General features: G+C 43.7%; 1 protein-coding gene and 1 long non-coding RNA gene across 2 annotated transcripts; one reads left to right on the top strand and one right to left on the bottom strand.

The window, feature by feature from the left end:
• Nucleotides 1-18,651: 18,651 nt before the first annotated feature.
• On the bottom strand, nt 18,652-62,066 carry LOC142658652 (uncharacterized). The gene is made up of 4 exons (XM_075834241.1): nt 61,845-62,066; nt 40,106-41,250; nt 25,649-25,846; nt 18,652-18,952 (listed from the first exon to the last, which is right to left on the bottom strand). The coding sequence occupies exons 2-4, from the start codon at nt 41,235-41,237 to the stop codon at nt 18,783-18,785; spliced, it is 1,500 nt and encodes a 499-aa protein (XP_075690356.1). The 5' UTR covers nt 41,238-41,250; nt 61,845-62,066; the 3' UTR covers nt 18,652-18,782.
• Nucleotides 61,599-62,156, top strand: LOC142658654 (uncharacterized). Its single transcript, XR_012850141.1, has 2 exons — nt 61,599-61,775; nt 61,991-62,156. It is a non-coding gene; the product is annotated as an uncharacterized LOC142658654 (long non-coding RNA).
• The last annotated feature ends 9,933 nt before the right edge of the window (nt 62,157-72,089 follow it).

The following is a 72,089-nucleotide window of genomic DNA, read 5'->3' as shown; positions in this document are numbered from 1 at the left end:
TTATGTTCTAAGCCTTGTAACGTCCAAGAAAAATAAAAAAATGTTCAAAAAACGATGCCAATCTAAAGTAGACATATGGGAAATGTGAACTAGTAACTATTTTGGGTGGTATAACCGTCTGTTTTACAAGCAGATGCATTTAAATTCAGAAAAATGCAATTTTTTCAAAATTTTCTCTACATTTTGCAATTTTTCACCAATAAACACTGAATATATCGACCAAATTTTACCACGAACATGAAGCCCAATGTGTCACGAGAAAACAATCTCAGAATCGCTTGGGTAGGTTTAAGCATTCCGACGTTATTACCACATAAAGTGAAATATGTCAGATTTGAAAAATGGGCTCTGAGCCTTAAGGCCAAAACTAGGCTGCGTCCTTAAGGGGTTAAAGGGGTTTTCCAATACTTTATTTTTTTTTTTAAATCAATGCAATGTTCCTCTATTAATATATTAGTGCACTCTGTCTAGCTTTTTCTTGATAATAAATGGTTTTAGTAACATTACTCCCTATTGTTTACCTGGAGAGGTTTGTTTTGCTCAGTAAGTTCATTCCTCTTCTCTTCCTGTGTTTCTCCTCCCTGCATGCACTGCTCTAGTCCCAGCATGCAATGTGCATGTAGCAGTGCACTTGCTCCGCCTACTACACCCAGCTCTACTAACTTCTGCAATCTCAGTCTTCATTTTGGTGCTCTCATTCTATTACTGCTAGCACAAGCTGAAATCACTGGATATCTGCGTTTTTAAACAACACTGACCCTATATGATGATACGTAAAGTTTGGTCTTTATAATTATAAGTTTTCTAAATGTATATTAACTGTTTATACAGTCTTAGTTTTAAATACTGTATTATATATATATATATATATATATATATATATATATATATATATAAAATAAAAAAAATTGAATTCTAACATGTGAATTGGGATAAAAGGAGCAATACCTGTGGATCGCCGCTGCATCCTGTGTCGGAGATTCACAGTGAGCAAGAAAAAACTAAAGAGAAGCAGCGCTCCTAACTAGCCATCGATGAAAAATAATTCCCCTTCATGTAACTCTGCTACCTGTCAACTGAAAAGTCATCCACCACAGGGAAAAATGTTAGTCCATCATGTCTGATTCCCAGGTGTTTCTTTGCGGTACTCCTCTGTGTGGAAACATTTTTCACTCTGGCAGCTGATTTTTCCATTGACAGGTAGCAGAGTTACACAACAGGAAAACAAATTCCCCATCATGTAACTCTGCTACCTGTGAACTGAAAAGTCATCGGCTGTTTGAAGGGGGTGCACCGCTCGTATAAGCGCTGCTTCCCCTTACTTCATCACACTGTGAATCGCTAACTAGTTCGTATAGAAGCAAAGTATTGCCTAATTATTTTTTTTGGGCTTCCAGTTCAGTTCTGAAGTGGCTTTGAGGGGCCTATATATTAGACACCCCTATGAAACACGACATTTTAGAAACTAGACCCCTCAAAGTATTCACAACAGCATTTAGAAAGTTTATGCACAAAATGTTTTACCAGAGAAACGCAACTCAATACTTATTGTCCAGATTCTGCAGTAGAAATATCCCACATGTGGCCCTCGGGCGGTAATGGACTGAAGCACCGGCCTCCGAAGCAAAGGAGCACCTAGTGGATTTTGAGGCCGCCTTTTTATTAGGCACCATGTCCGGTTTGAAGAGGTCTTGTGGTACCAAAATAGTGGAAACCCCCAAAAGGTGATCCCATTTTGGAAACTAGACCACTTGAGGAATACATTGTAGTTTTCTTGGGGTGCATGCAGCTTTTTGATCAGTTTTTATTCTATTTTTAAGTGGCGTGGTGACTAAAAAACAGCAATTCTATTGTTTTTTAATTCTATTTTTGTTACAGCGTTCACCGTGCGCTATAAATGACATATTCACTTTATTCTATGGGGCGATACGATTAGGGCTCATTTACACGAGCGTATTATACGTTTTTGCAACGCGCGTCGCAGGGACCTATGTTACTCTATGGGGCCGTGCAGACAGGTACGTGATTTTCACGCAGCGTATGTCCGCTGCGTGAAACGCACGACGTCCTATATTTGTGCGCTGTTCGCGCATCACGCACCCATTGAAGTCAATGGGTGTGTGAAAACCACGCATGTCGCACGGAAGCAATTCCGTGGGACGCGCGTGATTCACGCAACAGCACTGTAAAGGATGAATGAAAACAGAAAAGCACCACGTTCTTTTCTGTTTACAAACATCCAAACGGAGTGTCATAATGATGGCGGCTGCGCGAAAAGCACGCAGCCGCGCATCATAAAGGGCTGACACACGGAGCTGTTAAGTGCTTTTTGCGCACGCAAAACGCCGCGCTTTTTGCTTGCACAAAACGCACACGCTCGTGTAAACTCGGCCTTACGGTGACACCAGATGTTTATAGTTTTTTTATGTCTTATGGCGTTTGCACAATAAAATACGTTTTGTAAAAAATCATTCACTTTTTGTGTTACCTTATTCTAAGAGCCAGAACTTTATAATTTTTCCATCAATAAAGCCGTGCGAGGACTTATTTTTTGCGTAACGAACTGTAGTTTCGATCAGGACCATTTTTCGGTAAATGCAACTTTTTGATCTATTTTTAATACATTTTTTGGGAGGTGAAGTGACCAAACAATTGTGATTTTGGTACGGTATATTATTATTTTCTTTTACGGCGTTCACCGCGCGGGATAAATAACGAAATAATTTTGTAGTTCAGGCCGTTACGGACGCGGCGATACCAATTATGTATCGTTTATTTATATATTTTTATTAATAAAAAAGGACTGATAAGGGAAAAAAAGGGGGATTTTTTTAACTTTTAATTTCTTATTTTTACACATCTTTTTTAACTTTTTTTTTTACTTTATTACTTTGTCCCACTAGTGGACTTGAGGGCAGGAGGCCCTGATCGCTATTCTAATACACTGCACTACATCCGTAGTGCAGTGTATTAGAACTGTCAGCTATTCACTGACAGCAAGCATAGTGGGTCCTGACTTTGTCAGGACCCACTAGGCTTCCGTCGATGGCATAGCCGGACGCCTTTGTTTGGTGTCCGGTTGCCATAGTAACCATCGCCGGCCGCTATCGTGTAGCAGGCCGGCGATGGTAACTTAACCCCTAAAAACCCGCGATCTCTATAGAACGCGGCTTTTAAGGGGTTAGACAGCGGGGACACAGCGATCGGTCCCCGCTGTAGGAGCTGCGGCAGCTGCTGTACGAGACAGCAGCTGTCACAGCTCCTGCACCTGTCGGGAAGACGGCCGAAACGGCCGTTATTCCTGCAACTTCGTATACACACCGCTACACACCTTCAACCTTGCGCATGCGCAGTGTAATATACACGGCCGCTGAAGACGCAGCCACATAATTTCACAGAGCATGCGCGGTGGAGTGTGTTCACCACGCATGCTCTAATTCAATAAAGAAGCACGTGGTACGGTTACGTCATTTTTGACGTAACCGTACAGTGTGAAAGCCGGAAACCGGAAGCAAGGCAGAAGACCAAATGGACGGGTCTGCACAGGAAGTGCAGATTTTGCATTGCTAAGGGGACGGCGACGGAGGAGGATATACGACGCTACAGCCATCTGATGAAACGTAAGTACATTGGAAAGTTATATCTTTTTCATTGTTTTATTTAAATAAATGTAATTTTTTAGTTCCGGAATACCCCTTTAATGCAGGCACCAAGTTGATTTGGAGCGTGTAACTGGTCTGGAGGAGGCTGAACTCTTAATGGTTGGTAGGGGATCAAATACTTATTTCTCTGTGCACAATGCAAATAAATATATATAATTTTGACAATGTGATTTTCTGTTTTGTTTTTTTATATAATCTATCTCTCACTGGTAAAATTAACCTAGCCTAAAAATTCTAGACTGTTCATGACTTTGACAGTGGGCAAACTTACAAAATCAGCAAGGGATCAAATACTTATTTCCTTCACTGTATATACAAACACACATTAGATCACTTCACATTTTATTTAGTTTGGATTCATATATGTCTTGATCTGATATATTTATAACTTTGTGAATCCTTTTGTTGCATTTCATGCACTTTATTCTATATGATATTGAAGCATCTCATGTAAATTATTGGATTTATACATTTAAATCCAATTTTTTTTTATAGATTGAATATTTACTCATGCTTATATATGTATGGTCTTATTGATATCCGTTTAGTACCTTTGGTCATGTATGTACATATATATATATATATATACACGCACGTTTGGTTTTACCTTTCCATCCCTCCTCTTTCCTCCCTCCCCCTTTCTTTGTGTTCTGATCTCATTATTACTATGTGATGTAGGTTGTATTGGTACCCTGAATATGTCAGTCATTGGTATTTCTTTGAATATAAATGCTCTCTAACTAGCTAGCTATCACTTGCCTCTTTATATCGTGTATTTTTTTTATGTCTCCCTACTGTTATATGCACCTCCGGTGACTCACGCACAGTGTGGAATGTCCTCTCCACCTCTGGGTTGATGTTTGAGCCGCACCATGGCAACGGCGCACGTGACCACGTGCTCGTGTGCACATGTTCTGGTGCTCTCACAACTTCCGGTTGGCGGACATTGCTCTGGGTTCGTGCGTCCGATAATTATACCGGTAAGTATGCTGTTACTAATATTGAAGACACACACCTGGCTCCTTACAATCCAATTGGCTAATTTTACCTTTAAAAGGAAGTATGTAATAGTATGACGCCACCCCCAGACGAAGGCAAGTGAGCCGAAGCGCGCATCAGGGTGGACGTCCATCAAACTACTCCAGCACTTTATGGGTCAGTATGGTTACTCTCTCCTATACAGACTATTGCTGAACATATATTTATACACTATTTTTGCACTGTTCTCTGTCTGTATTTGGTCTGTTTATGTACGCCATACCTTGTTCTCTGACTCATGTACACATTGTTAATTACTCTTTAGCAGGAGTTTATTTGATGGTCGTCCTTCCGTTAGTGTGTCTGTGGACCTTTTTATATGCTCTATTTTAGTAGCCTCAATAAAATTTATTTTTTATTTGATACAACACCATTGCGTTTTGCATCTCTCTTTTGTTTTTTGGTCTGGACGCATATAAATTCGCTCACCACCTTTCCTGGCTAGATCTGAGCACAAAGCTCCACTTTACCAGTCAGATGTTGTATAGAATCAGCTCCTTCCCCTCACAGTTTGTGCCTGCCAGAGAAGTAGGAAATCTAAAAATGCAGTTAGAATTTCACGAGAAATAAAGTAGAACTTGGTTCCCATGGGAAATCCTGTTTTGCCATTAATATACTGTATATTTGAAAAAAGTCTAATTTAATGTCACTTACTGAGTTTTTCTGAGAATTGATAGTTCCTAATTAAAAGAGATTTGTGCTTCTATTCAGTAGCGTAACTTACCTGTGGTAAGAGCGGGCCATCACCAAACTGCTCTTACAGCTGTTTTTACACTGACACCACTAGGGGGAGCTCACTGCATAGAGATTTTTACCAATCCCATTGAGTTCAATAGTAACGGTGTAAATGTATGTGCACTGAGCTCCCCCTAGTGGTGGCTGCAGGCAGCCAGTTTTATCAAGTAGGGAAAGCAAAGGATTTGGAGCTCTGTGTGGAAAACCGAACTCCAACATCTATACAAAAAAGTTATGAATTTATGGTGTACTGCTATGGGACCTATAAATCCTGTGTATGCCCCTGCTTCTGTTGTATTTAGCTCACAGTGGTTATAATTCTCTTTAAGTCAGACAATAGAGATATTAGGAGGAGTTGAAACCTAAAAGTAAAATGCAAGGTTGCATAATTCATGATTAAACTTTATTTACATGCACCTCTTTGAAATGGATATTCTAGAAAGATCTTGATAAGCTGGCATGCTGTGTAAGTAAATGGCAAATGATGATAAATGGAAATGAATCCAGAAACAATAAAGGAAATAGGAAGGAAGATGTGCAGGGATTTACGTATATACAAAATGTAACATTTTATTAAAGACCATTAAAAAAGTATATAGAAAAGTTAAAACTACCAGATTTTTGTCGCAGCTTTTGCATCTCCATTGAATTCAATGTGTAAAACCCGCAACGGGAAATCAACCAAAAGCAGCATAAATTGACATGCTACGGAATTAAAATTCGCACCGCAGGACAATTTATTAAGGTTTTTTTCTGCAGTGTGGGCATCAGATTTTCTAAATCTCATGCACAATTCTGTTGCAGAAATTCCACAGCGTTTGAACCAGGCCTAAGGAAGGAATTATGTTCCCCTGTAAGACATAATTTGCTACAATCACCCAGGGAGATTTGTCTTGGCGTCCTATGGATCAAACATCTAGATCTGTGAAAGGAGGAATGGAATTTTCCAGTAAGATTCCCTGGTCGTAGTTCATAGGAAAGTCCACAATAAATGGTCGGGCTGCAGGTGGCGGGTGTGAATCACTTCATGATCAAATTAATATGGTTCAGTAACAGCCAGGAAACGTCAGGTCCAGTAATTAGTATAATTTTCTCTTGCTTTCAGAGTATAGAGAGCTTTGTCTGATCCCTCAGCTTCTTTGCATTGGCTTCTAGAATTCCGCTTCAAGAGGAGCCCCTGTCGTTACTGTCCATATATGTATAGTGATGTCAGGGGCTTCTCCTGGAGCGGAATCCCCAGAGGGATTCCGCTCCTACAGCAAGCTACAGTGGCGCCATCTACAGGAGGGGGTGCCATCTACGGTGGGTGTGCCATCCACTGGTCGGGGGGTGCTATCTACAAGGGGGCTGTGTGACACTACCTACAGAAAAAAAATCTCCTCCTCCTCACATGCACTTCTTTCTGTGAGGAGAGAGTGAGCGACAGCAAACATGCCGTCACTCAGATCACATCCAAATGACGGCTGTGTTTTACATGGCCCCATAAACTTCTATGGGAGCCGTGCGGCTGTGGGAACCGCCCAAAATAGGGCATGTTCCATTTTTGACAAAAATCGGCTGTATGAATAGCCCCATTTGGGGTCTATTGTTTTTACTGCGGCCGTGTGACGTCCGTTAGATAAGCAGTCGTCACACAGCCGACTATCCCTGCTGTGTGAATAGGGCCTAAGTCAGGCCATAAGTCGGTACATGGATAAATTAGGTCAAGTAGAGTGAAGATGAAAACCAGGTCAAATACAGGAAAATCACAGGGTACAACAGGAACAAACGCCAGGAAACGCACCACCAGAATAATAACCAAGCACTGCATCACTGGAGCAGTTCCCCTTTAAGATCCAGTAGGAGCAACATCGCGCACCAGGTCAGGTCCTGATCATACAGATGGCCATGCAGCACAAGCAGAGAAGAGCCGTGGTGTCCTGTTGTCATGGTGATGCTTCGGCTCTGGACAGGAACATCCTGCCACCTGCTGAGCAGGGAGAATGCGGCGTTGGCTGGTGTCCATTTGTGGCTGACATCTAAATTTCCAAACCAGCCAAAGGCGACCTGAAAAGCAGCCCTATGTTTACATTACAAACACACACAATAAACTGTCACTGCTTCCCAACATATGTCAACCAGTGTCCCCATATTATAGTCGCAGCCACAGTCTCCCCAGATATTATGACAACCAGTCTAACCAAATAGTGACAACAACAGTGTCCACAGATATTTTAAGTCACAGTACCCCATTCACCTCCCATGGGGAAGCCTATCTGAGTAGGAGGAAGCATCACAAGCAGACTAGACTCTATGCTGGTGATACTGCCACCTGCTGGATGTACTTATTATATGTCTTCCGTAAAACAAATACAGAACTATCAACTGGGCTTGGGCGGGTTGATGAGATAAAAACCTGCCAAAGTGGGAAAAAAAAAAAAAAAAGTGCCTAATTTGGTGGAAAACCTTGTCTAATAAAACCCATAGTGGAGGAATAGAGAGGAAGGCTTGTACTGAACCTTAAGGGGGTTTTACACTGGACGAGTATTGGGCGGACGAGCGTTCAGATAACGCTTGTTGCCGATAATTGCCCTGTGTAAAAAGGGCAGCAATCAGCAGATGAATGAGCAAACGCTCGATCATCTGCTGGTCGTATCGTTTAAAAAAGTAAAAGATTATCGTTGTCGGCAGCACATCTCCCTGTGTAAACATAGAGACGCACTGCCGACATGATAATAATGGATGGGGACGAGCGATCGGAGTAACGACCGCACCCCCCATCCATAGCTCCGTGTGACCGAAGCAAACGAGCGCCGATCAACGATGTCTTGTTGATCGGCGCTCGCTGCACCAGCCTTGTGTCAGCCATTGTAAAAGGGCCTTTAAAGTTGGGTATTCAGTTCCTGTAGCTTAAGCTTTACTCACAATTTCAGGTATGAATGGCCCTTATAATTGTGTGAGAGGCCTAAACCTTGTAAGGCCCTGTTCACACAGAGTTTTTTTGCAGGCGGAAAAATCTGCCTCAAAATTCCTGCAGGATTTTTGAGGCAGATGTTGACCTGCCAACAGAACATTTGCTGCATTTTTCAGCCGCGGTCATTGATCGCCACAGGCAAAAGATGCTGCAAAAACAGCTTTCTTTGCCTCCCATTGATGTCAATGGGAGGTCAGAGACGGAAATGCCCGAAGAAAGGGCATGTCGCTTCCCTGAAATCAATGGGAGGCGTTTTTGGCACTGTTTCCGATGTGGTTTCCACATCAAAAATGCACCAAAATACTCTGTGTGAACAGGGCCTTAGTTGTAACATTTAGGGTATGTTAACACGCAGTGACCAAAAACGTCTGAAAATACGGAGCTGTTCTCAGGCGAAAACAGCTCCTGATTTTCAGACGTTTTTGTAGCAACTCGCGTTTTTCGCCGCGTATTTTACGGCCGTTATTGGAGCTGTTTTTCAATGGAGTCAATGAAAAACGGCTCCAAAAACGTCCCACGAAGTGACATGCACTTCTTTTTCGCGGGCGTCTTTTTACGCGCCGTATTTTGACAGCGACGCGTAAAATTAAGGCTCGTGGGAACAGAACATCGTAAAACCCATTAAAAGCAATGGGCAGATGTTTGTAGGCGTATTAGGGGCGTTTTTTCAGGCGTAAAACACCCGAATTTAGACTAGCCTAAATAGTGCAAAAAAAAACTAGCATAATATAACTGTTTAACTAGCTAATTAAAGAAACCTTGCTTAACAAACACTACAAATAAATGATAAAAGTTTGCTCACACCGGTTTTCAGTCTGCAGGATTTACTGGATTTTATAGAAACATTTCTTGTACAAATCTTGCGAAGAACACATTGGTCATTTTTTTTTATGGTCATTTTCTTTTTTGTCTGACACACGACTCGGGCGCAGGCTTTTGCATTGTGGGTGGCCCCTATAGCAGAGAAGTAAGGGGAAGGTTTCTTAGCAGCCAGTTGTGTTTTAGCCAAACATGGGTTTGTGAGGAGGAGCGGATGACTGATCTCCTAGGACACATACCATATAGAAGAATTTTAGATATACAGTATTTCTCAAAGTTTTGAAAAAGATATTTAAATAGGTATTGCTAAAATTTTATTTTTAATTTGTTTGTGTATTTTCTACATTTAAGCCCTGTTCAGACAGCATATTTTCAGCGGATTCTGCCTCCCATTCATTTCAACGGGAGTCGGACGCTTCTTTTTCCAGCTAGCTGATTTTTTCAGCTAGCGGGAAAAGAAGCGTCCAGCCAGATCTTCTGGCGGATTCCACCTGAACCACTCATAAAAGTCAATGGGAGGAATATTCTGCGGCAGATTTTGTGGCGGGACCCGCCACGCAAAATCTGCCGTGTGAACTGTCACTCAGTGTTCCTCTATAGGCATCAAGCAGGTGGAGTACTTCTGGACAGGTGTTACAAAGTATGTGGCCACAAGCTCTCAAGAGACTTCCATATTCATCGATTTTTATTATGAGATCTAACTTTTTTATGCTATGTTTACCATACCTCCCAACTTTTGAATTCGGAAAAGACGGACATTTTAAGCCACGCCCCCTAACCACGCCCAATATCCCGCATAAACACATCAAATCACAGTCAGATCCTTCTGTAAATAACGCGCGCACATTCTCACTGCGGATCTCTAAACTGTCTGGATATCACAGATATTATGGATCCGGTTATATCGTCTTTATGTTACTTTTCCTATCTTGGGTATAACATTTGCTCATCACGGCAGCAGCTGCAGGACAAACCAAAAGGCTGAGTACAACAAAAATCAAGAGGGAGACCCTGTGGTGGATGAATTTCAATTGACAGTTAGCAGTTACATGATGGGGATTTTTTTTTTCCAGTTGTGTAACTCTGCTACCAGTCAATGGAAAAATCATCCACCAGAGCCCCCCTGTAGATTTCTCCACACACAGCCCCCCCTGTACATAGCGCCAGCCACAGCCCCCCCTTTACATAGCGCCAGAGACAGCCCCCTGTAGATAGCTCCAGATACAGCCCCCTGTAGATAGCTCCAGACACAGGCCCCTCTGTAGATAGCTCCAGACACAGGCCCCTCTGTAGATAGCTCCACACACAGCCCCCCTGTAGATAGCTCCACACACAGCCCCCCTGTAGATAGCTCCAGATACAGCCCCCCTGTAGATAGCTCCAGATACAGCCCCCCTGTAGATAGCGCCACACACAGCCCCCTGTACATAGCGCCAGACACAGCCCCCCTGTACATAGCGCCAGACACAGCTCCCCCTGTAGATAGCGCCACACACAGGCCCCCTGTAGATAGCGCCACACACAGGCCCCCTGTAGATAGCGCCACACACAGGCCCCCTGTAGATAGCGCCACACACAGGCCCGCTGTAGATAGCGCCACACACAGGCCCGCTGTAGATAGTGCCACACACAGGCCCGCTGTAGATAGTGCCACACACAGGCCCGCTGTAGATAGTGCCACACACAGGCCCGCTGTAGATAGTGCCACACACAGGCCCGCTGTAGATAGTGCCACACACAACCCCCTGTGGATAGCTCCAGACACAGCCCCCTGTGGATAGCTCCAGACACAGCGTCAGATACAGCCCCCTGTAGATAGTGCCACACACAGCCCCGTCGATAGCTCCACACACAGCCCCCTGTAGATGGTGCCACACACAGCCCCCTTAGATAGCGCCACACACAGCCCCCTGTAGATAGCGCCACACACAGCCCCCTGTAGATAGCGCCACACACAGCCCCCCTGTACATAGCGTCAGACACAGCCCCCCTGTACATAGCGCCAGATACAGCCCCCCTGTACATAGCGCCAGATACAGCCCCCCTGTACATAGCGTCAGATACAGCCCCCCTGTACATAGTGCCACACACAGCCCCCTGTACATAGTGCCACACACAGTCCCCCTGTAGGTGCCACATTGCCGCCAAAGCAGAGAGAGGTAGAGATAGGCTTTATTCACACGACAGGGTCTGAGTGTCGGCCGATAAAAACTGCCGTATTGAGCCGTTTTTTTCCCTGTCCGTTTTAAAATCGGATGAATTTCATTATATTTGTTGCCACACACAGCCCTCTGTAGATAATGCCACAGCCCCCCTGGTAGGTAATGCCACCCAGCCCCCTGCAGGTAATGCCACCCAGCCCCCTGCAGGTAATGCCACCCAGCCCCCTGCAGGTAATGTCACCCAGCCCCCTGCAGGTAATGTCACCCAGCCCCCTGCAGGTAATGTCACCCAGCCCCCTGCAGGTAATGCCACACAGCCCCTTGCAGGTTGCACCCACCCCCCACCCCCTTCCAGGAGAAGTCACTGACTTCAATGTCCATATATGGACAGTTTAGTCACTGACTTCTCCTGGAAAGGAATCCCTGGCCACAGGGTCGGAGATTCCGCTTCAGAAGTGAGTGATGTCCCTGTGTCCATATATGGACAGTGTAGTCACCCACTTCTCCTGTAGCGGAATCCCCAATGATTGGGGATTCCGACTCCTACAGGGAGCAAAAAAAAGACCCTCCTCCTCCTCACATGAACTCTGCACTGTGAGGACGAGGAGAGCGCGAGCGACGGAAGACACGGCCGTCACTCGGGACACATCCGGAGATGGCCGTGTATTACCCGGCCCCATCGACTTCTATGGGAGCCGGGCGGCCGGGTAAACGGCCGAAAATAGGGCATGTCCCATTTTTTGACGGCCAAGTTTCCCGGGCCGTCAAAAAATCGGTCGTGTGAATACCCTCATCACTCACCGTCAGAAGAAGGCAGGAGTCTTGCAGCGGCGTTCTCACTGGTGTTGATGCCGGCCCGGGAGTGAACCAGTCCAGTCACCTGACCGGTGAGGTCAGATGACAGATCAGGTGAATGGACTGGTCCACTCACGGGCCGGCATTGATCCCAGTGAGAACACCACCGCAAGACTCCTGCCTTCTTCTGATCGCTGCTGTAGTCAGCAGCGATCAGCTGTTCTGATGCAGCGCCCAGCGGGACATTTACAGACCGCCCGGGACAGCGGTGAGAAACCGGGACTGTCCCGCCGGATCCGGGACGGTTGGGAGGTATGTGTTCACTCCATGTTCAGTGTGCACAATCAGCATATGCTAAAGGAGATACCCGATGGATGGCAAAAAAGTGTCCTTTTGCCCTCCACCAGGCAGGTCTACGGGGTACTTATTTTTAAGTTACTGTCATGGAAAGCACAGTAGGTGACTAATATATTAACAGTCACTGCAGAAAAAGGCATACTGTGCTTTATACGGAAGTACAACTTATTTTTCAACATGGGGCCTATGTACGTCGTATGTCCAGGCTGTCCTTTGGGTGTGGCAAGCTGGGCCCATATCCCGCGCTTCCTGGGACTTACACTTGCCGCCAACATCACTCCATCTACTTACCCTCCCTGCTTCTGTCTGGTCTTCTTCCCCTCTAAGTGCAACGCAGGATCGAGGCGTCATTCAGTGCCAGGACCTTGTATGTGTGGTGACGATAACGTCCTGGTGCTAAATGGAGTCAGGAGACAGTGCTATGCCCGAAGGTGAAGTGTATTTGACTCAGGAGCGAGGATGGTAAGTATAATATGGTGGATACTGTCTACTGGAGGCCCTGTATTTAAGCCTTTCATGTATGATACTCTCTATTGGGGCCCTGTATCTAAGCCTATCAAGTGTGATACTGTCAGTTGGGGGCCATGTATCTAAGCCTTTAATGTATAATACTCTCTGCTGGGGCCCTGTATATAGGCCTATCATAGATACTCGCTACTGCTTTATCTAATCTTATCATATGTGATACTGTCTGCTGGGGGACCTGTATCTAAGCCTTTAATGTATCATGCTCTGTGGGGCCCTGTATATAAGCCTATCATAGATACTCTCTGCTGCTGTATCTAAGCTTATCATATGTAATACTCTCTGCTGGAGGTCCTGTATCTAATTCTATCATTTCATTGATTTGGTCCGTGAAACAACGGACTGCACACGGAAGCCATCCGTGTGCGGTTCATGTTTCACGGAACCGTCATTATCGTCCGTACAAGGGCAGACGGAAGTGTGCATGCAGCCTTAGGGTATGTGCACACACACTAATTACGTCCGTAATTGACGGACGTATTTCGGCCGCAAGTCCCGGACCGAACACAGTGCAGGGAGCCGGGCTCCTAGCATCATACTTATGTACGATGCTAGGAGTCCCTGCCTCTCCGTGGAACTACTGTCCCGTACTGAAAACATGATTACAGTACGGGACAGTTGTCCTGCAGAGAGGCAGGGACTCCTAGCATCGTATATAACTATGATGCTAGGAGCCCGGCTCCCTGCACTGTGTTCGGTCCGGTACTTGCGGCCGAAATACGTCCGTCAATTACGGACGTAATTAGTGTGTGTGCACATGCCCGGAGACAACTGCAATCGTCAGGTTGTCTGCTTTCAGGAAATATATAGGGCGCATTCACTGCTCAAAGTGTGTAATCTTTGTTTTTTATAAGTTGTTACTTTTAAAAAATGTCCATCTTAAAACCAGATATTTTCATGTGAATGATATTTTCAAAAATATATGGGTATGATTTTATTTGCACTTCTTTAGAGGTGCGAAATAGCCAGACACCACAGGCAATGAAAGAGTTGGAACTGATTCAATGTTGAGTAACTGTAAATTGTGTTTCCTTATCGTCTACTGCTTTTTGATTAATGGATCTTTTATTATGTGTTCAGAAAGAAACTAAATTCTAAGTTCTGGATATCTGGCACCAGGGACCAGCAGCTACTGTATGTATATGAAGGGAGACTAGGAGATAAAATATCTCAAACAAGGTACAAAACACAGGAAAGCAAAGTATTATTCAGACGAACGGGATATACGTCCGTGCAACGCGCTTGACTTTCACGCGCGTCGCACAGACCTATATTAGTCTATGGGGCAGTGCAGACAGTTGCGTGATTTTTCCGCAGCGTGAGTCCGCTGCGAAAAAGTCACGACATGTCCGTTCTTTGGGCGTATTTCGCGCATCACTCACCCATTGAAGTCAATGGGTGCGTGAACATCACGCATGCCACACGGAAGCACTTCCGTGGGATGAGCGTGCTTCGCGCAACAGCTGTGAAAAGGATGAATGAAAACAGAAAAGCACCACGTGCTTTTCTGTTTACAAACATCCAAACGGAGTGTCATAATGATGGCGGCTGCGCAAAAAGCACGCAGCCGCGCATCATACGGGGCTGACACACGCGCAAAACGCCACGTTTTTTGCGCAGGCAAAACGCACACGCTCGTGTGAATCCGGCCTTAAACTGTAAAATATTTATTTAAACAAGAATAACATTTTAAGACAATCTTGCGAACTGGGATTGGAATTTGCATGACTTGTCTGATGCATTGATGATTTTGCAATACAAAGGGTGAAATCCACATATAACATGCAGATTTTGCAGCAGATTCACTGTGGCTTTGCTGCGGATTTGTGTTTAAACTTGGCCTAAGGCCTCATGCACACATCTGTTGGCCGTCGTACAGCCGGACCGGTGAAACATGGACCGCACACAGATGGCTTCCGTGTGCAGTCCGTTGTTTCACGGACCAAATCAATGAAAAAGCCCGAGACTGTTCCGTCAAAAACGGACAGGAGTAGGACCTCTCCTATTTTTGACGGAATGGCTGCACGGTTCCTTTAAAACAACCTAAGTGTGCATAGCCCCATTGAAATGAATCTGTCAGGGTGCCATCAGTTAAAAAAAACAGATAGCACCCTGAAGAAAAAAACTGAAGTGGGCATGAGGCCTAAGGATATGTTCACACGGCTTAGCAAAATATGTCTGAAAATACAGAGCTGTTTTCACTCAAAAACAGCTCCTGATTTTCAGACGTTTTTGTAACTACTCAAATTTTTCGCGCCGTATTTTACGGACGTTATTGGAGCTGTGTTTCAATGGAGTCAATGAAAAACTGCTCCAAAAACGTCCCAAGAAGTGACATGCACTTCTTTTTCGCAGGCGTCTTTTTTTTTTACGCGCCGTATTTTGACAGCGACGAGTAAAATGACACCATGTGGGAACAGAACATCGTAAAACCCATTGAAAGCAATGGGCAGATGTTTGTAGGCGTAAAACGCCCGAATTACGTCTGAGAATAGTGCGTGTGAACATACCCTAAGGGTTCACACCTAGCTGATTTATTGCAGAAATTTCTGCAATTGCTCAATAAATCTGAATGGGATTAGTAGAAATCCATGCACGTGCCGCAGAAACAACCCCATTCAGATATGGGGAACACATTTTCAAATCTACCACATGGAAACATACCTTATGCTACGTGGTAACCCGGCCTTAAACGCTGCGGAGTTTCCGCAACGGACTAGTGTGTGGAATTTCCGCAGATTAACAGTAGCAGCAAAGTGGTTGAGACTTAGAAAATCTCATGCCCACGCTGCAGAGAAAAAAAAACGAGCGTAAACGTTAATAAATTGACCTGCGGTGCAAAATTTAATTCCGCAGCATGTCAATGTATGCTGCGTTTTTGTTGATATTCTGATGCAGGTTTTCCCCATTGGATTCAATTGGTGGTGCAAAACCCGCAACAGAAAGCCAAGTGTTGCGACTATTGCGGCATAATCGCAGCGATTACGCTACAAAGATCGCAATTCTGAAAAAAAAAAAAAAATCATACTTACCCAGAACGCTCTCCTTTTTCCTGCAGTCCGGCCCCCAAAGGCTGCAGCGTCACATGGCCTGCAACGTCATCGTAGGAGGCCGGACTACGCGCAGAGAAGACGGAGTAGGTAAGTATGAACAGTTTTCCTCCGAGCGGGAATTCTATTCGATAAAATGCACCGCAATGTGGTGCGGTTTTTCGGACGGAAGGTGCTGCGGGTTCCAGGTCGGATACACTGAGCAATTTTTCTGCTAAAGGCCGTACAGTAGAGATTTTGGACGGCTGAAAAGATTTAGACCATTTTCTGCCAACTGTTGCAGCTTTTCATGATACGAATGCAGATGAAGGCAGAAATCTGTGTAAAAGTTGAACTGCCATGTTGCAATGTTTGGTCTTGGTCAGGTGCAGTCGTTGGAAAGTTGTTCATGCCAAAAGACAGCTCTGCATCACATAAATAAAAATCCAAACCAGGCTACAGATCAAGGCAAAGATCAATCGGTGGCTTGTCGTTTTTACTTATGGCGTTGTCGTTTAAAAAGACAATCTACACTGCCCATCTATGAACGACAAGCGATTCAGAAAACAGCTGTCGGAAATCTTTGATGTATGGCCAGTTTAAGGGTCTGTTAAAACCAGACCAACCTTAATTGTGACCAACGTGGTAGAAGTCTATTATAACTTTACGCAAATAAATTACAAACTATTAAACTATTTACTACATAAAAACTGATGAAAGAAAATAAAAAAGATTAGGCTCTTTCAATGTGGTTTCATGGATTTTTTTTGTACAGGATCCATGACAGATCCTAATAGAGCATATGGGCAGCAGTTGTCTTTTTAAGACAATACCTTTAACCCCTTAGTGACCACCACAGCGGTCACTAAGGGGCCTTAGGCTAGGCCGTCGCCTTTTCACGGCTCCTGCTCAAACGACCTCAATCTAAGTTTACTTAGATCGCGGTCGTTTAACCCGTTAAATGTCGCAGTCAATAGCAACCGTGGCATTTAACTTGTTTACGGAGGAAGGGAGCTCCCTCTGTCACCCATCGGCGGGCCGAAAATGCAATCACGGACCTCCGATGTGGTGTCATGGCAGCCGGGGGTCTGATAAAAGCCATGGGCATATGCCTATTAGGACGTGCCAGATTTCCACTGACAGGTAATAATGCTTTGGTATACGAAGTATACCAAAGCATTATAGCAGCGATCAGTAGATTGCATAGTAAAGTCCCCTAGTGGGACAAATAAAATAAGTAATAAATGTGAAATAAAAATTATTAATAAAAATGACAGTAAAAAAGTGGTAAAAATAAATAAAAGTACACATATATGGTATCGCCGCGACCTTAATGACTCAAACAATAAAGTTAATATGTAATTTAAACCGCAAGGTGAACACCGTAAAAAAAAAAATACGCAAAAAAACAATGGCGAAATTCCTATTTTTTTCCATTGCCCCCCAAAAACGTCAGACTAAAAGTTTATCAATAAGTCCCATGCACCCCAAAACAGTACCAATAAAAACTACGTCTCGTCCCGCAAAAAAACAAGCCCAAAAAAATCACTAGATTGACGGAAAAATAAAAAAAAATACGGCTCTTGGAAAGGAACAATGCAAAAACAAATAATTTTAAAGTGTTTTTATTGTGCCAAAGTCGTAAAACATAAAAAACCTCTACATATGTGGTATCGTCGTAATCGTACCGACCCATAGAATAAAGGTAATGTGTTATTTCCGCTGTACAGTGAACGGTGTCAATTTAAAACACATAGAACAATGGTGGAATTTCAGGGTTTTTTCTACTCTTCCCCCCACAAAAAAAAAGATAATACAAGTTAATAAAAAAAATGATATGTACCCCAAAATGGTGCCATTAAAAAGTACAACTAATCCCTCAAAAAACAAGTCCTCGTACAGCTATGTCAACGGAAAAATAAAAAAGTTATAGCTCTTTGAATGCGACTATAGAAAAACTAAAAAAATAGCTTGCTCATTAGGGCCTAAAATAGCCTGGTCACAAAGGGGTTAATAACCTAGACTCCATCCATTACAAACTAAATAAACCTAAGACACGAATGCGCACCTCTTAGTAGTAGAGAAGCTCTGTAATTCTAGGAGTGAAGTGTGATCGTTACAGTGAAGCGCTGAGGAGGTTTCGGTAATTAGAAGGTTCCAAAAAAAACATAGTATAAGCCGGTAAAAGTATACACCAAACATATCCATAAACTTGGACCTGAAGTATGCCAAAAGAGTGTCCATATTTTGGCATATGTCTGGCAGGCATGCATTGGCATACGTTGGCATTGGCATACGTTGTATTGAAAAGCTTAGTCAACTACGCTTTTGAATACAACGGAATTCCGCAAAAAATGTGTACTACGTGGTCTGTGACACGCATGATCCACATGTTATGAACTTAGATGTGATCGTGTAAAGGTGAATCGCCCCTCCGACACTGAAGCCGTCAGGTCCGCGGGACTGACGGATTCAGTGTATTACGAGCAATACAGCTGTTCTGTATAAAGAATACAGAACAGCTGTATCAACAATTGTAAAACTATTTTTTTTAATAAAGACTTATTACACTAAACTCACTGACTAATGTATTTATTTTAAAAAAAACAAAAAAAAGTATACATAGCGATTTATGACCTCATTCGAGAGGTTAGTTATGACCTTCTTTCTTTTGATTTCCTCACAGTGCAAACCGTCCATGTGCTTATCACGCTGATGTCTCCTTAGAATAATCCTGATCCATATTGAAGAGGATATAGCATGTTTCAAGTCTTTCTGGGCCAATTCTATGCTCAAACTGTGGCTGGAGATCTTCTGGTGTTAAGCCCTTAAGGAAATGGTTGGAGATTTCATTGTACAGAGTCTTCCCAACATTCCCTAGGTAAAGACAACACATGGCAGTCATATCACCTGAACATCTTGCAACACATGAAACAAGCGGTGTAGATTGCAAGCCATTGTGGGCAGGGATCGCTCTACTTCCGTAACGGTCCATCGCTCAGCAAGCTAAAGATTATTGTACTTGTAGTTTTTATTGGCTCATTTTTTTGTATTTAAAGAGGCTCTGTCACCACATTATAAGTGCCCTGTCTCCTATATAAGGAGATGGGCGCTATAATGTAGGTGACAGCAGTGCTTTTTATTTAGAAAAACAATCTATTTTTACCACTTTATTAGCGATTTTAGATTTATGGTAATGAGTTTCTTAATGCCCAAGTGGGCATGTTTTACTTTAGACCAAGTGGGCGTTGTACAGAGGAGTGTATGACGCTGACCAATCAGCATCATGCACTCCTCTCCATTCATTTACACTGCACTAGCGATATAGTTACATAGTTACATAGTTTGTACGGTTGAAAAAAGACACATGTCCATCAAGTTCAACCAAGGGATGGGAAAAGGGAAAGTAAAAAATTTCTACACATAGGAGTTGATATTTTTTTGTTCTAGGAAATTATCTAAGCCTTTTTTAAAGCCATCTACTGTCCCTGCTGTGACCAGCTCCTGCAGTAGACTATTCCATAAATTCACCGTTCTCACAGTAAAGAAGGCTTGTCGCCTCTGCAGGTTGAACCTTTCTTTTTCCAGACGTACACTTCTCTCCATTAATTTACACTGCACTAGCGGTGCATTACTGCAGTGTCCTGATAATGAATATACATCACTACCAGCCTGGACGTGATGTTTATTCAGAATCCTGAGACGTCTGAATCTTTTCTGTGAGATTCCAGCAAGGCAAGCGTAATCTCGTTTGAAATGACAGGTTACATCGTAATCTCGCGAGATTACGCTTGCCTTGCTGTAAATCTCACAGAGACGCTACAGACATGTCAGGATTCTGAATAAACATCACGTCCAGGCTGGTAGTGATGTATATTCATTATCAGGACACTGCAGTAATGTTAGTGTTTGTGTATGTAGCTGCACATAACGATATAGCTATATCGCTAGTGCAGTGTAAATGAATGGAGAGAAGTGTACGACGCTGATTGGTCAGCGTCATACACTCCTCTGTACAACGCCCATTTGATCTAAAATAAAACACGCTCACTTGGGCATTAAGAAACTCATTAGCATAAAGCTAAAAATCGCTCATAAAGTGGTTTAAAATACAGGGTGGACCATATATATGGATACACCTAAATAAAAAGGGAATGGTTGTGGCACATTAGTATATGGGAGGGGGGAAACTTTTCAAGCTGGGTGTTGAAGTCGGCCATTTTGTATCCAACTTTAGTTTTTTCAATGGGAAGAGGGTCATGTGACACATCAAACTTATCGAGAATGTCACAAGAAAAACAATGGTGTGCTTGGTTTTAACGTTACTTTATTCTTTCATGAGTTATTTACAAGCTTCTCTTTGTTTACAGCCATTGACATGTCGCAGAGGTTAACACGTGAGGAGCGGATAGAAATTGTGTTGATGTCTGGTGAACGCAGTACCCGGGTCATTGCAGCAGATTTCAATGCAAGACACCCTACGAGACCACCCATCTCCCATGCTACAGTTTGCAAACTGCTTGCCAAGTTTCGTGAAACTGGTTCAGTGTTGGATTTTCCCAAATGTGGACGCATGAAAACTGTCACTAATGAAGAAACATCAGTGGCTGTCCTAGCTTTATTCAGCAAGAGCCCACAGCGTAGCACTCGCCGCATGTCACTGAAGAGCGGCATCAGTCGAACATCCCTTCGGCGGATATTAGCTACTCACAAATGGCACCCTTACAAACTCCAGCTGCTGCAGCATCTCAACGAGGATGACCCAGATCGGCGCACTGAATTTGCAGAATGGGCAAAACAAAAATTGGAACAGGACCCTCAGTTTACACAGAACATTTTGTTCAGTGATGAGGCAAACTTTTATGTGAATGGTGAAGTTAACAAACAAAACCACCGCTATTGGTCTGACATTAACCCACATTGGATAGATCCCTCCAAGACTGTTGGAACACAAAAATTGATGGTATGGTGTGGTATATGGGGTACAAAGATAGTGGGGCCATTCTTCATCAATGGAAACCTCAAGGCCACGGGATTTCTGAAATTGCTACATGATGATGTGTTTCCCTCTTTATGCACTGAAGCTGGCACGTTCCCTGAGTTTTTCCAGCAAGATGGTGCACCACCACATTATTGGTGTCAGGTCCGAGCATTCCTAGATGAACAGTTTCCTGGAAAATCGGATTGGTCGTCGTGGGCCAGTTGAATGGCCCCCTAGGTCTCCCGATCTGACCCCCTTAGACTTTTATCTTTGGGGTCATCTGAAGGCAATTGTCTATGCTGTGAAGATACGAGATGTGCAGCAACTGAAACTACGGATACTGGAAGCCTGTGCTAGCATTTCTTCTGCGGTGTTGCTATCAGTGTGTGAAGAGTGGGAGAAGAGGGTTGCATTGACAATCCAACACAATGGGCAGCACTTTGACCACATTTTATAAGTGGTCAGAAACTTGTAAATAACTCATGAAAGAATAAAGTAACGTTAAAACCAAGCACACCATTGTTTTTCTTGTGAAATTCTCAATAAGTTTGATGTGTCACATGACCCTCTTCCCATTGAAAAAACTAAAGTTGGATACAAAATGGCCGACTTCAACACCCAGCTTGAAAAGTTTCCCCCCTCCCATATACTAATGTGCCACAAACAGGAAGTTAATATCACCAACCATTCCCATTTTATTTAGGTGTATCCATATAAATGGCCCACCCTGTATATCGTTTTTCGAAATAAAAAGCATTACTGTCACCTACATTATAGCGCCGATCTCCTTTTATAGGAGATACGGCACTTATAATGTGGTGACAGAGCCTCTTTAAAGAGAACAGGTCACACGGACTATGCTGTCAAATCTGCAAGCAGTATGTTATAAAGCTTGATTTGCTAAGTAGATAGATATATAGTTTGAAGGAAAAAGATTAACTGGTTGTTTATGGATTTAAAGGCTATGTACACCTTTGAAATAGTTTTTGTTTTTTAAATAAAAATGTCTATCAGTGTGTTTTGTGCAACTTTCTTGAATTTTTGAGATACAGCTGCTTTGTATACTGTATACAGAGCAGTTGTATCTAGCGATGAAACCTGTATCCGTCAGGTACACGGGACTGATGGGTTCAGTGACAGCGGGACCTGCGTGTGTCTGACGTGCAGGATTGAGCTGTTACCGATCAAATCTAAGTTATGATCTAAACTAAACCCTAAACCAGTCAGTCCCGCAGACCTGACGGATTCAGGTCTCAGTGCACGATACAGCTGCTTTGTATACAAAGCAGCTGTATCTCAAAAAGTGAAAATATTTTTTAATAAAAAATATTTAGAACGTTGCACAAAAAAAACTGATAGATATTTTTATTTTAAAATACATAGCCATAGTGTACATAGCCTTTAAATCCCTGCTTATTCTGGGCTTAGGGGTCCAGTGGGCAATTCTATTGGGAGTGATTGGGAGACTTCACTGTATGAGTGTGCATAGAGGAATAACTGCCAATCATTAAATAGGAACACCCACTGGACTCCTAAACACAGAGAGAGCAGGGATTAAATCACTAAACAACAAGGTGGTCCGAATCTTTTCCACAAACTATATCAGTCTACTTAGTAAATCCTATTCTATACCATGTTGCCTGCAGATTGGATAGCTCATTGTGACAGGTTCCCTTTACACCCTTCCGTACATCCTATGAACAGCGCCCTGGAATTAATGGTGCTTTAAAATAGTGATGCAAATCAAAAGCACCCTCCCCAATGTCTTATTATTGAAGATGCCACACTGTTTGGTTTCTTTGGTTTAAAGAAAATGAGATATTAGAGGCTTAATAACACATAACAATATTTCAGTAATATCTAAAGTGAAACCTCGATGAGAGAGCCACCCAAAATTGAATTAAAAAATGGTCTAGAGGGGTCTCATGAAAATGGACACTATGCATAGTATGTAAAAAAAAAACGGAAAAATCGGTAACAGCAAATCTGGTCTAGATAAAGGGGTGGTCTACTCAAAGAGGCGATCTGGAGAGGTTTCACTGTATTTATTATATTTAAAGAGGTTCTTCACCTAAATATAATAAATACTGCAGCCTGAGATAGAGGAGGCTATGGCTTGACTTCTGCCGGGCGGCTTTTCCCCTTCCCTACTTTTAGTAAAGTACCAGTCCTTTTAAACAGTTAAAGTGGTTTTCCCACAATCATCACCACCGCTGGTACCCCCACCGATTGTGAGAATGGGGGTCTAGAACCTCCATTCCTCCTCACTGCTCGATAATAGTGAGGAGGACACTGAATGGAGAGGCAGTCGAGCAAGTCTATGGAAATGACAGAAACAGCCGAGCAGAGGGGGAACAAGGGTTCGGGTCCCCCGTTCTCATGATCAGTTGGGGTCCTAGAGATGGGGCCCCGAGTGATCAGAAAATTATCTGGATAGGTGATTATTTATGGTAGTGGGAAAACCCCTTTAAGTCATGTCTTAAAGTCTGGTTACTATGGAGTCTTTCAGGCAGCTTGTCCTTCACAACCAATCTCAGATTACTCAGCTCTTCAGCTCATGGCAGAATTGACATTGATCGTAGGACAGAGGAGGCTTGGATGGACATCTCCCAAATGAAAACCGAAACACCCTCAAGCAGGCCAATCATACTGTATTAGATAATGGTCTTCAGGATCTTTAAACAATCTAACGTGTATGGGGGCAGCCAAACTTTCCCCCGACATCTGTTTTTGGCAAAAACAAGGAGTAGACATGTTGGATTTGAATATGCCTGATCCTTTGTCTACCAAGAGATAAATTGTGGTGTGTGTCAGAAATGTATTTCCATGTCCCTGTGGCAATAAACATGTTCAGACAAATTTGAGGATGCATATTAACGCTGTAGTTGGCCAAGAGCAATCTTAAAGAAGCTCGGTCACCAGATTATAAGTGCCCTATCTGCTACATAATCTGATCGGTGCTGCAATGTAGATAACAGTGGTTTTTTTTTATTTTGAAAAACGATAATTTTTGAGCAAGTTATAGGCAATTTTAGATTTATGCTAATTATTTTCTTAATGCCCAACTGGGCGTGTTTTAACTTTTGATCAAGTGGGCGTTGTAAAGAGAAGTGTATGATGCTGACCAATCAGTGACCAATCAGCGTCCTACACTTCTCTCCATTCATGTCCATTTGTACTCAGCACAGCGTGATCTCGCTGTGCGGTCACATACACCCACATTAACTTTACTGAAGTGTCTTGAGAGTGAATAGACATCACCTCCAGCCAGGACGCGACGTCTATTCACACTCCCGACACTTCGGAAAAGTTTGTGTGGGACTTAATTTACAGCACTGCGTGATCTCGCAGATTACTCGGCTCCACTGCCTCTCGGCCACTTCCTGGTTAGGTGGTCGGGAGTTACAGGAACAGCCGAGTGCTCGCTGAGCTGTGCTGTTTCCTTAACTCTCATAAAAGTGAATCGGAGTTACTGAAACAGCGTAGCACGGCGAGCTACGCTGTTTCAGGAACTCGGTAGCTATGAAACAGCGTAGCTCGGCGTCCTACGCTGTTTCCGTAACTCACATTCACTTCTATGGGAGTTCCGGAAACAGTGTAGCTCAGTGAGCTCAGCTGTTTCCGTAATTCACGACCACCTAACCAGGATGTGGCCGGGAGGCAGCGAGAGCCGAGTAAGCTAGAAGCTAGGGGGTTTAGGGGGCCACGTTCTAGAGAAAGGTGCAGATCCCAGAGATGGGACCCGCATCTAAAGGACTTTTATGGCATATCCTGTGGACATGCCATAATTGTCCAAGATGGGAAAACCCCTTTAGGACACTAAAAATAATTAATGAAAATAGATAAAGAAGTGACAAAGGTGGCTTGTTTGGCCATTAGCTATTCCTCCCGACCCTCCATACACGCTCAGCTTGGTCGAGCGTGCATGTTTACTCAATGGGAAGAGGGCAATAAGCCGCTGCCAGACACCTTTGGTGGCTTCTTATCTCCAATGAGAAGTATCCAACACGACCGATCCTTCTTTCCCCCCAACATCTGCCGTCGGGTGAGAGTGGGACAACCCCACAAACACATTAGATGGTTGACCCCTTTAAATCGGCGTGTTCAGACGTTGTTTATCTAATGCGTAAGGGCACCTTTAGGCTGAGGTAAGTATCAATGTGCTCACCTTATAGTGTTGTGCTAACTAGGTACAACACTAATTTAGCATTTATCTATTTGAGATATCAGCGACTGCTCCTATGCGCTGCTACGTCATTCCGCCAACGTGGATATTAGGATTGTCTATTCTCAAGGGCACCAACATGAGGAATATGAGAATATACATTACAGGGCTTTACCGGTCAGCCATATAATGTTTAGTCTACTTATAAAGTTCCTCAACAACATCTTTAATTTCTCTTGTTGTTGCCCGTGAGAGTCCATACATTTTTTTATCTTTATTAAAGACTTAAACATTTATGAATGTTATAATACAACTTCCCAATACCAAGCCAAGTAATGGTCTTTTAAAGAAGATATGTTTTTGTTTCTTTTATTAATGACCCTCACACAACTTTATGATGACCAGAGTCTGAAGTATTATTTCATACCTATGTACTGTTGACGTATTGTCTTAAGAGTTTCTGTCAACGAGTGGGTATCCTGATCTCCACTTTCATCTTGGAAGGTTTCATTATCCGCAGATACATCCATTGCTGACCTGGCATGACTGACAACCATCTCCAGAGTGTTTCCTTCAACCTCCTCAAAATCATCAGGGTAATCTGGCACTTCTTCATCATTAGAACCTTAGTGAGTACAACAATGAACATGTAAATGTTAATAATAATATTACGAGTTATGGGCACTAGAAAAGGCAAAGTCTACAACTCGTGTTTTCTTCTGTGACCAACAAATTCTAGACACTGAACAAATTTTTGCTTCAATATTCTAAATTTAAGTCCTCTAACCCCTTCCCTCTTTGGCCACTTTTGACCTTCCGGACAGAGCCTCATTTTTCAAATCTGACATGTTTCACTTTATGTGGTAATAACTCCGGAATGCTGTTACCTATCCAAGCGATTCTGAGATTGTTTTCTCGTGACACATTGGACTTTAAGTTACTGGCAAAATTTGCTCGATATATTCAGTATTTAATTGTGAAAAACACCAAAATATAGCGAAAAATTGCAAAAATTTGCAATTCTCAATTTAAATGTATCTGCCTGTAAGACAGGCAGTTAAAACGCACAAAAGTGTTGCTAACTGACATCCCCATATGTCTACTTTAGATTGGCATCGTTTTTTGAACATCCTTTTATTTTTCTAGGACGTTAAAAGGCTTTGAACTTTAGCAGCAATTTCTCACATTTTCAAGAAAATTTCAAAAGGCTATTTTTACAGGGGCCAGTTCACTTGTGAAGTGGCTTTGAGGGTCTTATATATTAGAACCCCCAAAAAAGTCACCCCATTTTAAAAACTTCACCCCTCAAAGTATTCAAAACAGCATTCAGAAAATTTCTTAACCCTTTAGACACAGGATTTAAAGCAAAGTATAAGTGAAATTTACAAATTTCATATTTTTTTGCAGAAATAAATTTGAATACAATTTTTTTTTATAACACAGGAGGTTTTACTAGAGAAATGCAACTCAATATTTATTGCCCAGGTTCTGCAGTTTTTGGAAATATCCCACATGTGGCCGTAGCGTGCTACTGGAATGAAGCACCGGCCTCAGAAGCAAAAGGAGTACCTAGAGGATTTTGGGGCCTTATTTTTATTAGAATATATTTTAGGCACCATGTCAGGTTTGAAGGGCTCTTGCGGTGCCAAAACAGTGAAAATCCCCCAAAAGTGACCCCATTTGGGAAACTACACTCGTCAAGGAAATTATCTAGGAGTATAGTGAGCATTTTGACCGCACAGGTTTTTTACAGAAATTATTGGAAGTAGGCCATGAAAATGTAAAATCTACATTTTTTAAAAGAAAATGTAGGTTTAGTGATTTTTTTTTCTCATTTCCACAAGGACTAAAGGAGAAAAAGCACTGCAAAATCTGTAAAGCAATTGCTCCCGAGTAAAACAATACCCCACATGTGGTAATAAACAGCTGTTTGGACACACGGCAGGGCTTAGAAGTGAAAGAGCGCTATTTGGCTTTTGGAATTCACATTTAGCAGGAATGGTTTGCGGAGGCCATGTCATATTTACAAAGCCCCTGAGGGGACAAAACAGTGGAAACCCCCCACAAGTGACCACATTTTGGAGACTACACCCATTGAGGAAATTATCTAGGGGTATAATGAGCGTTTTGACCCCACAGTTTCTTTGCAGAAATTATTGGAAGTAGGCCCTGAAAATAAAAATCTACATTTTTTCAAAGAAAATGTAGGTTTAGCTAATTTTTTCTCATTTCTACAAGGACTAAAGGAGAAAAAGCATTGCAAAATTTGTAAAGCAATTTCTCCCGAGTAAAACAATACCCCACATGTGGTAATAAACGGCTGTTCGGACACACGGCAGGGCTTAGAAGGGAAAGAGCGCTATTTGGCTTATGGAGATCACAATTAGCAGGAATGGTTTGCGGAGGCCATGTCACATTTGCAGAGCCCCTGAGGGGACAAAACAATGAAAACGCCCAAAAAATTACTCGATTTAGGAAACTACACCTCTTCAGGAATTCATCTAGGGGTGTAGTAAGCATTTTGACCCCACAGATGTTTCATAGAATTTATTAGAATTGGGCAGTGAAAATAAAAACAATCCTTTTTCTTCAATAAGACGTAGCTTTAGCGCCAAATTTTTCATTTTTTCAACAAATAAAGGAAAAAACTAACCCAACATTTGTAAAAAATTTCTCCCGAGTACAGCAACACCCCATATGTGGTCATAAACTGCTGTTTGGGCACACGGCAGGGCTCAGAAGGGAAGGAGCGCCATTTGGAGTGCAGATGTTGCTAGATTGGTTTCTGTGGGCCCAAAACAGTGGAAACACCCCAGAAGTGACCCAATTTTGGAAACTACACCCCTCAATGCATTTACCTAGGGGTGTAGTGGGCATTTTAACCCTGCAGATGTTTTGTAGAAATTAGTGTGCACTCGATGTTGCAGAGAGAAAATGTTTTTTTTTTCATAGATATGCGGATATGTGGTGCCCAGCTTGTGCCACCATAACAAGACAGCTCTCTAATTATTATGCAGTGTTTCCCGGTTTTAGAAACACCCTACATCGGGCACTAATCTTTTGCCTGGACATTAGACCACGCTCAGGAGTGAAAGAGTACCATGTAAAATTGAGGCCTAATTTGGCGATTTACAAAGTATTGGTTCACAACTGCAGAGGCTCAGATGTGAAATAATAAAAAGAAACCCCTGAGAAGTGACCCCATTTGGAAACTACACCCCTCAAGGCATTTATTAAGGGGTGTAGTGAGCATTTTCACCCCACAGGTCTTTTCCATAAATGATTGCGCTGCGGAAGGTGCAAATTAAAAATTTATATTTTTCCCTAGATATGCCATTTCAGTGACAAATATGTTGTGCCCAGCTTATGCTACTGGAGAAACACACCCCAAAAATTGTTAAAAGGGTTCTCCCGGGTATGACGATGCCATATATGTGGAAGGAAACAGCAGTTTGGGCACATTGTAGGGTTCATAGCGGAGGGAGCGCCATTTGCCTTTTGGAGAGCGGATTTTGCTTGGTAGTAGATTTGTTTGATTATTGCTGGTGTTTCCATTTATAATGTGGGGGTACATGTAAGCCGGGCGGAGTATATAAGGGGCATAGTTATTATAATAATGGGGTAAAAAAAACAATAAAATGATCCATAGATGTGTGTTACGCTGTGACACAATCCTTTCTGCACAGGCCGGTGTCGCAATGATATATGGCATCCTTTCTTATCCCCTTTTGGTCCACACTCCACACCTTTGCTGTTTGGGGAATTTTGTTGTGAAAGTGTTGTCCTGGTATAATACAGGCACCCTTCCAGCAGATATGTTTGGGCCCTCCCCTTCCTGGTTCCCTAATTTTAGGTCCTTGATAAATCGCCTCGGGTCGGCACAACTGCATATTTTTTATTTCCTGACTTATTGGAACCTTAAAGAGGCTCTGTCACCACATTATAAGTGCCCTATCTCTTATATAAGGAGATCGGCGCTGTAATGTAGGTGACAGTAATGCTTTTTATTTAGAAAAACGATCTATTTTAAACCACTTTATTAGCGATTTTTAGTTTTATGCTAATGAGTTTCTTAATGCCCAAGTGGGCGTTTTTACTTTCGACCAAGTGGGCGTTGTACAGTGTATGACGCTGACCAATCAGTGACCAGTCAGCGTCATACACTCCTCTCCATTCATTTACAGAGCAGCATCGCGCTCTTACTAGAACACGATGTGCAGCCACAAACATAGACATTAACGTTAATCAAGTGTCCTGATAATGAATACACATGACCTCCAGCCTGGACGTCATGTGTATTCAGAATCCTGACATTTCTGAATCTTGCTGGAAATCTCACAGAAAAGATTCAGAAGTGTCAGGATTCTGAATACACATGACGTCCAGGCTGGAGGTCCTGTATATTCATTATCAGGACACTTGATTAACGTTAATGTCTGTGTATGTGGCTGCAGATCGTGTTCTAGTAAGAACGCGATGCTGCTGTGTAAATGAATGGAGAGGAGTGTATGACGCTGACTGGTCACTGATTGGTCAGCGTCATACACTCCTCTGTACAACGCCCACTTGGTCGAAAGTAAAAACACGCCCACTTTGGCATTAAGAAACTCATTAGCATAAACCAAAACCGCTAATAAAGTGGTAAAAATAGATAGTTTTATTTAATAAAAAGCATTACTGTCACCTGCATTATAGCGCCGATCTCCTTATGTAGGAGATAGGGCACTTATAATGTGGTGACAGAGCCTCTTTAACTAATTTTATTTTTCATAGACATAGTGGTATGAGGGCTTTTTTTTGCGGGACGAGCTGTAGTTATTATTGGTACCATCTTGGGGAACATGCGACTTTTTGATCACCTTTTATCCTATTTTTTGGAGGCTAGGTAAACAAAAAAAACGCAAATCTGCCATAGTTTTTTTATACAGCGTTCCCCATGCGTTATAAACTACATGTTCACGTTATTCTGCGGGTCAGTACGATTCCGGCGATACCTAATTTATAGAACTTTTTTATGTTTTACAACTTTTTGCACAATAAAATTACTTTTGTAAAAAGAATGTATTTTTTCTGTCGCCAAGTTGTGAAAACCATAACTTTTTTGTCGACGGAGCTGTATGAGGGCTTGTTTTTTGCGAGACAAGCTATAGTTTTTATAGATAGCATTTTTGGATACGTGCAACTTTTTGATCACTTTTTATTCCAATATTTGTAGGGCAAAGTGACCAAAAAACAGAAACTCTGGTATAGTTTTTTATGGGTTTTTATTACGCTGTTCACGGCATGCAATAAATAATATAATATTTTGATACCTCAGGTCGTTACGGTTGCGGCGATACCAAATACGTATGGTTTATTATTATTTTTTCAATAATGAAGGACTTGATAAGGGAAAACGGGTGATTGTGTTTAATTTTATTACTTGAAACTTTTATTGTTTTCAAGCATTTTTTTTTACACTTTTTTTTTACACTTTTTTTCAAGTCCCACTAGGGGACTTGAAGTTTCAACTGTCTGATGTTTTTTTTCTAATACATTGCATGTATTAGATCTGTCAGTTATTCACTGACAGCAAGCTGATTAGGCTTCGCCTCCCGGCGGGGCCTAATCGGCTTCCGTAACAGCAGAGCAGGAGGCCATTGTGTCTCCTGTTGCCATAGCAGCAGTCGCCAGTCCTGATTGCCTGTCAGGGCTGGCGATCTGCTAGTAACCGCTACGATACAGCAATCGCTTTCGATTGCTGCATCGAAGGGGTTAATGGCAAGGATTGGAGCTAGCTCCGGTTCCTGCCGTTACAGGTGGATGTCAGCTGTAACATACAGCTGACTTCCACCGCTGATGACGCCGGATCAGCTCCTTAGCCGGCGCCATCTTGCCGGCGGCTACGTAAGCCGATCAGGCTCCGCCGCCGGGCAGATCTTGACCGGCTTCCGTGCTAGGCAGACCGGGAGGCCAGTATTAGGCCTCCGGTTGCCATTGCAGCCACCGGACCGGAAACCCGGCAAATTCATTGCTGGGGTTCCGATGAGCTACAAACAGCTTAAATGTAGCGATCACGTTTGAAGGCTGCATTGAAGGGGTTAATGGCGGGTATCGAAGCTAATTTTGGTCCCCGCCATTACAGCCGGATGTCAGCTGAGATCCGGCGATGATAGCACCGGCTCAGCTTCTGAGTTGGTGCCAAACATTTGGCGTAAGTATACGACATTTTGCGGGAAGCACTGGCTTTCCATGTCGTATACTTACGACAAATGTCGGGAAGGGGTTAAAGTGTAACTGGTTTGGAGGAACACAGGCAGAATCACTCTTTTGTAAACATGGGAGCAGCACAGCTGGAGCAGACAACACAATGCCCCTTGGCTACCATGCAGCCTGCAACCGGTAGTAGTCCATAGATTGTAGATAGGTTTCAAGGGCAATTTCAGGGATTTAGATTTTTCTGTGCCTTCCCTATACCTTCGCAATGATTGCAAAAGGAATGATGCTGCTAAAGTCCTCCAAAAATAATGCATTGTTCTAATTAAAAAGTAATGGCTTAAAAAACGGCTGAAAATCAGGAGCTGTTTTTCCTTGAAAACAGATCCGTATTTTCACATAAACACGACAAAAGTTTGAACGGCACATTCCAACAAAATGATACAAAACGTGTATACAGGAGCAAGAACACCTGTGACTGCAAATATACAGCAGACAAAAAAATGCCGACAGCACACTGCGAACACTAATGTAATCTAAACCGCTAAATATAAATAAATATGAATTACTGCTAAATCTACTTACAATAGGGAGGTTCTTAGTGCACATTTTGATCAAAAAGTGTTTGCCCACCTGCCACGACAAGGAGGCCTCTGTAAGGTGGGGACCTACTCTGCACATACACCCAGAACTGGGACTAAGCCTACATATATATCTGGGGATGGTAGGAACCAGCATTAAACTAATTAAAATCACCCAGGGCAGAATGGGAGGAGTGCAAGAACAAAAAAATGGAGGCAGTCACTAACCCCACATATATGAATCACATAAACAACACAAAAGTTTGAACAGCACATTCCAACTAAATGATACAAAACGTTTATACAGGGGAAACAACGCCTGTGACTGCAAATTTATACAGCACACAAGAAAATGGTGACAGCACACTGCGAACACCAATGTCAGCTAAACCGCTAAATATAAATAAATATGCAATACTGCTAAATCTACTTACAATAGGGAGGCTTAGTCCCAGTTCTGGGTGTATGTGCAGCGTAGGTCCCCACCTATGGAGGTCGCCTTGTCGTGGCAGGTGGGCAAACACTTTTTGATCAAAATGTGCACTAAGAACCTCCCTATTGTAAATAGATTTAGCAGTAATGCAGATTTATTTATATTTAGCGGTTTAGGTTACATTAGTGTTCGCAGTCTGCTGTCGCCATTTTTTTGTCTGCTCCGTATTTTCAGACGTTTTGGATTTTAGGTGTGCAAAAACCCTTAGGCTGGGTTCACACGACCAATTTTCAGGCGTAAACGAGGCGTATTATGCCTCGATTTACGCCTGAAAATACGGCTACAATACGTCGGCAAACATCTGCCCATTCATTTGAATTGGTTTGCCGACGTACTGTGCCGACGACCTGTCAAACGACGACGCGTAAAATGACTGCCTTGTCAAAGAAGTGCAGGACACTTCTTTGAAACGTAATTTGAGCCGTTTTTCATTGAAGTCAATGAAGAACAGCTCAAGATTACGGGCGTCAAAGATGCCTCGCATAATGCGAGGAGCTTTTACGTCTGAAACAACGCAGCAGTTTTCTCCTGAAAACAGTCTGTCTTTTCAGACGTCAAAGGAAGCTATCGTGTGCACATAACCTTAGGGTATGTGCACACAATAACTGGCTTTTACGTCTAAAATTACAGACTGTTTTCAGGAGAAACCAGCTCCGTCGTTTCAGATGTAAATGCTCCTCCTCGCATTTTGCGAGGCATCATTGACGCCCGTAATCTTGAGCTGTTCTTCATTGAATTCAATGAAAAACGGCTCAAATTACGTTTCAAAGAAGTGTCCTGCACTTCTTTGACGAGGCAGTCATTTTACGCGTCGTCGTTTGACAGCGTCGTTTGACAGCGTAAATGACAGGTCGTCGGCAAACTCATTCAAATAAATGGGCAGATGTTTGCCGACGTATTGGAGCCGTATTTTCAGACATAAAATGCCTCGTTTACGTCTGAAAATAGGTTGTGTGAACCCAGCCTAAGGGCAGATACAGACGGACGTTGCGTTTTTGCGCGCGCAAACAACGCGGCGTTTTGCGCGCGCAAAAACCATTTGACAGCTGCGTGTGTATGATGCGCGGCTGCGTTATTTTCGCGCAGCCGCCATCATAGAGATGAGGCTAGTCGACGCCCGTCACTGTCCAAGGTGCTGAAAGAGCTAACTCTTTCAGCACCCTCGACAGTGAATGCCGAACACAATATCGAAAAACCTGTTGAAAAAAAAGAAAAAGTTCGTACTTATCGAGAACTTCCCGGCCGTTGCCATTGGTGACGCGTCCTTGGTGACGCGCCTCTCGACATCGGGCCCCACCTCCCTGGATGACGCGCCAGTCCATGTGACCGCTGCAGCCTGTGCTTGGCCTGTGATTGGCTGGAGCTGTCACTTGGACTGAATTGTCATCCCGTGAGGTCAGACTGGAGGAAGAAGCCGGGAGTTATCGGTAAGTCAGAACTTCGTTTTTTTTTTCTACAGGTTCATGTATATTGGGATCGGAAGTCACTGTCCATGGTGCTGAAACAGTTTAACTCTTTCAGCACCATGGACAGTGACTATCTCCTGACGTGGCGTACCGATAATTTTTTTGCCGGGTTCGGCCAAAACTAGTTCGGCCGAACCCGGTGAAGTTCGGTTCGCTTGTCCGGCTTCGCTCATCGCAAAGACACTCCGTTTGGATGTTCGGAAACAGAAAAGCATGTGGTGCTTTTCGGTTTACATTCATCCTTTTGACAGCTGGTGCGCTGTTTCAGTCGGTTCGCACGGAAGTGCTTCCGTGCAACCTGCGTGGCTTTCACGCACCCATTGACTTCAATGGGTGCGTGATGCGCGAAATACGCAAAGTTATTGAACCTGTCGCGCTTTTTGTGCAGCAGACAAACGCTGCGCAAAAAGCACGGACTGTCTGTACTGCCCCATAGACTTGTATTGGTCCATGCGTGCCGCGTGAAAACCACGCGGCCCGCACGGACCGAATACACGCTCGTGTGAATCCCCCCTAAGGCTTCTATCATACCAGATTTAGCGAATATAGTTGAGGTATACTTCCTCCCCTAGAAAGAACGTGTACTCAACTGTATGCAAAGATATATGCTACAGTATGTCATACAATTGGAAACGCCTGTCACGAATGTGCATTGTAGAAAATAAAAAAACCTGTTTATCATAACATTTTTTTTGCAGTATTTAATTCCATAGCATACTACGTTACTCTATACAGCAAAAAAAATAAAAAATAAATTCAACTTATGTCCAAAACTCTTGCCATATGTTTGACCCATAGAAACCTGTGGGAATGTCACGGTATATTATCTTTGGTATACAATTGTATCCTTCTAATGTAGGTCACAAATGTGGTGTGTAAAGGTCCTAATGTGTGCAATTACAAAAGCTACGTTTGTGTCAGGACAGTAAGTACAGCTCCACTTTTGCATTATTCCCTTAGTTACTCCCTAACAACTGGCTCCATATCAGTGCAAATAAGTGGTTCTAGGTTTGCGTTTGTCTGTAGTTACAATTTTGATATGGCAGAAAAATGCTCTGCCGACACTGGCATCAATGTTCCATCCCATCAGATTTTTGTTGCCCTTGTAGCAAGCATAGGCAAATCTTAGCCAGGTCTAGGAGCCAGCTCTAAAGGTCCAGGTACCGGAAGTACTCCCCGACGCTGAGATCAAATGACTATACTGAATGCTCCAACTTTCTGAACCAATTCACAGAATCCCCACATAGCGTCTATTTCTTCACCAATAAGTTCAGTAAAAAGTCATGCATGTATCATCTGATGCTGAGGATATTAAGCCCTAGGTGCACCAGAATGCAACTGTACGTCCCGGCGGGAAGTTAGTTTGTGCACCAGGACGTACAGTTACTGAGACGTTCCCGGTGCACACTATGAGTGACAGTGAGCACCGGGAAAGCAGCTGTCCCCGACAGCTAACACTCCCCAGCAATGGATCTGTAAAAACGGTCCAATGCCGGCGATCAATGTAATCGGTGGATCTGTACAGATCCACCGATCACATTGTTTAGATTGTAAAAGTTTCAAAAACCGTTTCTACAGTCCTCCACCCCTGCCCCATGTGATGGGCAATGGACCTATTGCCAATGGTTTATTGCCAGCGATTGCTGTGATTGGTGGGTCTATTTTTGTAAGTCAATGAGTGCGTGAAAATCTGAGTGACGCGCGTGATTCGCGCAACAGTAATAAAAACTATGAATGTAAACAGAAAAGCACCACGTGCCTTTCTGTTTACAAACATACAAACAGAGTGTCATCATGATGGCGGCTGCGCGAAAATCACGCAGCCATGCATCATACGCTGCTGACACACGGAGCCGTTATGGACCTTTTGCGCGCGCAAAACGCACACGCTCGTGTGAATCTGGCCTGAGTGTTACTAAGTGTTATAAAAAAAAAAGAAAAAAAATGTTGGTCTGTGTTAGAGTTTAGTGTTTTACGTGAAAATTTTTTAAAAACCCAAACAAATTTAGTGTTCGTGTTTTATGTGAAAAAAATACAAAAAATCTTTGTGATACAACGGTTTGTTACAGTTCACGGAGCTATGTGTGTGTATACACTACATATGTAATAACCAGAGTTCACTCTCTCATCCTCCTCCGCCAGTGACAGTGAGGAACCTCCTCGTAGTCGCAAGAGGGTTAGTGCCCAGATTCTGCCTGACGCTGAAATTGACAATCTGCCTTACCCTGGTACTGCCAGCATTGATTGGTTACCCCCAACCAATTACACCGCCCAAATCCCAGAATTTACTGCTGTGGCAGGAATTCACATGCAGACGGAAGGGCTGCCTGTAATCGGCTTCTTCAAATTATTCTTTACAGACAATTTGATACCGCTTAGGGTATGTTCAGAGAGCCTATTTTCGGCCGTTTTTCGGGCCGTACACGCCCGAAAAATCGGAAGCAGAACGCCTCCAAACATCTGCCCATTGATTTCAATGGGAAAACAGCGTTCTGTACCGACTGAGCATTTTTCGTGGTGTTTTTTTACGTGTAAAATAACGGCCGCAAAAAAGTAGTGCAGGACACTTCTTAGGACGTTTTTGGAACCATTTTCCCTAGACTGTATTGATAAAAGCTCCAAAAACTGCCGTAAAAATTGCAGCGAAAATCGCGAGTGGCACAAAAAACATCTGAAAATCAGGAGCTGTATTCTCTTGAAAACAGCTCCGTATTTTGAGACGTTTTTGACTCTGCGTGCGAACATACCCTTATAGTGGACCAAACCAATATTTATGCCTACCAATTTATTTCCCAACACCCAAACTCCTTTTATGCCCAGCACAATCATTGGCAACCAACGAATTGTGTAGAAATGCAAAAATATTGGGAGATAGTACTCAAAATGGGGCTCACTAAAAAGCCCAAAGTGAGATTCTACTGGTCAACGGACATTTTATATCATTGTCTGCTGTACCGCAATACTATGACCAGACCCCGCTTTGAGGCCCCTCATTAATATTTTCTACCAAAATTTTTCAGACATCTACACCCCCTACAAAGAAATTTCAAATTGACAAAGGGCAGGCTGAAGTTTCTCCAATATTTGCTCAATAAGCGGGCTAGGTACAGGATCAAGATATACAAGCTGTGTGAATCTGAGACCAGATACACGCACGCTTTCTGGAACTATGAGGGGTAGGACAGGACAATACAGCCCCGAAACAGTCCACCCTTCATTACAATCAGTGGGAAGATAGTGTGGGACCTCCAGCACCCGCTGTTTGATCAGGGGTACAACTTGTACAACTGGTACACAAGTGTACCCCAGTTGAAATGTCTAAAAGTCAAAACAACTGTAGCGTGTGGGACAGTCCAAAAAAAAAACCAGAGGCACCTTCCCAAGACCCTCATCAGCCAATCCCTGCAAATTGGTGAAAGCAGGGCATTGCTGCAGGATGGGATCCTGTGTCTAAAATACAGGGACAAAAAAGATGTCTGCATGTTGACTTCTATGCATGATGCCAGCTGCACCCGTCCCCATACGTGGATTCACATAATCCACGATGAAGCCTGTGTGCATTCAGGCATATAATAAATTCATGGGGGGGTTGACCTGAATGATCAGATTTTAAAACCGTATAGCACCATTCAAAAAAGTAAAATCTGGTACAAGAAATTGTCAGTGTAGCTTGTCCAGGTGGCACCATACAATTAATTTTTAACTTTCCATAAAGCTGGCCACCCGGGTACATACTTGTACGAGTACCAAGAAAAGATTATAGAATTAATTTTTCTTAAAGACGGAGGTGGGGGAACTTCTTCTGGGCAATAAATATTGAGTTGCGTTTCCTTGGTAAGACCTTCTGTGTTACAGAAACTTTTTGATTAAAAATGAATTTTGGAAAAAAAAAATGAAATTTTCAAATTTCACCTCCACTTTGCATTAATTCCTGTGAAACGTCTGAATGGGTTAAGAAACTTTCTGAATGCTGTCTTGAATACTTTGAGGGGTGCAGTTTTTAAAATGGGGTGATTTATGGGGACTTTCTAATATATAGGCCCCTCAAAGCCACTTCAGAACTGAACTGGTCCCTTAAAAAATAACCTTTTGAAATTTTTCTTGAAAATGTGAGAAATTGCTGCTAAAGTTCTAAGCCTTGTAATATCCTGGAAAAATAAAAGGACATTCAAAAAACGATGCCAACATAAAGTAGACAAATGGTAAATGTTAACTAGTAACTGTTTTGTGTGGTATTACTATCTGTTACTACAAGCAGATACATTTAAATTTAGAAAAATGCTCATAGACTGTGCTATCAATTCCGTCAAAACAATGGAACCCTGTCGCAACGGTGACCGACGGAAACCATTAACAACGTTTGAGATCAATGGTGAGGGAAATGGAAGCGAAGGTTTCAATTTGACTTTCCGTTGAGGGAAAACCTCAGACGGAACCCCTCAACGGAAGGGCAACGCTAATGTGAACAGGCCCTAAGGCTGTGTTCACATCACCGCCTGTGTCTGCTGAGGGGTTCCGTCTGAGGTTTCCGTCGGGTTAACCCCTCAGCGGAAAGGCAAACCGAAACCTCAGCTTCTGTTTCCCTCACCATTGAACTCAATGGTGACGGAAACCTAGCTAATGGTTTCTGTCTGTCACCGTTGTGACAGGGTTCCGTCGTTGAGTCGACTACGCTTATTGGTTCCGTCCAGAACAACGGTGACAGACGGAAACCATTTGCTAGGTTTCCGCCACCATTGATATCAATGGTGAGGGAAACTGAAGCTTACGTTTCCGTTTACCTTTCCGAGGAGGGGTTAACCCGACAGAAACCTCAGACGGAACCCCTCAACGGTGGTGTGAACAGGCCCTAACATAACGGAAGCAAACGGATGCAATTAAAAATCCCATTGATTTCAATGGGATTTTTAACGGATCCGTTTTTATCAGTTATTTTAATATAAAAACGGATCAGAGTAACAGATTATACAACGTAAGTGTGAACTTAGCCTAAGACCCCTGATCGGGGGCCTCAAACTCGGCTTCAAAATTTGAAGTTGACATGCCGCATTACTTTTGGCAGACTCAAGAATGGGCAGCCCCTTTTTAGATAGTGCCGCAGTACCCTCTGTAGATACTGCCACAGTACCCTCTTTAGATAGAGCCACACCCCCCTAGATAATTCCCCAGTGCCCTCTGTAGATACTGCCAAACCACCCCCCCCCCCCGTAGATAAGGCCAGTGCCAGAGAGTGCCCCACCCCTCCTAGATAATGCCAGTGCCCTCTGTAGATAATTTCCCAGTGCCCTCTGTAGATAATTTCCCAGTGCCCTCTGTAGATAATGCCATAGTGACCTTTGTTGATAATGCCACTCCCCCACCTTTGTAGATAGTGCCACACATGTCCCCCTATAGATAGCTCCATTAAGGCTCCCTTTAGGAGTGGAATCCCCAGCCAAAGCATTGCCGGCATTTTGGCCAGGGATTCCTCTCCTGGAGGAGATCCTGACGTCAATGTCCATATATGGACAGTCAAGTCAGAGGTCTCGTCTATCAGCGGAATCCCCGACCAGAGCGTCGGCAACACGCTGGGCGACCATTCCGGTCCAGGAGGAGCCACTGACGTCACTGCCCATATATGGACAGTTATGTCAGAGGCCTAGTCTATCAGCGGAATCCCTGACCAGTGAGTTGGCAACGCGCTGGATTGGCATTCCGGTCCAGGAGCAGCCACTACGTCAGAGGCCTCGACTATCAGCGGAATCCCTGACCAGAGTGCTCTGGCTGGGGATTCCACTCCTAGAGGGAGCCCCAATGAAGCTATCTATAGAGAGGGGAGTGTAGCACTGTCCACAGGGTGGGGTGTGTGGCGTGGCACTATCTACAGGGCTGTGTCTGCGGCGCTCCTCCTTCGGCCTGCTCTCTGCTCTCCTGCTGTCAGCAGGCCGCAGATGACAGCTTCAGGGGCCGCATAGATAAAAACAAATGTAGTAAAATAAATATTTTATACAAGTTTGTATGTTATTTCTGTCAGAAATTGATCTTCCATCCTTGTATATAAACATAACATTTCCAATAAAGTCTTCCATTGAACAGTAAATGTTGAAGGTTTTTACAGAAGGGCTTAGACTGTCACAGAACGGATAACATTACTTTGTTTAGGAACTTACCAATCTCCTCCGGAATGTCATCGTTCTGGTGCAGAAGGCAAGTGTCATCCTCAAGATCCTCTTCTATAGAAGAAATACTGTCTTTATCAAAGTCCTCAGAGTAGTCAGATCTATTACCGGTACTTGACAATTCATCATGATCCCACAACTCACAAGAACCAACATCTGGTTTATAGGAGGTTGGTGGAGCAGATTTACACCGTACCTCAACTTTGTTTATTCCATGACAAGCTAGTGATGTTTTGCTCCAGTTATCTCGCGGACAATCCTCTCTATTGTCTTTCTTTTCTATGCATTGTTTGTACAGGTGAAATTCATGTTTTTGGATAAACTGTTTTAAATGTCCCTGAACAAAACCTAAACTGAGTATGCTGTTTGCACTTGGTCTAGATTCTGGACACTTATCTAAAACCGTTTTAACCAACAAGTGTAAATCTGTTGAGTAGCATTCTGGCAGTGGAAGATAGTCCCCTTTAACAATTTTGTAAAAAAGGCTTATTAAATTGGTTGCATCAAATGCTGGCTTTAGGGCACATATTTCATAAAGCAAACAACCAAGGGCCCAAATGTCTGATTTCGAGCTGTATGGAATATCTTGACACAGTTCTGGACTGAGGTAGTATGGTGTTCCCACACACGTACTTGCCATATCCAAGGTGCTGTTCATTACCTTGGATATGCCAAAATCCCCAAGTCGAATCATGCCCTTTTTGGTGAGAAAGACATTTGAAGTCTTGATATCTCGGTGGAGAATTTTCATGGAATGGATGTACTGAATAGCCATAGTCAACTGAATAAACCAGTCCATGATTATGTCTTCGGAGTAGAAAACCTCTTTCCTCTGTTTGATGTGATCATCCAGTGTCCCGCCATCACAATAGTCCTGGACAATAAAAACATGTTCGTCCTCCAGGTCACAGAAGTATTCATGGCACACTACAATGTTTGGATGTACAAGTTTACGTAGGATAGTGGCTTCTTGCAGTACACACTCCTTGGTTCTCATTCGTTTGGATGCATCTACCTTTATCTTCTTCACAGCATATACCTTCTTGGTCTCCTTATTTCTCATTAGAAACACTTCAGCTGTGGCTCCTCTCCCAATTATCAATATTTTTTCATAGTTCTCCATGATAAGTCCACACCTACATACAATAGAAAACATTGTGAAATGGTCTAAACATACGTAGCCTAGATTGAAAAGCCTGCCTTAAACGAATGTCTTAATATGAAATACAATTCAGAAAATTTATAGTCTGCCAACTAGTGTACATGATAAAACATACAATGGAAATCATATGTGAATGGGCTAGTGGCTATTTGAAGGGGTTGTCCGCTTTGGATAATGCCTACTTGTTAGAAGGATCTCTTGACAGCTGATTAGAAAGTATTTCGCTGCTTGAACCCCCAGCCTTTAGCTATAATCTGTGGAGGAAACTGACAGTAAGTGTTCAGTTCCTCTGCAGCGCCTCCACAGGGGAAATTAAGCGTTACACAGTTCACATTTAAATCAATCTTGCAGTTACAGTCAGCTTGCACAATGCAGTAACTGCCAGTTATCTTTACTGTCTGTAGTATTGCTGTGTGACTGTCCACTTCAGTATAAATGGATAGTAATATAAATAGGCAGTTTAAAACGGTTACTCAGCAGGAGCTCCAAATAGCTAAATCTGTTCAATCACTATTTGTGAGCCCAAACCAAAAATAGTTGCTTCCATGGGGTAACCAGGACAATCAGAAGAAGAGCCTGCACAATGCATAGCGGGGAAAGTCATCTACCTAAGAACTGTTCCCCGATGGTATGAACTTTCCGGAATAAAAAAAAAAGTAAAGTGCAATCCAAACGTGTTAATTGTACAGTGTAAAAGCCGTTACAGAAATGAGTAAAAAAACAAAAACATTTTTATTGCCAGCAAACACGTAAGGTGTTTCAGCGTGACCTTTCACTTTCTGGAGAAGGGGGTGTGATCACTCAGAAACTTGCTAAATGTTTGGAACCCATTTTTTTTTTTTTGTGCTCTAATCTATAAAGCATGTTACACTCCAAAGTGAAAAACTGATCAGATTGCGCCCTCTTTACTCCTCTTGTGGCGATTTATACAATTCTGTGATGTTCAGATGTTCAACATATCCAGCAGAGCATTATTCCCAAACTTGTTTACATGGTTATGATTTATCAAGGTTCGAACTATAGTGCCCAATAAGGCAGGGGCTACACCTAGACTTTTATTGCTCATTAAAAAAAAAAAAAATGCATTGCGTAGCTTAACAAAAATGTTCAAAATCGTTCCAGTCAAGCGAGTTGCTTGCGATTTCTTTTTTTTAAATTGCTACATGCTTGAATTGAGCCATTTCAAAAAGTAGTTTCTACTTTTTTCTTCCATAAGGTAATATAAAAATCTCTTGAAAATCGCTTGTTAACCCCTTTAGGACACAGCCTGTTTTGGCCTTGTGGACACAGATGATTTTTTCAAATCTGACATGTGTCACTTTATGTGGTAATAACTCCGGAATGCTTTTACCTATCCAAGCGATTCTTTTCTCGTGACATATTGTACTTTATGTTAGTGAAAAAATTTGGTCGATAAATTCAATATTTATTTGTGAAAAACTTCAAATTTTAGCAAAAATTTGCATTTTTCTAAATTTAAATGTATTTGCTTGTGAAACAGATAGTAATACCACATAAAATAGTTACTAGTTAACATCCCCTATATGTCTACTTTATGTTTGCATCATTTTTTTTCACGTACTTTTATTTTTCTAGGATGTTACGAGGCTTAGAACTTTAGCAGCAATTTCTCATATTTTCAATAAAATTTCAAAAGGCTATTTTTTCAGGGACCAGTTCAGTTCTGAAGTGGCTTTGAGGGCCTTATATATTAGAAAGTCCCCATAAATCACCCCATTTTGAAAACTGTACCCCTCAAGGTATTCAAAACCACATTCAGAAAATATTTTAACCCTTTAGGCGTTTCACAGGAATTAAGGCAAAGTAGAGGTGAAATTTACGAATTTCATTTTTTTTGCCGAAATTCATTTGTAATAAAAAAAAATCTGTAACACAGAAGGTATTACCAGAGAAACGCAACTCAATATTTATTGCCCAGATTCTGCAGATTTTAGAAATATCCAACATGTGGCCCTAGTGCGGTAATGGACTGAAATACCGGCCTCAGAAGCAAAGGAGCACCTAGTGGATTTTGGGGCCTCCTTTTTTTAGGAATATATTTTAGGCACCATGTCAGGTTTGAGGAGGTCTTGTGGTACCTAAACAGTCGAAACCCCCCCAAAGTGACCCCATTTTGGAAACTACACCCCTCAAGGCATTTTTCTAGGGGTATAGTTAGCATATTGACCCCACAGTTTTTTTGCAGAATTTAGTGTAATTAGTCTGTGAAGATGAAAATCACCTATTTTTCTGTGGAAACATAGAATTTTTTCATTTTTACAAGGAATAAAGGAGAAAAAGCACCCCAAAATTTGTAAAGCAATTTCTCCCGATTACGGCAATACCCCATATGTGGTCGTAAACTGATGTTTGGACCCACGGCAAGGCTCAGAAGGGAGGGAGCGCCTTTTGGATTTTGGAGCGCAGATTTTGCTGGAATGGTTTTCAGTGCCATGTCGGGTTTGCAACGCCCCGGAGGGACCAAAACAGTGGAAACCCCTCAAAAGTGACCCCATTTTGGAATCTACACCCCTCAAGGAATTTTTCTAGGGTTATAGTGAGCATTTTGGCCCCTCAGGATCTTTTTTAGAGCTAAGGTGACCAAAAAACAGCGATTTTGGCGCTTTAAATTCTTTATTTAGTACAGCGTTCACCGTGCGCAATAAATTACGTTTTAATTTATTCTGCCGGTTGGTACGATTACGCCGATACCATATGTGTATAGATTTTTTTAAGTTTTGCAGCATTTGCACAATAAAATTAAGTTTCTATAAAATTTATTTTCTGAGACACCATATTTTGAGCCGTAACGTTTTTATTTTTTCGTCAAAAAAGCTGTGGGAGGTCTTGTTTTTTGCGGGACGGGTTGTAGTTTTTATTGGTATCATTTTGGGGTAAATGCGACTTTTTGATCACTTTTTATTCTCTATCTTGGGAGGGGTGGTGACCAAAAAATAGCGACGCTGACAGTTTTCCGTTTATTTTGTTTGCGGCGTTCACCGTGCGGAGAAATTAACATTATAGTTTCATAGATTGGGTCGTTACGAACGCGGCGATACCAAATATGTGTACTTTTTTTTTTAACGGTTTCATTTTTTCCCTATAATAAATGACTTATTATAGGAAAACAAAACCTTTTATTTGTACACTTTTATAAAACATTTTTAACAACTTTTTTTTACTTTTTACACTTTATATTTTTGTTTATTATTTTTTTTTTTTACTTTTTACACTTTATTTTTTTGACCTGCAGCTCTGATCGCTGCTAGAATACATTACACTACCTAGGTAGTGTAACGTATTCCAACTGTCAGTGTGACGTCACAGTCACTCTGACAGTTGGTCTACGAGGATCAGCAGAGGCTGATCCTCATAGGCTGACATACATGGCAGACTTGGGGGCCGTTGTCTGGCCCCCCAGTGGCATCACAAGCATCAGAAGCCCCCACGATTGCATGGGGGCTGCTGATGCGCTACAAACCCGCTACATGCGGAGATCGCAATCGAGCCCCGCATGTAACGGGTTAATTGCCGAAATCAGCGGCGATGAGCCGCTGATCGGCAACACTGGAGAGTGTCAGCTGTCGGGGACAGCTGATCTCCAAGTTCCCGATGCACACTGTCGCCGACAGTGTGCATCGGTAACGGCACAGTGACTTTCTGTCACTCTGACAGGAAGCCTATCAGGACCAGCCGAAGGTTGGTCCTGATGGGCTTCCATCCATGGCAGACCCAGAAGCCATTGTTTGGCTTCCGTTTGCCATACTAACTATCGGCAGACCCCGCGATTTCGGACGGGGGTCTGCCGATATGTTAGAAACCCCTAAAATTCGGCGATTGCACCCGATCGCCGAATTTAAAGAGGCTCTGTCACCAGATTTTGCAACCCCTATCTGCTATTGCAGCAGATCGGCGCTGCAATGTAGATTACAGTAACGTTTTTATTTTTAAAAAACGAGCATTTTTGGCCAAGTTATGGCCATTTTTGTATTTATGCAAATGAGGCTTGCAAAAGTAAGTGGGTGTGTTTAAAAGTAAAAGTCCAAGTGGGCGTGTATTACGTGCGTACATCGGGGCGTTTTTAATACTTTTACTAGCTGGGCGCTCTGATGAGAAGTATCATCCACTTCTCTTCAGAACGCCCAGCTTCTGGCAGTGCAGACACAGCGTGTTCTCGAGAGATCACGCTGTGACGTCACTCACAGGTCCTGCATCGTGTCAGACGAGCGAGGACACCGGCACCAGAGGCTACAGTTGATTCTGCAGCAGCATCAGCGTTTGCAGGTAAGTAGCTACATCGACTTACCTGCTAACGCCGATGCTGCTGCAGAATCAACTGAAGCCTCTGGTGCCGGTGTCCTCGCTCGTCTGACACGATGCAGGACCTGTGAGTGACGTCACAGCGTGATCTCTCGAGAACACGCTGTGTCTGCACTGCCAGAAGCTGGGCGTTGTGAAGAGAAGTGGATGATACTTCTCATCAGAGCGCCCAGCTAGTAAAAGTATTAAAAACGCCCCGATGTACGCACCTAATACACGCCCACTTGGACTTTTGCAAGCCTCATTTGCATAACTACAAAAATGGTCATAACTTGGCCAAAAATGCTCGTTTTTTAAAAATAAAAACGTTACTGTAATCTACATAGCAGCGCCTATCTGCTGCAATAGCAGATAGGGGTTGCAAAATCTGGTGACAGAGCCTCTTTAAGGGGTTAATGCGCCGAAATCAGCGGCAAAGGACCGCTGGCCGGCAAGAGGGGAGTGTCAGCTGTCGGCGACAGCTGACCTCCCGATTCCCGGTGCACACTGTCGCCGACAGTGTGCACCGGGATTAACTCAGTAACTGTACGTCCTCGTGCGGGAAGTAACCTCCCGCAACGACGGACAGTTACGTCCTGGTGCGGATAGGGGTTAAAAGGGGTTTTCAGAGTTAAAACGTTTGTGTCACTGCTTTTAATCTAGAAATGTGCTTACATTTGTAATGTACTTTTCTGTTTCAGTTTCAAAATTGGCCCCGTTTCTCAATGCTGCCGTGTGGCACGTGACTGGAGACGTCACTCTCTTTGCCCGCTGTGTTTATTACCTGTTACGTGGTCAAACTGTTCAAAGTTTCCTCCTGGTATATGACACGTCACTAGTGACGTGCCATGTATGGGCTGTTCTGTTATAAAGGCAGTAGTGCGCATGCGCGGTCCCTGCTGTTCTCTCGCTTGACAACTTATTTGCAAAGTTATTTGCATTTTTCTAAATATGCTAGTTTGGTTATATTTGCCAAATAGGAGGTTACTCATTCTTTTCACTCTGGGTGGTGTAATGTTTTCTGTATGATGCTGTCCAATCAGCATACAGCTTCTCCCCCATTACTGCCCAGCAACACAGCGTGATCATATAGTATACAGCTTCCATCCCTGTCTGTTTTTAACTGGTGATACCTCTGGTTGTTTCATAGCTAAAACTGTGATGGTGCCATACGAAAGATTAGAATCTCATCTTTCATATGCCACCAGAACTGCTGTTCTAGGCGGCCCCCAGCCGGAGATATGGCTACTTAAAGTTATACCCTTCCCCCCCAGCCGGAGATATGGCTACTTAAAGTTATACCCTTCCCCCCAGCCTCAGTCTCTCAGACTGTGTGAAGCAGCTTCATGCTGATAGGACAGTGTCAGGGGCTGTGAGGTAGCTCCACCTCTGGAGAATCTACTATAGCCTCATTTGCATATTTAGAAAAAAAGCGCATAACTTTTAAAATAATAAACTTTTTTGGGACACCATTTTCACTTTCTTTATCAGTGTGGCAGCGCCTACTAGATTAGCTAGGAGATGGGGCATTACTAAACTAGTGACAGATCCTCCCAACGCTCACGGTCCTTAAAACCCGAGCCATAGACTTTTTACGGCTCGGGTTTTAACTTGCTGAATGTCGGGTCTCCGGCTGTCAGTGACTGCCAGGGACCCTGAGGAGAGGATAGAAGCCGCTTTCGCTGCTTCTGTCTTCTCTGATTACTTGTACACAGTGCTCAATGAACGCTGTGTATAGGAATAGAGGCAGCGGCCGCACCACTGTCTCTATTGCTCCCGGTGTTCATGTGACTGGTCACATGATCACCGGGTGGCGTTAGTGGCAGACTGCTCCTGGGTCTTACTAGACCCAGCACAGCCCTATTAGTGACAATCATCACTATGAGAGGGCTGATTTCCCCTGTAACTGCACAGCAAACATGGTGTAAAAGAAAAAAAAAAATTATATATATATATATATAAGTTCCCCAAAGGTCTTTTTTGACCTTTGAGTGACAGACCATAGTAATAAAAAAAAAGAGTAAAGTAAAGTGCAAAAAAAATTAATAATAAATACACATAAAATACCCATCCCCCAAAAAAAAACGTTCCCCCCCGCCAATAATTGTTGTAACGCTAGCTCTGACCCAATTACCCTAATATAGACATGTAATATATAAAAATTTACGGTAGACAATGACGATCACAAATAAAAGGTCTATTTTAGGTTAAAACTATGTTATTACCAAAAAAATAGCTGAAACGTAAAAAAGCTTATTTTTTTTACTATTATTTTCAAACTTTATGAATAAAAATTCTAAAATAGCAAAAACAATATGTATAAAAACCTGCATTGTCTACGGAAAAAACATCGCAAAAATCACGTAGTTAGCCAAACACATAAAAAAGTTATAGCCATTTAACGAACACGTGCTAAAAAGGGCTAAACGGTGTCTGGTCCTGAAGGCTCAAAATAGCCCGGTCCTGAACTGGTTAACTCCTTCCCGCATTTTCATGTACATGCACGTCGGAGAATGCAGCCTGTTTGCACATTCGTGTCATCATGTACGTGATGGTGATCATGTGGGCACAGATGCTATGCCCGCATGATCATAGCGGGAGCCCGACTGTGACTGACAGCCGGTCTCCCGCTGCAACGGCTGAGATTGAAGGCTTCAATCTCAGCCATTTAACCCATTAAATGCCGCAGTCAATAGCGACCGCGCCATTTAAATCTTTTGACAGAGGGAGGGAGCTCCCTCTGTCACCCATCGGCGGCCTGTGAACGAGATCTCCGGCTGCCGACAAGTTGCCATGCAGGGGGTCTAACAAAAGCCCCCAAGGCCTGCTCTGGCTGTATGCCTATTAGATCGTGCCAGGAGCATAGCCTAATAGATTTTCTGTCAGTTTTAGGGTATGTTCACAAGCACTATCTTCAAACGTAATTTGGGCGTTTTACGCCTCGAATTACGCCTGAAAAAACGGCTCCATTACGCCTACAAACATCTGCACATTGCTTTCAATGGGTTTTATGATGTTCTGTTCCCACGAGGTGTTATTTTACGCGTCGCTGTCAAAAGACGGCGCGTAAAAAGACGCCCGCGAAAAAGTGAATGTCACTTCTTGGGACGTTTTTGGAGCAATTTTTCATTTACTCCATTGAAAAACAGCTCCAATAACGTCCGTAAAATCCGCCGCGAAAAACGCGAGTGGCTACAAAAACGTCTGAAAATCAGGAGCTGTTTTCGCCTTTTGCTAAGCCGTGTGAACATACCCTTACACTGACAGGCAATAATGCTTTGGTATACTAAGTATACCAAAGCATTATATATGCCAGGGGTCTCAAACTCGGCCGGGTAAGTGGGCCGCATATAGAAAAAAATGGGAAGTTGACGGGCTGCATTACTTTCAAATTTGATACAATACAAAATTATTGTTAATCAATTAGTTATTTGAACTACTATAACACTATATTACTAGAATAATAATACTACATTACTATAATAATAGCGCTCCACGTGCTTATTTCAACAATCCAGCTTTCCAGTTTAAGTGTCGCTAAATGCAGTCCGGAGGCTCAGTTAGCAGCGTTTGGCAGACACACATGTCAAGATTGGGCAGCCCCTTTTTAGATGCTGCCGCAGTGCCCTCTGTGGATAATGCAACACACCCCTAGATAAGGCCGCAGGGCCCTCTGCAGGTAAGGCCGCAGGGCCCTCTGCAGGTAAGGCCGCAGGGCCCTCTGCAGGTAAGGCCGCAGGGCCCCCTGCAGGTAAGGCCGCAGGGCCCTCTGCAGGTAAGGCCGCAGGGCCCTCTGCAGGTAAGGCCGCAGGGCCCTCTGCAGGTAAGGCCGCAGGGCCCTCTGCAGGTAAGGCCGCAGGGCCCTCTGCAGGTAAGGCCGCAGGGCCCTCTGCAGGTAAGGCCGCAGGGCCCTCTGCAGGTAAGGCCGCAGGGCCCTCTGCAGGTAAGGCCGCAGCGCCCTCTGCAGGTAAGGCCGCAGCGCCCTCTGCAGGTAAGGCCGCAGCGCTTTCTGTAGATAATGCAACACACCCCTAGATAATGCCAGTGTCCTCTTCAGATACTGCCACACACCCACTTGTAGATAATGCCACAGTGCCCTCTGTAGAGGCTGCCACAGTGCCCTCTGTAGAGGCTGCCACAGTGCCCTCTGTAGAGGCTGCCCCAGTGATGTCAGGGGCTTGCCCAGAGCTGGAGTCCCGGAGCAGAGCCGCTTCTGGCACTCTGCCTGGGATTCCAGCTCTGCTCCTGACATCACTGTCCATATATGGACAGAGATGTCAGGGGCAACCCCACAGCTGGAGTCCCAGGCAGAGCGCTAGTAGGCTCTTCCTGGGACTCCAGCTGTGCTCCTGACATCACTGGGACTCCTGCTCTGGGGAAGCCCCTGACATCATTGTCGATGTATGGACAGCGATGTCAGAGGCTTCCCCAGAGTCCCGGAGCAGAGCCGATAATAGCGCTCTGCCCGGGACTCCGCTCTGGGGAAGACCCTGACACACTGTCCATATATGGGCAGCAATGTCAGGGAATTCCACAGAGTCCCGGAGCAGAGCCGATACTAGCGCTCTGCCCGGGACTCCGCTCTGGGGAAGACCCTGACACACTGTCCATATATGGGCAGATATGTCAGGGAATTCCGCAGCGTCCCAGAGCAGAGCCTATACTAGCGCTCTGCCCGGGACTCCGCTATGGGGAAGACCCTGACACACTGTTCACATATGGGCAGCGATGTCAGGGAATTCCACAGAGTCCCGGAGCAGAGCCTGTACTAGCGCTCTGCCCGGGACTCCGGCTCTGGGAAAGCCCCAGACATCGCTGTTCATATGTGGACAGCGATGTCAGGGAATTCCACAGAGTCCCGGAGCAGAGCCGACACCAGCGCTCTGCTCGGGACTCCGGCTCTGGGGAAGCCCCAGACATCGCTGTTCATATGTGGACAGCGATGTCAGGGAATTCCACAGAGTCCCGGAGCAGAGCCGACACCAGCGCTCTGCTCGGAACTCCGGCTCTGGGGAAGCCCCAGACATCGCTGTTCATATGTGGACAGCGATGTCAGGGAATTCCACAGAGTCTCGGAGCAGAGCCGATACTAGCGGCTCTGTGTCCCGCGGGCCGCAGATGACAGCCCCAGGGGCCGCATGCGGCCCGCGTGCTTGAGACCCCTGATATATGCGATCAGAAGATCACATGGTGAAGTCCCCTAGTGGGACTTGAAGAAATTATTAAAAACGTTAATTAATAAAGTTTTTCAAAAAAAAAAAAAAAAAAATGTGAACAGTAAAAATAAAATAAAACCATTTTTTCCCATAAAAAATAAAAGTGTAAAAAAAAAACAAGAAAAGTACAATTATATGGTATCGCTGCGATCGTAACGACACAAAGAATAAAAAGTTAATACATTAAACTGTATAGTGAATGCCGTTCAAAATAAGCGCAAAAAAAGACGGCAAAATCCTTCCTAGATAATGCCACAGTGCCCTCTGTAGATAATTTCCCAGTGCCCCCCCCTTTGTAGATAGTGCCACACATATCCCCCTATAGAAAGCTCCATTGAGGCTCCCTTTAGGAGTTGAATCTCCAGCCAAAGTGTTGCCAGCATTTTGGCTGCGTAAAAAAAGGGCCGTCGGAACAGAACGCCGTTTTTCCCATTGCAATCAATGGGTAGATGTTTGGAGGCATTCTGCTTCCGATTTTTCGGCCGTGTGAACATACCCTTAGGGTATACGCACACGACCTATTTTTAGACGTAATGGAGGCGTTTTACGCCTCGAATTACGCCTGAAAAGACGGCTCCAATAGGTCGGCAAACATCTGCCCATTGCTTGCAATAGGTCTTACGATGTTCTGTGCAGACGAGCTGTCATTTTACGCGTCGCTGTCAAAATACGGCTCATCAAAAGAAGTGCAGGACACTTCTTGGGACGTTTTTGGAGCCGTTTTCTCATAGACTATTGAAAACAGCTCCAAAAACGTCCGTAAAAAATGCTGCGAAAAAAACGTCTGAAAATCAGGAGCTGTTTTCCCTTGAAAACAGCTCCGTATTTTCAGACGTATTTTGTTAATCGTGTGAACATACCCTAAAGGTATGTTCACACGACAGCGTCCGTAACGGCTGAAATTACGGGGATGTTTTCAGGAGAAAACATCCCCGTAATTTCAGCCGTAACGGCATGTGCAGGCGCTTGAACGCCGCGTCCATTACGGACGTAATTGGCGCTGCTTTTCATTGGAGTCAATGAATAACGGCTCCAATTACGCCCCAAGAAGTGACAGGTCACTTCTTTGTAGAAATACAGGAGGAAAAAACGGGATACACGGCGCTGCTTAATAAGATAGGTTTAATGACGATAATTGCTACGCGTTTCGATACCGGACCGGCATCTTCATCAGGCATATCATGAGAGTAGTAAAAAAACACACATATACAGTGGAGGAAATAAGTATTTGATCCCTTGCTGATTTTGTAAGTTTGCCCACTGTCAAAGTCATGAACAGTCTAGAATTTTTAGGCTGGGTTAATTTTACCAGTGAGAGATAGATTATATAAAAAAAAAATAAGAAAATCACATAGTCAAAATTATATATATTTATTTGCATTTTGCACAGAGAAATAAGTATTTGATCCCTTTGGCAAACAAGACTTAATACTTGATGGCAAAACCCTTGTTGGCACGCACAGCAGTCAGACATTTTTAGTAGTTGATGATGAGGTTTGCACACATGTTAGATGGAATTTTGGCCCACTCCTCTTTGCAGATCATCTGTAAATCATTAAGATTTCGAGGCTGTCGCTTGGCAACTCGGATCTTCAGCTCCCTCCATAAGTTTTCGATGGGATTAAGGTCTGGAGACTGGCTAGGCCACTCCATGACCTTAATGTGCTTCTTTTTGAGCCACTCCTTTGTTGCCTTGGCTGTATGTTTCGGGTAATTGTCGTGCTGGAAGACCCAGCCACGAGCCATTTTTAATGTCCTGGTGGAGGGAAGGAGGTTGTCACTCAGGATTTGACAGTACATGGCTCCATCCATTCTCCCATTGATGCGGTGAAGTAGTCCTGTGCCCTTAGCAGAGAAACACCCCCAAAATATAATGTTTCCACCTCCATGCTTGACAGTGGGGACGGTGTTCTTTGGGTCATAGGCAGCATTTCTCTTCCTCCAAAAACGGCGAGTTGAGTTAATGCCAAAGAGCTCAATTTTAGTCTCATCTGACCACAGCACCTTCTCCCAATCACTGTCAGAATCATCCAGATGTTCATTTGCAAACTTCAGACGGGCCTGTACATGTGCCTTCTTGAGCAGGGGGACCTTGCGGGCACTGCAGGATTTTAATCCATTACGGCGTGATGTGTTACCAATGGTTTTCTTGGTGACTGTGGTCCCAGCTGCCTTGAGATCATTAACAAGTTCCCCCCGTGAAGTTTTCGGCTGAGCTCTCACCTTCCTCAGGATCAAGGATACCCCACGAGGTGAGATTTTGCATGGAGCCCCAGATCGATGTCGATTGACAGTCATTTTGTATGTCTTCCATTTTCTTACTATTGCACCAACAGTTGTCTCCTTCTCACCCAGCGTCTTACTTATGGTTTTGTAGCCCATTCCAGCCTTGTGCAGGTCTATGATCTTGTCCCTGACATCCTTAGAAAGCTCTTTGGTCTTGCCCATGTTGTTGAGGTTAGAGTCAGACTGATTAATTGAGTCTGTGGACAGGAGTCTTTTATACAGGTGACCATGTAAGACATCTGTCTTTAATGCAGGCACCAAGTTGATTTGGAGCGTGTAACTGGTCTGGAGGAGGCTGAACTCTTAATGGTTGGTAGGGGATCAAATACTTATTTCTTTGTGCACAATGCAAATAAATATATATAATTTTGACTATGTGATTTTCTTATTTTTTTTTAATATAATCTATCTCTCACTGGTAAAATTGACCTAGCCTAAAAATTCTAGACTGTTCATGACTTTGACAGTGGGCAAACTTACAAAATCAGCAAGGGATCAAATACTTATTTCCTCCACTGTATATACACAAAAGTACAAGTGAAAAGTAAGTTCATTGGACCAGTTCAGACCAGCCTCCTGGCCAAAAACCGCCAAAACCTGCAGGTCAAAGTTCAGAAATGTCAGAAAAAATAAAAACAGTAAACAATAAAATTGGAATGAATAAAGGTCACAAATGGGTTGCTAGCAGATAATGAATGACATAAAATGACATACAGGGCCATATTTGCTACAGTAACTGGACGAACCAGGGGGTTCTGTTCAGTCACAGGGCAGCAGGGAAATGCTGCACTCAATGCAAACAGTAAATTGTACATAAAGAGGTTTTATTTGTGGTATGTGGAAGGAATAAGTAGTCTGAAGTTGTAAGGGGGATAGTGAGATATTGCAAGTGTCAAAAGAAAAAACTATACGAGATCTTTCATAGCGCGCATACTGGCGCGTTGTCATGGCAACCATAAACAAATGCATGCCGGAAGAGAGGGGAAATGTGTTGGAACGCATGGTGAAGCGCAGAGAGCGCAAGGGGGAAGTTATACACAAGGGCAAATTGAGCCAGCAATTAGCTGGAGTATATCTGCTACTTATATCATAAATACAGCTAATAGACATACTAGTAATGGTGTGTGCTGTATATATTTATAAAATGACGGAATAAAACTAATAAAATGATAAAATATGAGGAATATGTATAACCTCAACATCGGATAGCTCTGGAAATATTAGTGCATATATAAATCTCAATGTGGATAGTACAAATGCAAAAAATGGATGAAATATATGAAAATTTAAAATTAGGTTAATATAGACCTTAAGAAAATTAGTAATTAGTACACCATCGAAGAAATTAGTAATTAATAAAAATCAATAGAATTAATAATTAATAGGCTGTCCATAAAATTTATAAATTACAACACATGAAAAAATGTTTGACATTAATCCAAAGCGGACTCCGTAATATCATTAAGGCCATTAGGAAATAAGGTCGCCAATTTAAATATCCAAAAATTTTCTCTTTGCTTTAATCTAATAAATCTATTAGATATATCAAGGGGTATTTTTTCAATGGGAGTCACAGTGATAGAATCAAAATTGCATTTATGTTCAGTAGCACAGTGACGGGACACGCTATGTTTTTCGAACCCAGTCCTAACATTAAATCTGTGTTTATTGACTCTACATCTAAGGGTTTGGGAAATCCAGATGTCTCTGTTGTCTAAATATTTCAAACAAAAAAACGCACTTCACTTCCATAATTACTAATGAAAGTTTTCCGATAAAAAGTTTTCTCAACTGTGGTAGTGACTATGTTATCTACTTGTTACAATGCGCATGCAATCGACAATATGTGGGTCGTACCACCCAAACCCTTAGATGTAGAGTCAATAAACACAGATTTAATGTTAGGACTGGGTTCGAAAAACATAGCGTGTCCCGCCACTGTGCTACTGAACATAAATGCAATTTTGATTCTATCACTGTGACTCCCATTGAAAAAATACCCCTTGATATATCTAATAGATTTATTAGATTAAAGCAAAGAGAAAATTTTTGGATATTTAAATTGGCGACCTTATTTCCTAATGGCCTTAATGATATTACGGAGTCCGCTTTGGATTAATGTCAAACATTTTTTCATGTGTTGTAATTTATCAATTTTATGGACAGCCTATTAATTATTAATTCTATTGATTTTTATTAATTACTAATTTCTTCGATGGTGTACTAATTACTAATTTTCTTAAGGTCTATATTAACCTAATTTTAAATTTTCATATATTTCATCCATTTTTTACATTTGTACTATCCACATTGAGATTTATATATGCACTAATATTTCCAGAGCTATCCGATGTTGAGGTTATACATATTCCTCATATTTTATCATTTTATTAGTTTTATTCCGTCATTTTATAAATATATACAGCACACACCATTACTAGTATGTCTATTAGCTGTATTTATGATATAAGTAGCAGATATACTCCAGCTAATTGCTGGCTCAATTTGCCCTTGTGTATAACTTCCCCCTTGCGCTCTCTGCGCTTCACCATGCGTTCCAACACATTTCCCCTCTCTTCCGGCATGCATTTGTTTATGGTTGCCATGACAACGCGCCAGTATGCGCGCTATGAAAGATCTCGTATAGTTTTTTCTTTTGACACTTGCAATATCTCACTATCCCCCTTACAACTTCAGACTACTTATTCCTTCCACATACCACAAATAAAACCTCTTTATGTACAATTTACTGTTTGCATTGAGTGCAGCATTTCCCTGCTGCCCTGTGACTGAACAGAACCCCCTGGTTCGTCCAGTTAATGTAGCAAATATGGCCCTGTATGTCATTTTATGTCATTCATTATCTGCTAGCAACCCATTTGTGACCTTTATTCATTCCAATTTTATTGTTTACTGTTTTTATTTTTTCTGACATTTCTGAACTTTGACCTGCAGGTTTTGGCGGTTTTTGGCCAGGAGGCTGGTCTGAACTGGTCCAATGAACTTACTTTTCACTTGTACTTTTGTGTATATATATGTGTGTTTTTTTACTACTCTCATGATATGCCTGATGAAGATGCCGGTCCGGTATCGAAACGCGTAGCAATTATCGTCATTAAACCTATCTTATTAAGCAGCGCCGTGTATCCCGTTTTTTCCTCCTGTATTTCTACCATTTTGGCAACCCCTTGGGAGTTTGCGTTGGGATTGGCAGCAGCTTCTCTATTACAAATTACATGCCGGTAATTTACAACCTTGGAGGTGAGCATATATTGTTTTTTCTCCGCGCATTATATATTGATACCGCAAGTTTGGCGCCGTGTTCTTTTTTTGTTTCACTTCAGGTCACTTCTTTGACGCGGGCGTCTATTTACGCGCCGTCATTTGACAGCGGCGCGTAAATATACACCTCGTGTGAACAGACAAACGTTAGCCCATTGCTTTCAATGGGCAGATGTTTGTCAACGCTATCGCGGCGCATTTTTCGGACGTAATTCGGGGCAAAAACGCCCGAATTACGTCCGTAATTAGTGTGTGTGAACATACCCTAAGAGGTGTTGTGGAGTCCATGCATCGACACAATACTAGGGCTTATTCAGACGAACGGGATATACGTCCGTGCAATGCGCGTGATTTTCACGGACCTTTATTAGTCTATGGGGCCGTGCAGACAGTTGTGTGATTTTTCCGCAGCGTGAGTTTGCTGCGAAAAAGTCACGACATGTCCGTTCTTTGGGCGTATTTCGCGCATCACGCACCCATTGAAGTCAATCGGTGCGTGAAAATCACACGCACAACACGGAAGCACTTCCGTGTGACGAGCGTGATTCGCGCAACAGCAGTAAAACTATGAATGTAAACAGAAAAGTACCACATGCTTTTCTGTTTACAAACATCCAAACGGAGTGTCATAATGATGGCGGCTGCGCGAAAATCACGCAGCCACACATCATATGCGTCGGACACATGGAGCTGTCAAGCGCCTTTTGCGCGTGCAAAACGCCGCATTTTTGCGCGGGCAAAACGCACACGCTCGTGTGAATCTGGCCTTAGGCAGGTGATGTCACAGACACAGCTTGATGTAGGTGCAGATCCTATGTAAAGACCAAGTAACATAGGTCAATGATTGTATGAGCGCTCGTTATTGATCGTTACTCTGTGTAAACGAATGAGCAAACATTCGTCAGCCGATTTAATCTTTTATGCTGCTGCCCTAAAAAATCATTGTGGTCAGCAGCACAAAACAGGGAATGTGCTGCAGACATTATGTAAACTATATGGGGACTGAACAATCATATTAAAGGCTATGAACAGCTTTGAAAACGTTTTGTTTTTCAATAAAAATGTGTATCAGTGTGATTGGTGCAACTTTGTAATTACATTTTATGAAAAATTATTTTACTTTTTGAGATACAGCTGCTTTGTGTCCTGTATACAGAGCAGCTGTATCGTGTGCTGAGACCTGAATCCGTCAGGTCAGCGGCACTGACGGGTTCAGTGTCAGCGGGTCCCGTGTCTCTGACATGCAGGATCGAGCTGCTATCGATCACATCTAAGTTCATAACTTAGATGTGATTGATAATAGGTGGAGCCCTGCTGAGTCTGAACCCGTCAGTGCCGCTGACCTGACGGATTCAGGTCTCAGCACACGATACAGCTGCTCTGTATACAGGACACAAAGCAGCTGAAGCTCAAAACGTAAAAATAATTTTTTATAAAATGCAATTACAAAGTTGCACCAATCACACTGATACACAATTTTATTTAAAAAAAAAACGTTTTTCAAAGGTGAACATAGCCTTTAATGATCGTTTGTCCCCATACAGTCCACATCAGGGGTCAGCAACCTATGGCACCGGTGCCACGGTCAGCACTTGGAGCATGGTTTGCTGGCACACTTCCTTCTCCCAGTGACAAGCACCATTGCGTGCTTGGCAGCGTTGAACACAGCAAGAGATAGTGGCACTTCAATATGCGCTTGGCGGTGCTGATAAAAAGAGAGAGCACGGCACACAATGCAGCACTGCACTTCTCTCTGCCCTGGTGTTCAGCGTCGCCAAGTGCACAGTGAAGCGCTGATCTCTCCAGGTGATCAGCGCCACAAGGACGGAAGTTCAGTAACTGCTCTGTAAAAGAAAAAGTTAGCAAAAGTTTACAGCTCTCCTATGTGCACCCCCCAAGCTGGTGTTCAGTACCGTGTGGTCTCTCCTATATTCCCCCCGCCAAGCTGGTGTTCAGTACCGTGTGGTCTCTCCTATATTCCCCCCGCCACGCTGGTGTTCAGTACCGTGTGGTCTCCTATGTTCCCCACGCCACGCTGGTGTTCAGTACCGTGTGGTCTCCTATGTTCCCCACGCCACGCTGGTGTTCAGTAGCAGTGGTCTTGCCTATGTGATCCCAAGCTGGTGTTCAGTAGTCGCTCTCTCTGTGTGCAGCGCCGTCAAGCTGGTATTCAGCAGCTGCGGTCTCTCCTGTGTGCAGTCCTGCCTAGCCGGTGTTCAGTAGCTGCGGTCTCTTCTATGTGCCCCCCCAAGCTGGTGTTCAGTAGTAGCTTTCTCAGTGTGCAGCGCCCTCAAGCTGGTGTTCAGTAGCCGCAGTCTCTCCTATGTGCACCCCCCAGCTGGTATGCACCACAGATGGATCATCTTTGCAAAAGAAAGTCAGGGACAAGGGTCACACTGAAATGTAAGTTTAATTAACTGTTTAATTGATTCACGATATATACGTGGTAACCGTTTGGGTATGTGCACACACAAACTCAAAAACGTCTTAAAATACGGAGCTGTTTTCAAGGGAAAACAGCTCCTGATTTTCAGATGTTTTTTAAGCCACTCCCGTTTTTACGTCCGTTTTTGGAGCGTTTTTTCTATAGAGTCAATGAAAAAACGCTCCAAAAACGTCCCAAGAAGCGACATGTGCTTCTTTTTCGCGATGTTTTTTTTTTTACGCAGCCCTTTTTCAAAACAGCCGCGTAAAAAAAAACAGCCCGTCGGAACAGAATGCCGTTTTCCCATTGCAATCAATGGGCAGATGTTTGGAGGCGTTCTGCTTCAGATTTTGCACTCGTTTACGGTCTGAAAAACGGCCGAAAATAAGCCGTGTGAACATAGCCTTTGTCTTATATGACGTTCATGTTTGCATGGCACATGGAGTACTTCATCATTGATTTTTTTTTTCCATCGGCATGCCATACAACAAAGATCGCCTACCCCTGGTCTACATTGACCTGTGTAAAGGGCCTTTAAACAAGAGCCGGTCAACCTGTAACTATTGGCGCTTGTTATGGCCGCATATCTGCCCATGTAAACAAGCTCTTACAAGTCAATGTGTAACTGAAGTTCTATGTAGAATACGTGTTTAGCAGGTTTCCGTTTTAACGACAGAATCAATAGCGCAGTCGACTCTGCTATTGATTCCGTCGTTAAAACGGAAACCTGCCAGAATGGTGACGATTGGAAACCATTAGCAATGTTTCCGTCACTATTGATAACAATGGTGACGGAAACGGAAGCTGTGGTTTCAGTTTGGGGTTCTCCCGATGGAAACCTCCGACAGAACCCCGGAACGGAAAGTCAACGCTGATGTGAACAGGCCCTAAGCGAAAGTCTCTCCTCACTTGCTGTTGGTTGCAGCTTTTCTTTATGGGAGCGCTGGATGCTTCACTTGATCAGACATTGCATAAATACTACTACTGTACCAAGATAATACATATCTTTAACTCCTTAACGCCGAAGAACGGATATATCTGTCCTCTGCAGCTGCTAGTTCGCGCAGGAGGACGGATATATCCGTCCTGTGATGGCGCGGGTACTGCCACTGTACCCACGCGATCAGCGGCAGGAGCACGGGTATTATACACAGCCTGGCTCCTGCCGGAATCGAAGTGCGCTCCGATTCCTGCAATTTAACCCATTAAATGCCGCTGTCAATAGTGACAGCGACATCTAATGTGTCTGACAGAGGGAGGGAGCTCCCTCTGTCACCCCATCGGTGCCCCCGCAAAGAAATCACCGTCGGGTTTTTCATGGCAGCCGGGGGCCTAACAAAAACCCGCAGGTCTGCCTTCAGCAAATTATAGTCCAAATCAAAAAAAACAACAGCAAAATGCTCTCTTTTCTCCCATTCCCCCCATAAAAAATAAAATAAAAGTTAATCTATAAGTCCTATGTACCCCAAAATAGTACTAATGAAAACTACACATTGTCCCGCAAAAATCAAGCCCACATACGGCCACATTGACGGAAAAATAAAAAAATGACGGCTCTTGGAATGCGGCGATGCAAAAACAAGTAATTTTTTTCTAAAAGGCTTTTTATTGTGCAAACGTAGGAAAACATATAAAACCTTTACATATTTGGTATCCCCGTAATCGTGCCGACCTATAGAATAAAGTTAACATGTTATTTACGCTGCATAGTAAACGGCGTAAATTTAGAACGTGAAAATGAATGCTGGAATAGCTGCTTATTTTCAATTCTCTCCTAAAATAAAGTTAATCTATATGTTATAAGCATCTAAAAATGGTACAATTACAAAATACAACTCGTCCAGCAAAAAACAAGCCATTATACGGCTATGTCGACGGAATAAAAAAAAAAAGTTACGACTCTTGGAATGCGACCGTGAGAAAACAAAAAATAATCCTTGGTCATTAACGCGCAAAATGGCCTGTTCATTAAGGGGTTAAAATAATTTTTGGAAAATAACAAAAAAAGAAAAATTTAAATCTTTGGAAACCTTACGAGAGATTTTTTCAAAAATATTTGCGGATTTGAGTGCTTGGGTTATTTTCTTCTGCATACAATATTCTACATAACAATGGAACCTGACGCACAGAGGAAGACGAAAGCCAACCGAAAAATTCCATTGAAATCAAAGTGTCCGGAATTGAAAGGATTGCTCTTCTCTCTTTTGCACTATGCCAGATCTATACATTGACTGCCCTTATAAAAAAATACAGGCATACACCAGGGGTCCCCAACCTTTTGTAGTTTGTGCCATACTCGTCTATTACAATGGTCTAGTGGTCTAGTGTAAACAGCCTGGGACCAATCTATAGCAACGCGAAGACGTCCCAGGATCTTCTAGTGCACAATAGTATCTGGAGCTGCCGGAAACTTGGGGCCACATGTGGCTCCTGAACCACTGATCTACACAAAGGAAGCCTATGGGAGTGTTTCAGTGTATGTCTGATGTAGTTCCCCATCTTACACATGCATGTCATCTCTGGGCCCCTCACCTATTAGCAGTATGGGGCCCCCTTACATCGTTTTGCTGTGTAAGATGGGAAACCCCTATTAAAAAAAAAGCTGAGTCCAACATAGAGGAAACCGCTAGTGTGAACAGTCGCACATATCTGCATGGCGTTCTCCGCCACATTTATTCAATACTGCTTCCCCACTAGCAAAAGTCACTAAAGAGACGCTGGGTTCATATTTTGTACAGCGTTGGATGGTGATGTCATACCGGTTTTGTGGTGACGTCACAGAGTGCACATCACAACCTATGGGGGAGCTCAGGAGCAGTTTCAGTCAGCCAGGACATATCTGATAGATGGAGCAACATTTCCCCACTGACATTGCTGAATACGCCCTCCCCCGGTCACTGCAGTATATGACTTATAACCAGTCTCCTACGTGTCCTATGGGCCTTGTGTCGTCCAGTTATAGAACAGCCTGAATCGGTAGCAGGCGCACAGGTAACGTCAGCAGTGTGAACTGTGCTCTCATCTTTCCAGGGTCGTTATACAGTACTCCCCCGTTCATACCTGCGCCGGTGCTTCCGCTTGTGTAGTGTCCTGTTCCTCTCAGGTCACATCACCGCGCTCGGCCCGTCAGCTGTTTTGAGCCCCGGATCACGTTACTTCCCGGCCTCACTATTGTTATTCTGCTTTGGGCTGTTTCCAATCACCAGGGCAACCGAGTCATGTAACGTGGGAGGAGGAGGCTGATCCCGCAGACTGCAGCCAGAAGGGGCGGTGTTACCAATCGCAGCCAATCAGACAGAATCCAGCCTCTACCAATCATATTGGGACATTCATTATGCAGTGCAGGTGAAAAAAATAAAAGAGGTGATGTGATTGGTTGCTATGGGTTTTACGCCGGTCCGGTACTGTGTAATCAAAGGTGTTACTGCAGTTTATTTTCTGATCTTCTCTTATTAGTTATGAGGATAACTAAGGATGGTATTACACAAGCACGCGTAAATCTGTCCGTGTGCATTGCGTTATGCATCCGTGTGCTTTGCGAGGCGCGGGCATGCATTTTTTATGCACTTTTTTTTATTCCCAATGTAATTGATGCGTAAAACACGGACAGCACATGGATGTGCATCCGTGTGCTGTCTGTGGTTTTCACGCACCCTTTAACTTCAATGGGCGGCTATGTGAGTTTAAACGCACCAATATAGGACACATGCAGTGAGTTTCACGCAATGGACACTCGCTACGTGAAAACTCACGCATGTGTGAACGGCCCCATTGAAATCAATGGCTCCGTGTGCTGCGCGTTGTTTCAACGCCCAGCACACGGATGAGATTCACACTCGTCTGAACGAGCCCTTAGGCTACATTCACACAAGCTTGTCTGATTTGTGTGTGTAAAAAACGCTGTGTATTTCCTGCATCTCATGTCCGTGTGCCATCTGTGTGCGTTGCGTGTGGCATCAGTGTGCTTTGCGTGCGACGTCAGTGTGCTTTGCGTGCGACGTCAGTGTGCTTTGCGTGCGGCGTCAGTGTGCTTTGCGTGCGGCGTCAGTGTGCTTTGCGTGCGGCGTCAGTGTGCTTTGTGTGCGACGTCAGTGTGCTTTGCGTGTGGCGTCAGTGTGCTTTGCGGGTGGCATCAGTGTGACACAACGGGGAAACACTGCATGAAAACTCAAGCCCGACTGAATAGCCCCACTGAAATGAATGGGTCCTTGCACTGTCAGTTTTTTCAACATCTGAATGAGCCCTAATACGGGAACATTTTGCTCCCATATTATGGCTGCAAGTCCAGCACAACCGCGGGTACAATGAAACTGGTAGGCTATGTTCACACCTGCGTAGTGGGTTTCCATTCTGCTCCGTCAGAGGAGCAGAACAGGGAAAAACCAGAACGAAGTTTCCGTTGCACCACAGATAGCACCGGCAGCCAACAGTACCCATTGATTTTAATGGGTTCTGACGGGGTGTCCGTGGTTTTAGCGGATCCTCCATCACAGATGTGAACAAGGTCTTAGTTGCAGTCTGACCAGGACTTGTGGGCGTAATACGGGTGAAAAATGAGCCCATGTAAGGCCAGTATTAAACCATCCTAAGGACATATGGACAGGGGAGTTTGCATGGCGGTTTTCTCCATGTGTAATGTATTGTAGAGCTGCTATCCGGCAGGCAGTGGTAAGCAGTGCAGTGTTATGAGTTCCCCATCACATATTGCATTGTTGACTGTCAGGGTATGTGCACTCACAAAATAAAAAAGTTGCAAAATACGGAGCTGTTTTCAGGGGACACTTTTTTATGCCACTCACAATTTTCGCTGTGTTTTTTTACCTCTGTTTTTGGAGCAGTTTATCTATAGAGTCTATGAAAAACGGCTGAAGAAGTGACATGCACTTCTTGTTCGCAGCCGATTATTTATGCGGCCGTTTTGAAAAACACCCGCGTAAAAAACGGCCTGTCAGAACAGAACAACGTTTTTCCCATTGAAATCAATGGGCAGATGTTTGGAAGGGTTCTCCTTCCGATTTTTGAGACGTTTTTAGGGACGTTTACGCAACGAAAAACGGCTGAAAACACTCCGTGTGAACATACCCTCACACACGTGGCCTAAATACTGCAGATTGTCTGCAACAGATTTCGTTTCAGAGAATCCGCAGCGTAATACAGTAGCAGGAGAGTGGATGAGATTTTAACAAATCTTATCCACACGCTGCATAAATGATAAGCGGAAAAAACGCACAGAAATTGACCTACGTTGTCAATTGTATTTGTGTAATCGCTGCTTTTATGTTACAGGTTTTCCCCATTGAATTCAATGGGGAAGTAAAACCCGCGACAAATAGCAGATTTGCGTTTGTTTTTTTATCGGCAGAAAAGCAGCGATTCCGCCGCAAAAAAAAACTGCAACTCAGAAAAAAATAATAATCTTATACTTACCCAGAATTCTGTGTTTCTTCGTCCAGGCCGGCCTCACGGAATGACATTTCATCCCATGTGACCGCTGCAGCCAATCACAGGCTGAAGCGGTCACATGGGAAGAAACGTCATCCCAGGAGGCCGGCCAGCAGGACGACAGAGCGATGCCCCGCCATGGCTACGTAAGTATAACACTTTTTGTTATGTGCAGTCTTCCGCATTGGACATTCCAGCCGAAAAACTGCACCACAATTTAGTGCGGGTTTTCACCCGGAATTCCCTGCGGCGCCCAGGGCGGAAACGCTGTGTGCTTTTACGTAGCATATCTGCACTGTGTGAACATAGCCTTACAGTTTTGTATGTGATTTAGAGCAGTCAATATGTTTGTTTGTAGAAATCCCTGTCCCTGGTATTTTTTGATGTTTTTTCCCCGTTTGACTAAGGCCTCATGCACACATCCTTCACCGTTTATACGTCCATAAAAAACGGATCCTTGTGTCTGTCTTGACGTCCGTACAATTTCTGCGTTCACTCCGCATCTGTTCGTGCTTATGCAATTCAATGGGGCTATTCACACTTTTGTGCTTTTTCATGCAGCCTTGTGTTAGTTGCGTGAAATTTACTGCATGTCCTATTTTGGTCTGTTTTTGCGGACCACGTCACCCATTGAAGTAAATGGGTACGTGAAAATCATTGACAGCACGTGAACGACATCTGTGTGCTGTCCGGGTTTTACACACACCAGTTTCTTAACAAATTATTAGAAAAAAACCAAACCAGGAACACTGATGCCAAACGGAAAGCACAATGATACCACATGGAACAGAAATGCATGAAATACGGTCCATTTTTCTGCGGACGCAAAACTGACACGCTAGTCAGAATAAACACTTATGGGGCCTGTTCCTTACTCTGAAGTAACACTGGGGCCCTGAGAGGACTGCAGCATGCATGAGCAGCATGAAAGCACAAGCTCCGTGTTCAGAGAGCTCGCCCACCGGACAGGTCCTTCTGCCAAGCCGACTGGACCCTGCAGGCTGGTGCATGTTTCCCTCCCCCTCCCTCATTCACATCTCTCCTGGCCTCTTGTAGATTATACAGTATGTTAAAGTTTTTATTTTCTAACAATTTTATAATATTTATATATAATAATTATAAAAATCACGGAAAAACCGCGCTATTTGTGCCACATTTACGAAAACAGTGCTGTTAGGCTATATTCTCATAGTGCTGTCAAATCTCGCGAGATCACGCTGTGCTGTAAGTCCCACAGAAACTTTACCGAAGTGTCGGGAGTGTGAATAGACGTCGCATCCTGGCTGGAGGTGATGTCTATTCACTCTCAAGACACTTCGGTAAAGTTAATGTGGGAGTATGTGACAGCACAGCGTGATCTCTTTAAGTTGTTGCAAATGGAAATATAGGGTCCTGCAAATTTAAATGGCACCCACCAGAACTTGATTAACATCACCCTGGCTGTTCTACATCACTACCAGCCTCCTCCAACTCTTGCGGATTCGCTGTTGTGGTGTACTCCCCTGGCATGCGTGGTGCAACGATGAAGCCGGGCAGAGTATACCTCACTGCATGGTGTGTGCCCATAAAGTACAAGGCAATGGCGCATCCGAGAAACTTGGAGGAGACAGGTAGTGATGTAGAACAGGGGGATGTTAAATGTCAATCAAGCATGGAAAAGTAGGTTTGGATTCCGGACGGTGTGACTTTTCAGGATAGCGGCACTGCCCCATGACCATTTAACCAAGGCCGGCCTTAGGGGTGTGCGATCTGTGCAAGTGCACAGGGCCCTGCACCCTCCCAGCATGTAAGGGGCGCCACTAGGCTCTTCCTCTCCTCTGTCCTCTGCTCTTAGTTACATGCATACGAGTAAACAAGAGCCAAGGATCAGAGGAGGAAGCTCCGCCCACAGCCCGTCCTGCAAGAAGCCTGTGAGCAAGGAGAGATGTAAGTATCTATGTGTGTATAAGTGCCCCCAGTAGATTGTGCCATACAACCCCCCTGTAGTCAGTGCTATACAGCCCAGCCTGTAGATAGTGTCACACCTCACTCGTAGATAGTGCCCCCCACCTCCCACTGTATATAGTGCCACACACAGACCCCTGTAGATTGCGCCACAGCCCTCCCCCTTGTAAATAGTACCATACAGCCCCCCTCGTAGATAGTGCCACACGGCCCCCCTTAGTAGTGCCACACAGCCGCTTTTATATAGTGCCACACAGCTCCCCCATGTGTATAGTGCCACACAACTCCCCCTTGTGTATAGTGCCACACAGCCCCACTTGTGTATAGTGCCACACAGCCCACCCCCCTTGTGTGTAGTGCCACACAGCCCCCCAAGTAGTACAAGGCAATGGCGCATCCGAGAAAGTTGTATCAGCCAGGGGGATGTCAATCAAACATGGAAAGGTGGGTTTGGAGGCAGGACTATGTGACTCTTTGGGATAGCGGCACCGTCCCATGAGCCTTTAATGAGTAATTAGCATATAATGTGCGCCGTTTTAAAAGTGCATTATGCTGACACTTTGAATCTTGCTACTGACACTTTGAATCTTGCTACTGCCACACAATGCACTATGCTGGTTACTATCAGCAGTGAACATAACTTTTAATTTCTATGTAGTGTGTCTTTGCTATAATAGCCTAATAAAAAGTTGTTATTTTATCTTGCTTGTAGTTGTTAAAAAGGGCCAAAATCAGTTAGGCCACAGGCACACGACCGTGCTCGTAATTACGACTCGTAATTACGAGCATGGCTGGGCACGGCCGGCCACGGGCAGCCGGCCGTTATTCCGAGCCGTGCTCCCATTATAAAGTATAGTAGCACGGCCCGTAAAAGTAAAAAATAGAACATGTTCTATCTTTTTCAACGGCACGGGCACCTTCCCGTGAGAAAACGGGAAGGTACCCGTGGCCAACAGGAGTCTATGGGCCCGTTATTTTGGGTCGTAATTACGACCCGTAATAACGGGTGTTTTTACGGTCGTGTGCATGAGGCCTTACCGTGTATCGTACAAACAGCAATGGGGGGGGGGGGTAGACTCTGGCTGTATGTGACCCAGAAACTCCTGATGGCGGCGCCAAAATATGTCGCTGTAGACTAAGGATCTGCTCCGTCTGCTGTAAAAAGACGGTGGGCAGTTTTTAGGGGTTAACCTTTATTTTTCAAAAGAGCAATATTTTTTTTCTATGCCAAAGACTTGGCCTTGTGTACGCATTATTGGCTAGCTCGGATAATGTCGAATTATAGGAAGGAAACCTAAGGCCCTGTACACATGGAGCTTTTTGCAGGCAGAAAAAAACCTGCCCCAGAGTTCCTTCAGGAATTTTGGGGCAGATTTTGACTTGCCTGCGCTTTCTTGTCGCAGTTTTCACAGCCTTTTTGTCACCCGCGGCATTGAAGCTAATGCAAGGACCGCGGTCAAAAACACAGCGAAAAACACTCAGAAATGAGCGCTGCAGGTTTTTTCTGCCTCCCCTTGATTTCAATGGAAGGTCAGAGGTGTAACCGTGGTAAAAAAAAAATGCTGCTATTTTTCCAGGGGGCACTTAACCCCTTTGGGACTGAGCCATTTTTTGATTTTTGATTTTCGTTTTTCACTCCCCGCATTCCAAGAGCCATGACTTTTTTATTTTTCCGTCAATAGAGAAGTGTGACGGCTTATTAGTTGTAGTTTCTTTTCATACCATTTATAGTTCCAGGTCATGTACTGGGAAACTGAAAAAAAATTATTTGCGGCGGAAGTTGGAAAAAAATGTGATTCCTCAATTGTTTTTTGGGTTTCATTTTTATAGCTTTCACGGTGTGGTAAAAACGACAACTTATCTTTATTCTGTCGTTTACCTTTTTTTTACGGCGTTCACCGTGCACGTTAAATAACACTGTATTGTAATAGTTCAGACTTTTACCGACGCAGCGATGCCAATTTTGTTTACTTTTTTTATTTTTTACATTGCTTTAGGGGAAAAGTGCAGTATATCGTCATTTTTAGGCCTTATTCACACAAACGTATGTGTTTTGCACGCGCAAAAAAAGCAGCGTTTTTTGTGCATTGCAGTACTGTGTGTCATCTCTATTTGATGCGTGGCTGCGTGATTTTCGCACATATGGCATAGTTATGACACTGTTTTTATGTTTAGAAACAGAAATGAAGGAGGTGCTATTATTTTTCCCTTCATTTCTTTAACAACTGTTGCGCGAATCACACGCAGCACACGGAAGTTCGTCCGTGTGCCGCGCGTGATTTTCACGCACCTATTGACTTCAAAAGGTGCGTGATGCGCGAAAAACGCTCAACTATAGGACATGCCGTGAGTTTTACGCAGAGGACACGTGCTGCGTGAAAGTCACGGACTGTCTGAACGGCCCCATTGAGTTACATACAACCGTGCGACATGAATGATTTTCACGCGCGTATCATGGACGTTAAATACGCTCGTGTGAATACACCGTGTTCCAAATTATTATGCACATTAAATTTAAGTGTCATAAACATTTAATTATTAGTTTTTCAATTAAACTCATGGATGGTTGTAAAGGATCTGCCAGGCACAGCTTCTGTATCAACGCCCATAGGTAATCAGTCTGCACCTGCTTCTATGTCTGTGAGACTGACTCCATCTTCCACCACTCAGGATGGCAGGCTTAGGAGTCGGAGAGCCTATCACAGCCTGGCCAGACGGAGCTAGCTCCCACCCTCTGTCTATTTATACCTGCCTTTCCTGTTCCTCCTTGCTTGTGATTCTTCTCTGTTGGTTTCCTGGCCCTGCTGCAGCTTCTTGAACTACTTGTCCCTGCTTCGTATTGACCCTGGCTTGCTGACTACTCTCCTGCTCTGCGTTTTGTACCTCGCGCTCTCCTGGTTTGACTCGGCTTGTTCACTACTCTCCTGCTCTGCGTTTGGCTCCTCGTACTCTCCTGGTTTGACTCGGCTCGTTTACTACTCTTGTTGCTCACGGTGTTTCCGTGGGCAACTGCCCCGTTTCCCTTTTGTTCTGTGTTCCCTTGTCTGGTTGTCTGTCGTGCACTTATTGAGTGTAGGGACCGTCGCCCAGTTGTACCCCGTCGCCTAGGGCGGGTCGTTGCAAGTAGGCAGGGACTGAGTGGCGGGTAGATTAGGGCTCACTTGTCTTTTTCCCCATCCCTGTCATTACAATGGTATTGTGTCTTAGGGCTCTTTGGATCATTGTAATCAATCTCAGACATATGTGATAATTAGTTTGCCAGGTGTGCCCAATCAAAGGAAAACTACTTAAGGAGGACTTTCCACATTATTAAGCAGGCCACAGGTTTCAAGCAATATGGGAAAGAAAAAGGATCTCTCTGCTGCCGAAAAGCGTCAAATAGTGCAATACCTTGGACAAGGTATGAAAACATTGGATATTTCAAGAAAACTTAAGCGTGGTCATCATACTGTGAAAAGATTTGTGGCTGATTCAGAGCACAGACGGGTTCGTTCAGATAAAGGCATAATGAGGAAGGTTTCTACCAGACAAATTAATAGGATTAGGAGAGCAGCTGCTAAAATGCCATTGCAAATCAGCAAACCGGTATTTGAAGCCGCTGGTGATCTGGAGTCCCGCGAACCTCAAGGTGTAGGATCCTCCAGAGGTTTGCAAGTGCGCATAAAGCTATTATTCGGCCACACCTAAACAATGCTCACAAGCAGAAACGGTTGCAGTGGGCTCAGAAATACATGAAGACTCATTTTCAAACCGTGTTGTTTACTGATTAATGCCGTGCAACCCTGGATGGTCCAGATGAATGGAGTAGTGGATGGTTGATGAATGGCCACCATGTCCCAACAAGGCTACGACGTCAGTAAGGAGGTGGCGGAGTCATGTTTTGGGCTGGAATCATGGGGAGAGAGCTGGTAGGCCCCTTTAGGGTCCCAACGGTGTGAAAATGACCTCTGCAAAGTACGTAGAGTTTATGACTGACCACTTTCTTCCGTGGTACAAAAAAGAAGAACCGTGCCTTCCGTAGCAAAATTATCTTCATGCATGACATTGCACCATCTCATGCTGCAAAGAATACCTCTGTGTCATTGGCTGCTATGTGCATAAAAGGAGAGAAACTCATGGTGTGGCCCCCATGTTCCCCTGACCTCAACCCTATTGAGAACCTTTGGAGCATCCTCAAGCAAAATATCTATGAGGGGCAGTTCACATCAAAACAGAAGCTCTGGGAGTCTATTCTGAAATCCTGCAAAGATATTCAAGCAGAAACTGTCCAAATACTCACAAATTCAATGGATGCAAGAATTGTGAAAGTGATATCAAAGAAGGGGTCCTATGTTAACATGTAACTTGGCCTGTTCAAATTCAACAAATTACCATTTCAGTTCTCTTTACAACCTTTAAAGTGTTTTGATCTCTGTTGTGCATAATAATGTGAAACAGTGCATTTTGAGTTTTTTACTTCTAAAAAAAAATCTGTTATCATTAGGAGATTTGTTCAATAAAATTTGCATTATACTCCAACGGTTGATGGCTTGAAGATTATACTGACTGTCATTTGCATCGACTATTTAGGAAAATCAGCGAAAAATAACATTTGCATAATAATTTGGAATGCGGTGTAGCCACAGGCAGGGCTTAGCAGAGGCAGAGTGAAGGCAGCCCTGGGGGCCTTCATTAGGCCCCTGGGCTGCCATGACAACCGTCGTCACCCCCGATCTCGTTGTGGTGGTCGAGATGTCAGAGGGGGCCGCGCCCCTCTTTTCAACGCCTCAGATGCTGTGGTCGCGATTGTCCGCAGCGTTTGAGAGGTTAAACAGCCAGGAACAGCGCGATTGCTGCTCCTGGCTGTTAGGTGAAATTCACATGAACGTGTGTGTTTTGCGCTCGCAAAAAATGCTGCATTTTTTGCACGTTGCACTTCCGTGTGTTATAAGTGTTTGGTGCATGGCTGCGTGATTTTCACGCATATGCCATCCTTATGACACGCGGTTTTGATGCTTAGAAACTGCAATGAATGTGGTGCGCTTTTTTTTCCATCATTTATTTAACAACTGTAGCGCGAATCATGCGCGGCACACGGAAGTGCGTCCGTGTGCCGTGCACGGTTTTCACGCACCCATTGACTTCAAGTATAGGACATGTCGTGAGTTTTACGCATCACGGACTGTCTGAACGGCCCCATTGAGTTACATAGGTCCGTGCGACGCGTGTGATTTTCACGTGCGTATCACGGACGTGAAACACATTCATGTAAATAAGGCCTTAGTCCCGGGTGTCCGCTGTAAAATAAAGCCGACACTCGCAGCGTATGGAGCGCGTTCAGCGCGTAAGCGCGCTCCGAACATCACCCCCTGCACCCGGATGTAATAGCACGTCTGGGTGCGCGAAGGGGTTAAAATCCGCCTGGGAAAAAACGCCTCTGCCTCCCATTGAATTTAAAGGGAGGCGATTTTGGACGTTTTTTTTGGCATTGATTCCGATTCGGTTTCCGTGTCAAAATCAGCGCCAAAAAACTATGTGTGAACAGGGCCTAAGCCTGATATTTCTTGTGAAAAGCCAGACTTTATCTCCAGCAAGTATTATGGGACCAGGCCGCCATCAATGCTTGTCCACAGACCTTTTTGTTTTGGCTACAGAGCGCTGTAAGTTCCTATGGAGCTCAGACCCGATATCCTGAAGATTCTTGAAGAGATCCATGAATGCTGGAAACTGAGACTACACCACAAGGGGAAGAGGAACAATAGTATGTTGACCATAAACAGCCTCAAAGGCAGATTTACCAGAAGATCCAGAGACATAATTGTTGTGGCGAATTTGGGCCAAAGCAGCAGATCTGACCAATTATTGAAATGAGCGTTGGCATAACTACAGAGCAGGAGCGTAACTAGAATTCATAGAGCCCCATAACAAAGTGAGATAGGC

Source organism: Rhinoderma darwinii, chromosome 8, assembly GCF_050947455.1.
Source record: "Rhinoderma darwinii isolate aRhiDar2 chromosome 8, aRhiDar2.hap1, whole genome shotgun sequence".
NCBI lineage: Eukaryota > Metazoa > Chordata > Amphibia > Anura > Rhinodermatidae > Rhinoderma > Rhinoderma darwinii.
Note: the sequence above shows the minus strand (reverse complement) of the source record. Positions and strands in the feature narration are given on the sequence as shown.

What these genes read in the sequence shown, in the direction of transcription:
- LOC142658652 (XM_075834241.1), bottom strand. Translation starts at nt 41,237, where the DNA reads ATGGAGAACTATGAAAAAATATTGATAATTGGGAGAGGAGCCACAGCT. An exon ending in TGACATTCCGGAGGAGATTG is followed by an intron (nt 25,847 to 40,105) that starts GTAAGTTCCTAA and finishes GTACTCACTAAG; the next exon opens with GTTCTAATGATGAAGAAGTG. An exon ending in AATACGTCAACAGTACATAG is followed by an intron (nt 18,953 to 25,648) that starts GTATGAAATAAT and finishes GTCTTTACCTAG; the next exon opens with GGAATGTTGGGAAGACTCTG.